The sequence below is a fragment of the Capra hircus genome, chromosome 5 (assembly GCF_001704415.2).
Source record: "Capra hircus breed San Clemente chromosome 5, ASM170441v1, whole genome shotgun sequence".
NCBI classification, from domain to species: domain Eukaryota; kingdom Metazoa; phylum Chordata; class Mammalia; order Artiodactyla; family Bovidae; genus Capra; species Capra hircus.
Genome location: NC_030812.1, coordinates 109,417,708 through 109,488,738, shown reverse-complemented (window position 1 = coordinate 109,488,738; position 71,031 = coordinate 109,417,708). Strand labels below are relative to the sequence as shown.

At 47.7% G+C, this 71,031-nt stretch overlaps 2 protein-coding genes and 1 pseudogene across 5 annotated transcripts in view; all 3 read right to left on the bottom strand.

Annotated features, from left to right (window-relative positions):
- The window catches only part of LOC102184324 (DNA dC->dU-editing enzyme APOBEC-3C), a 15,033-nt gene extending 9,576 nt beyond the window's left edge, over positions 1-5,457 (bottom strand). For both annotated transcript variants that reach the window (XM_013964351.2, XM_013964350.2), the window contains exons 1-3: positions 5,171-5,457; positions 3,528-3,684; positions 1-100 (exon numbers count right to left, since the gene is read on the bottom strand). The exon at positions 1-100 is cut by the window's left edge and continues 180 nt beyond it. In XM_013964351.2, the coding sequence (XP_013819805.1) occupies positions 1-100; positions 3,528-3,684; positions 5,171-5,184 (271 nt within the window). In that variant the 5' untranslated portion in view covers positions 5,185-5,457. The remainder of the gene's footprint in view (positions 101-3,527; positions 3,685-5,170) is intronic.
- On the bottom strand, positions 22,490-23,006 carry LOC106502147 (annotated as a pseudogene).
- On the bottom strand, positions 27,266-31,150 carry LOC106502146 (DNA dC->dU-editing enzyme APOBEC-3G). 3 transcript variants are annotated; one of them, XM_018048782.1, is made up of 5 exons: positions 30,964-31,081; positions 30,599-30,743; positions 29,305-29,536; positions 28,196-28,311; positions 27,266-27,680 (listed from the first exon to the last, which is right to left on the bottom strand). In XM_018048782.1, exons 1-5 carry the CDS (start codon positions 31,047-31,049, stop codon positions 27,672-27,674), a joined length of 588 nt encoding a protein of 195 aa, XP_017904271.1. In that variant the 5' UTR covers positions 31,050-31,081; the 3' UTR covers positions 27,266-27,671. The 3 variants fall into 3 exon arrangements, with proteins under 3 accessions (XP_017904271.1, XP_017904272.1, XP_017904270.1); XM_018048783.1 differs by having other exon boundaries at positions 27,338-27,680; positions 29,305-29,590; positions 31,066-31,150; XM_018048781.1 differs by having other exon boundaries at positions 27,338-27,680; positions 29,305-29,590; positions 30,964-31,111.

Genomic DNA, 71,031 nt, shown 5'->3' with positions numbered 1-71,031 from the left:
TGAACCAGGTGATGTGGTAACACTCATCAGGGCGCAGCTCCTTGGCGCAGAACCAAGACAGGAAGCGGCGTTCGCTGTGGCAGTGAGTCCCAGCATAGACCTGGGAGAGACAGAGGAGGAAAGCGCGGTTGTTCTTGGCGGCAGAGCGGGCCATGTGGCCGGGGCGGTGGTGGGGGGAGGAGGGGTCAGGGGCTGGTGTCCCAGAGGCAGGCGGCTTACTCGTTATCCCTTCCCTCCATCCATCCCCTCCCTTCTTTTCTTCCTTAGTTGTCCCTTCCCACAGTCATCCATTCATCCCAACATCCATCCTCTCAAGCATTCATTCTAAAAGTATCCTGAGTCCGGCTTTGTGCCAGGCCCTCTGGGGTCCAGGTTGGTTCCCTGGGTGCTGTCTGCCAGGAGGCTCACAGAGCTGCCCTGCACCTCAGGGAACCCACCAGCCACACACCTCTACAGAGCACCTGACGTGTGGCTCGAGTGAAGGGAGATGTGTGGCAGGTGTGAAAATACACAGGTCAGGGATTTCCCTGGTGGTCCAGTGGCTAAGACTCCGCGCTGTCAATGCAGGGGGGTGGGGTTCAATCCCCGGTCAGGGAACTAGACCCCACAGGCCGCAACTAAAACAGATCCTGTATGCTGTGACTAAAAGAACATGCCACAGCTAAGGCCTGGAGCAGCCAAATAAATAAATATTAAAAATAAAAAACACAGTTCGTTTCAGTGACTTAGTATGAACAAAAAAGAATGCAAACTATCTCATGAAGTTTTAGATTAGTTATGCATTAGAAAATACATATAAGCATATAGCTTAGATATGCAGTCAATTCTCTGTATCTGAGGGCTGCTCATCTGTGGATTCAACCAACCACCTATTGAAATTATTCAGAAAAAGGAAATTCCAGAAAGTTTCAAAAGGCAAAACTTGAATTTGCCCGGCTGGCAACAATTTACATAATATCTTGTTCATTCGCTAAGTTGTATCTGACTCTTTATGACCCCATGGACTACAGCACTCGAGCCTTCCCTGTCTTTCACCATCTCCCGGAGTTTGCTCAGAATCATGTCTATTGTGTTGATGATGCCATCCAACCATCTCATCCTCTATTGTCCCCTTTTCCTCCTGCCCTCAATCTTTCTCAGCATCAGGGTCTTTTCCAGTGAGTCAGCTCTTTGCATCAGGTAGCCAAAGTATTGGAGCTTCAGGGTCAGCCTCAGTCCTTCCAGTGAATTTTCAGGCTTGATTTCCTTTAGGATTGACTGGTTGGATCTCCTTGCAGTCCAAGGGACTCTCAAGAGTCTTCTCCAGCACAATTCGAAAGCATCAGTTCTTTGGTGCTCAGCCTTCTTTATAATCCAGCTCTCACATCTGTACATGACTACTGAAAAAACCATAGCTTTGACTATACGGACCTTTGTTAGCAAAGAGATGTCTGCTTTTTAATACACTGTCTAGGCTTGTCATACGCTTTCTTCCAGGCAGCAAGCGTCTTTTAATTTCCTCGCTGCAGTCGCCATCCACACTGGTTTGGGAGCCCAGGAAAATAAAATCTGTCACCGTTTCCCCTTTTCCCCGATCTATTTGCCATCAACTGATGGGACTGGATGCCATAATCTTAGTTTTTTGAAAGCTGAGTTTTAAGCCATCTTTTTCACTCTCCTCTTTCACTTACATCTACATCGTATTTACAAATGTTTATGTAGCATTTACATTGTATCAGATATCACTTTAGAGATAATCTAAAGTATATGGGAGAATGTGGGTAGGTTATACGCAAATGCTATGCCACCTTACATATGGAATTCAGTATCTGCAGATTTTGGTGTTAGCAGGGTTCTTGGAACCAACTTCCCGCTCCATACAGAGGGATGACTGCATTGCCCAATACCTTATCAATATTAATTTCATCGATTTCTCTTAACCTTTTGAATACTGGGTAGTAGAAAAAGTCAGATGACATGTATGACTTGGATTATATTTTGATGGGTAATATTGCTATGGCACACACTCCTACCCCACCCAGCCCATGACAGCTGCCTTCCCCAGGCAGGTTCTGAAAAGGCTGCAGGTGGGTGGGGGACATTTTGCAGGACTGGTGAGATGTTGACACAGGAGCCGCAGGACAGTGGACTTATTAGGCACTGCTGATGCTGCAGTGGTCATCCAGGAGACCTGGCCATGTGCTCAAAGCCAGCTGGCTGACAGGCAGGATGAAGGTCGCGGGTCTCCCCTGTGAGATCCCAAGCCCTAGGCTCAGAAGCGGAATGGGTGTGGCAGGCGAGGACCCAACCAGCAGAGCAGCTACTAGGGTCTGATCGGCACTGGAACACAATAGACCAGACTTCCTAAACACGTCATTGTTGTTAAGTCGCTAAGTCGTGTCCAACTCTTTTGTGACCCCATGGACTGTAGCCCGCCAGGCTCCTCTGTCCATGGGATTTCCCAGGCAAGAATACTGGAGTGGGCTGCCATTCCCTTCTCCAGGGGACCTTCCCGACCCGGGGATGGAACCCATGTCTCTTGCATCTCTTCCACTGGCAGGCGGATTCTTTACCACCAAGCCACCAGGGAGGCCCACATGCTTTCCTCCAAAGCTAAAGGCCAAGCTCGATGACAACTCAGAGACCCACCACCAGCAGACTCTAAACAAAGCCTGGTGGGATGTCAACTGCCATCCAGTATGAGGTTTCAGGAGCGTCAAGTAGAGACTTCACAGGCCAAGGACTTAGGAAAATGTATGGAAAGACACAGAATTCCCTGAGAGCCTCCAAATGGCATAGGACTGATTACAATTTTCTCCACATTATCAACTGGCTTATGAACCTTTATATTACCTGTGACAGAGGGACACCAAAACAGGAACTAGATTGGAACTATTACCCTGGGCAAAGACATCGGACACTATCACTGCGGTGTGCCTCTGCTTGTCCAACTCTTTGCCATCCCAAGGACTGTAGCCCACCAGGCTCCTCTGTCCATGGAATTTTCCAGGCAAGAATACTGGAGTGGGCTGCCATTTCCTTCTCCAGGTGATCTTCCCAAACCCGGAAAAGAACCCGTGTGTCCCGCATCTTCTGCGCTGCAGGCAGATTCTTTAGGGCTTGAACCATCCAGGAAGCCCCATCACTGCTATATCTGCATTCTTTTATTTATCTAGGCCCCACCAAACTGCTTGCAGGATGTTAGTTTTCCATGCCCCCTGCCCTGGGAGCACTGAGTCTTAACCACTGGCCCGCCAGGGATGTCCCTATAACTGCATTTTTGATAAAAACTGGACACACTGCGAAAGGAATTTTCCTAGTATCTGACATGACACAGTCTGAGAACGAATGAATGGCAGTTGTGATTATATCCCCCGGTCACAACTTTGGGAAAACGACTTGTGCAAGGATCCTGAAACTTCGACAGTTTGCCCATCCACTCCCTGCTCCCGGGCTTTTCCTCCCTTGGCGGGACACAATGCCAGCGGCACTTGAATCTGCAATTCTAAGGCACCAAATAAATGCGATGAGTTTCCTGGGGCCCGTACCTGGTTATGAAAGACCCCCCAGTCGAAGGAGACAGGTGAGCGGTGTTTCCATCTTTTCACCCGGTAGCAGATGTAGGAGCAGTTCCGCCCATAGGCATAGAGTAGGTTGTGAAACTGGAAGTAGAAGGTTTCAGGATCTAACCTCGCCACGTGGTCGCTGGAGATAAAAAGAGAAAAGAGAAAATGCAGAAAGCGCCCCCTTCCACCTCTACCTGGGCATTCCTCCCAGCTGGTGTCTCCTGAGTGCAACACCCTGGCCACTCTTGGTGCTCAGCTTCCCAGCAACCCTCCTGGGCCTTGGGAATTTCCTGCTGCCTTTGCAGGCAGGAAGGAAGACTGGGGAAGAGGAGACGATGCTGGGTCAGCAGGGTGGGTGACGCCTCCCCCTGGGGCCCAGGCTCTGCTCTTTCCTATAGCACCCTAATCCCCACTCCAGTTTTCCTGCCTACCATTAGTAAAACATTAAAAAAGTAATAAAAACCTCTGCACTACAAAATAATAGCCTTTGACATTTCAGTTCCATTCACCCCTGACTTTTCACTTGTGCATTTGTTTGCTTGTGTAAATTTTTGTTGGAGTAAAGTTATTTTGTAACATTGTGTTAGTTTCTATGGTCCGGCAGAGTGAATCAGCCATACACAAGCATGCATCCGAGCTCTTTTGGATTTCCTTCCCATTTAAGTTGTCACAGAGCACCCAGTGGAGTTCCCTGAGCTGTAGAGTAGGTTCTCCTTAGTTATCTATTTTATACATGGTATCAATAGTTGTTTCAGTTTTTTAATGTGAGGTTAACACCTAAACTCACCAGCTCAGGCTACTGTTTCAACTGCTCCCTGTATCTGAACTCATCGACTCCTCCCCCAAAATCCACGGGAGCCAAGCCCATTTTATAGAGGAGGAAGCAGGGATACAGAGGGGGCAAGTAGCCCGCCCAAGTCACACAGCAATAAGTGATGGAGCTGGGCCAGACCAGGCCATTTCCTGCTGTGCCATCTGTGACCTTGCAGCTATGTGAAGTCTTGGATGTGGCTTTCTTTCTTTCTCACTTTTAAAACAGGAGCACTTCCTCTGATCTTTCCTCGATTCTAGGCTCGTGGTACAGGTATAAACGTGAAGCGTGGTCACCTAAGGTGTGGCCAGGTTGTAAACCATTTAATGGATTTATTTAAACCAATGGTTGTAAATAAAACCATTTATTTTTCTGCTCAGAGCTGAGGTATCCTTGGAAGAAGGGATGTCTCTACTTGCCTCAGAAAAGTATTCTCACACTGTGCTTACAGTGGTCTAAACAGTAGAGAAAATGGATCGGAGTGCTGTAAACACAATCCACCAGCTGCTTCAGCCATCCTTTGGCCAAGAGAACTCGCCCGACAGCATTTCAGACTGGGAGCTGGGCCAGAGGACCCTCAGAGAGGCGTGGAGGTGTGGGAGGGGCCAGTTCGAAGCAAGAGTGGGCGCCCCATCCCCGGAACAGGGCAGACTCCAAGTGGGAGAGGGTCCTTTCAGAAAAGGTGCCAGAGGGGGAAAAAAGAACGGGGCTGGAGCTGCAGAGACTTCAGGGAGAAGGAGGCTGAGGGACAAGACACAGCCCTAGAGACCTCGGGAGAGGGGGCCCAGTAGACAGAGCGGGCGGGCAGCAGTACCTGATCCAGGGCATCTGGCTGTAGCCTCCGCAGGCTGGTTGCAGCCCTGGCCTTTGTCTTGAGTGCGGGGGCTCCACTTCCTCTCTCAGGACTCTCGGATAGAAAAACCCCTTATCTGTGAGTGACCTCCCAGGCCGGCTCTGCGGAAGCCCGCCCTCCTTCCTGCTTTGGCACCGGGGGTGGGAGGAGGGCCCCGGGTGGGAGGGCCCCCGGGGTGCTTTGCTTCCTCAGGCTCAGATCCACCTTCCCCTGGGCCCTCCCTCTTGGCTGAGCTCAGCCTCTGATGGGGCCAGGCCCCTCCATGGGGTAGGACCTGACGTTACTGCAAAGGGAAAGAGAAAGTAAAGATGCCCAAGAGGGGGATGGGCCAGACCCTGGCTGAAGAGAGCAGACCGCGGCCCCGCTCCCACCGGGGGAGGGCAGGCTGGATCCCTCTCCACCCTACGCCCTCACCCAGCCCAAATCTGCGCCTCGCTCTACACCTGCCTGTTGAATTAATGGACGCCATGAGGGAGTGTGGCCCTTATGAGGAAGGAGACTGGTGGGCTCCAGGTTGGAAATTTACAATAAGCCACCCTTCTGGTTGCATTTCCTGAGATAAGAGATAGGTGGGTTCCAGTTAAGGAATTTACAGGGTCAATAGCCAATCTTTGACTCGTCCCTCAAGGGGATAATCACGACAAGGACAATGAAAGGAAAAAAACCCTGTCTGACAGAGGAGACCCTACAAACACAGAAACTCTCCTTGGAGTCAAGAAAGAAAGTAGAAAAGTATTTAGTTGCCTGACTCTTAGCGACCCCATGAACTGTAGCCCGCCAGGCGCCTCGGTCCTTGGAATTCTCCAGGCAAGAATACTGGAGGGGGTTGTCATTTCCTTTGCCAGGAGATCTTCCCGACCCAGGGCCACCAGGGAAGCCTTGGAATCAAAAGTCAGAGGATAATTCCAAGCCATGATGAGTCTTGCTCCTCCCAGAAGCCTTCACTTCAAGATCCAACTTGGCTAGGGTGGGCGTGTGCACCCCAGGGGAGGGTCCTGAGACAAATTAACCAGGGAGGACAAAGTAAGGCGATTGGCTTGAGGGAAGACATAGACCTGGAAAACTGCCCTTTTATGAAGGATTTATTATAAAGGATTTAAACTTCCCAAAGTTGCTAATTTCTCTCTCTCTGAGCTCACCCCCATGCCTTTCTGAATGTACTTCTTCTTTTCAATAACCTTTTTACTTTACTCTTTACCTTCTGCCTCCTTGCCTGAATTCATTCTTGATTAGGCAGGCAAGACTAGGAACCTTAGTCTTACCTGCTGACTCCTGTGGTCCAGGGGTTAGGACTCCTGGTCTGGAAAATGAAGATCTTGCTTCCAGTTGCCGGGTGCTGCCGTTTGCTCCTGACCGCATCCGAAATCATTCCCACCTCCAAGTTCCAGCCTGCTTGGTGTTCGGGCTATACAGAGAAGAACAAACCTGACTCCAGGTTGAATCTGTTCCTTTAGCTCGAACCCTTGACCTCTGCAGCCTGCACTCAGTCACGCTGGCTCTGCAGCCTTTTAAACCAATGTTGCTTGGAATTTCCCATGGATTCAGGTTCTGGGTCCCACTCTAAAGCAGGAGTGGTGGATGCTGGCCCCAGACTAACCACACGATTTTTTGTAAATATCACTTTGTTGGCACTTTTGAAAAGGGGGAAGTCAAGGAGTTCCCTGGTGGTCTAGTGGCTGGGATTTGGCGCTTTCACCACCACGGTAGGGTTCAATCCGTGATCGGGAATCTAAGATCTTCACATGCCTTGCAGCACAGCCAAAACGAAAAAAAGGGAAAATCAATCAATAAAGATTAAACACAGACACACACGGATATAAGAATGCTGCCTAGAGCCAGGACTATATGTGACAGACCAGTCTCCAGCCAGCCTCTGACCTTTAAAGGCCCTTTCCCATTCGCATAGAGATTAAAAGTTGCAGAACAGAAAGTAACAGCTATCTTGTTGGAGGGTTACAGGAACATGGGGACCAGATTTACCTGGACAGCTGCAAGAACAAAGGATTCTCACAACAACCAGCGACATCCCCCCTCCCCCTTTTAGGATTAAAGAAGCCTGAATTCTAACTCGGATAAGGTGGTTCTTTGGGACACTAGTCCACCGTGCTCTTGGTCTGCAGGCTTTCCTAATACAGTCACTATTCCTTGCCCCGACACCTCTTCTCTCAATTTATCAGCATATACCGTGGAGAGCAGTATGAGTTTGGACTCAAAAACAGGGCTTCAACATACAAATTTGCACACAAATGTTCACTGTGCACAAGTGACACAGACTTTTAGCCCAGACCAGCCTGTAACCCACAAGATTGCTTTGGTTGCCGCCTGGACAATGACGGTGTAATACTGCTCTCAATACGCTAGTTGCTGCTTAACACCCAGAGCTGAAACTGCCCTGCACCTGCCTTCCCAGAGGTCGTGTTCATTGCTACAATACCTCACCCGGAGGCCTGGAACATGGCTTGTTTTAGCTGGGCTTTTGCTGCCCTTAGAGGATGGACATCTCCTTGTGGGAATAAAATGCCTTACTTGGCACTCACTGCCAAATTGCTGAAAAAAAAAAAAAAAGTTTACCTATTTGTTTGGCTGGGCTAGGTCTTAGTTGCAGCATGTGGGATCTAGTTCTCCAACCAGGGATTGAACCTGGGCCCCCTGCCTTGGAAGCTCAGAGTGTTAACCACTGGACCACCAGGGAAACTCCCAAGTTATTTTCTAAAGCTCTAGTACCAGCAGACCCTTCCAGAAGAAACAAAAAATGTTACCATTCTGAGAGAGTCAGTTCCTAGGCAGATTGAGAAGAAGTCCAGGGTCCCCAAGGAGGAGAAAGGGGTCTGGGGCTCTCGAAGTGGAGATTAGGGGTCTGGAATTCTCAAGGAGGAGAAAAGGACAAATTCTTTTTCCCTCTACATTCCTTAGTCAATTACACAACTCAGTTTAAACTCTGTTCTAGGGATTATACAGCAACAATGTATCCGGCTGGAGGGCAGTTTCTCCTTCCTGAAAACCTTCTGATTAATCCTAATATTTTAGAATGTATATTATGGGAGTGGGTCTGGAGGATCTTTCTATTGTTAAATTCTAATCTTGTTATCCTAAAATGTAAATTATGGGAGTAGGTCTGGTAAAATTTTCACCAACTTGAGACATTCTTTTGATTCATTGTAATGACTAATTAGAAGGTATATAACTCTATGACCAACTTGATAGCCTATTAAAAAGCAGAGATATTACTTTGCCAACAAAGGTCCATCTAGTCAAGGCTATGGTTTTTCCAGTGGTCATGTATAGATGTGAGAGTTGAACTGTGAAGAAAGCTGAGTGCCAAAGAATTGATGCTTTTGAACTGTGATGTTGAAGACTCTCGAGAGTCCCTTGGACTGCAAGGAGATCCAACCAGTCCATCCTAAAGGAGATCAGCCCTGGGTGTTCATTGGAAGGACTGATGATGAGGCTGAAACTCCAGTACTCTGGCCACCTCATGCAAAGAGTTGACTCATTAGAAAAGACCCTGATGCTGGGAGGGATTAGGGGCAGGAGGAGAAGGGGACGACAGAGGATGAGATGGCTGGATGGCATCACCGACTTGATGGACATGAGTTTGGGTGAACTCCGGGAGTTGGTGATGGACAGGGAGGCCTGGCGCTGCAATTCATGGGGTCGCAAAGAGTCGGACACGACTGAGCGACTGAACTGAACTGAACTGAATTGAACTCCATTGCTAACACTAGCAAGGGGGTACTCTTTCTGCCCCTTTCTGATGTCTGTGTCAGAAGCTTTCTCTATCCTTTTTATACTTTAATAAAACTCGATTGCACAAAAGCTCTGAGTGATCAAGCCTCTTCTCTGGCTCCAGATTGAATTCTTCTCTTCCGGAGGCCAAGAATCCAGCGTCTTTTCATGGGTCAGCAACAACCTTTCAATTCCCCATATTTTCACCAGTACTGGTGTTATGAGACCTCTCATTTCCCCAACCTGATGAAATGTGAAAAGCTATCTCATTGAGGTTTTATTTTATATTTTCCAGACTTCTAGGGAGACCAAGTGTCTTCTCATAATTTCCTGCCCCTTCCTAGAATTGTTGGTTGCATCCTTTGTCTGTTTTCTAGTAGGAAGTTTGTCTTTCCTTATTGCATTATAAGAATTTTTAAATAGTCTGCACAGTAATCCTTTGTCAGTTATACACATTGCTGATACTCTCTTCCAATCTGTGACTAGGCTTTTAGTTCATGAAGTCTTTCCATAGGTAGATGTTTTAATTTTTAATGTTTTCAAATGTATCCATTTTTCCATGCATGTGTATGATATGAGGCAGATATCTAATTTTTTTTTTTAATTTCATTTCTTGGCCATGCTGCAAGGCATGCAGGATCTTAATTGCCTGACCAGGGCTCAAACCTGTGCCCCACGCAGTGGAAGCTCAGAGTCTTAACCACTGGACTGCCAGAGAGGTCCCAAGAAAATTCTTCTAAGCTAGGGAGATAAATATTACACGTCCTGTATCCTTTATTTTGGGCTGTTCTGGCCCTTCAGTGATGCACGGGCTTTTCTGTAGTAGTAGGGGGCAGGGGCTACTCTCTAGCTGCATTGCTAGGGCTTCTCATTGTGGTGGTTTCTCTGGTTGCAGAGCACAGGCTCTAAGGCACTCAGGCTTCAGCAGCTGCAGCTTGTGGGCTCAGTAGCTGCAACTCCCAGACTCGAGCTCACAGGCTCAACCAAGAGCTGCGGCACATGGGCTTAGCTGCTCTGAGGCATGTGGGATCTTCCCGGATCAGGGATCGAACCTGTGTCCCCTCCATTGTCAGGCAGCTTCTTAACCACTGAGCCACGAGGGAAGTCCATAAGTCTTATATTCTTTAAGTCTTCCTTGGCATGAATATTTGCTAACAATTTAATTATGGCTTTTCACATCTATGTTTATAAACAAATATGGTTATAGCTTTTCTTTCTCACATTCTTCTTTGTTTTAAAATCAAGATTATTGTAACGACTCAAAATCAACTAGGGGAAGCTTAACTTTTTTTTTTTTTCATTTCTTAAAAAAGTTTAGTTCTGATACTTATAGGGTTGATTGAACTCAGCATAAAACTTTCTGGGCTGCTAACACGATATGATTGCTTTTGTGAACTTTTAAACTAGTAATTGCATTTCTTTACATGGTTTAGGGTTAACTCATGTGTTCTTTTTCTGTTGGCATAATTTCTATCATTTTTTTTCTAGAAAGTTGTTCATTCTGCCTCATTTTTCAGGTCTATTGATGTGTGTTCATAGTAGTATCTTCTGACATATACTTCTATAAAAGGTACAGAGACTTTTTATGGTGTCTATGACTATGACTCCATTTTACTCATAATATAGTTTATTTTTACTTTCTCTCTTTTTTGAAGAGATTTTTCAGCTTTGTCTGCTTCAATGTACTAGGTTTTGATGTTAATCCTTTCGTTATTCCCTTTTCTTGAACTGATCACTTAAGCCTCAGATATCAATTTTTTTCTTTTCTAAAACATGCATATTATGAGATAAATTTTATCTTAAGTACTGCTCAATTATATTCTACAAATTTGCTGTCTATTGTTTTGAATGATTGATGAGTTCTAAATATGTCTTTAACACATGAATTATTTAGCAACGTGCTAGTTTAGGTAAAAGCCGGGATCCAATTCAGATCCTGATGCCCTAGTTTGAACCCACTGGAAATCAATATCCAACTGTCCACTGGTACCAGGGACACTCAGGGCTCAGCCTTCATCACATCCCCCAAGAAGCAAAAACATCTCACACAAAGTAGAATGAGCATTACGATTTTACTAATGTTCTCGGATAGTTGATGGAGGAGGGTAACACTTCAGGGATGCAGTCATTAGTCAAGGCTCAACCGAGAGTCAGGGCATCTGTGATACACACATTTCATATAAGGACTTCTCTTTTTTCCAGCTTTATTGAGATATAATTGACAAATACAATTGTATGTATTTAGAATATGCAACATGATGATTTGATACACATATATGCTGTAAAATGATGACCACATTCAAGTTAACACATCCAGAGTCACCTTTTGTACGGTGAGAACTCTGAAGATCTACTTCTAGCAAATTACAAGTTTCCAATACAGGATTATTAACTATAGTCACCATTCTGTATATTACATCCTCAGAACTTACTCATAACTGAAAATTTGTACCCAATGACCAGCATCTCCCCATTTCCCCCACCGCCCCTGGCAACCACCATTATACTGTCTGTCTCTATGAGTCTGACTTTTAAGAAGTTTCACACATGGATGATAACATACTTTGTTTTGTCTTTCTCTGGCTTATTTCATGTAGTACAACGTCATCCGCTTTCACCCACATTGTCACAAATGGCAGGATCTTCTTCTTTTCACGACTGAATAATATTCCAGGATATGCGCGTGTGTGTTTGCAGTATCTCCTTTATCCACTCTCCCACTGATGGGCGCTTTGGTTGTCTCCTTGTCTTGGCTGTTGTGAGCGATGGTGCAGTGAACGTGGAATGCCTCACAAAGCTATCTCGCGGACACACTGATTTCATTTCCTCCCAGTGTATAGCCAGAGGTGGGACTCCTGGCTCACGTGGCACATATAAGGGTTTCCTACAGAACTCCTACTTTCTGGAATTGTGGGGGCTGGCTAAGTAGTCTTTGTAAGATGCTGTCTTCATGTCTGATGCTGAAGTCTGCAAGAAAGCAGCTGGCAAGGGAAGACGGGTGTAAGTGTGGGTGAATGAGAACAAGCTGGGACCCTCAGTATGAGCTGTGGAGCACATGAGGGTGAACAGAAACCCCTACAATCATTCAGTGGTCTGGGTGTTCTGCTAGGGCCCTTCTTCAGCGAGATAAAAATGCGACCAGGGGGATGTGGGAGAGTCCTGGCCGCTGCAGGCACAGTTACTGCTTCACACCAGCGTGCTGAGTCTGGTCAGCGCATCAACACATGAGCACCTAGAAGAGGTGCCACTTCACGTCCTCCCTGGAAACCAGCCAGGATAGTCCTCTCAGGGCCTGGTCCAAAGCTTCTGGGAATGGAACTCTGGGAAATGTCATTTGGCCTGGCCAAGCCCACACATTGCAAAGCTACCACCAGGGGGCAGGATTGGGATTGCATGGAACCTGTAGGATTGACACCAGTGAACAATAGCGAACCCTCCCATCCACAAACATGGTACCTCTCTCTATGTATTTAGGTCTCCTTCACCTTCTCTTGGGCTTCCCTGGTGGTTCAGACAGTAAAGAATCCACCTGCAATGCAGGAGACCTGGGTTTGACCCCTGGGTTGGGAAAATCCCCTGGAGAAGGGAAAGGCTACCCACTCCATTATTCTGGCCTGGAGAATTCCATGGACTATACAGTTGTATAGTCGCAAAGAGTCAGACACGACTGAGCAACTTTCACTGACCCTCTCTTGGGGCTTCCCAGGTGGTGCTAGTGGTAAAGAATCTGCTTGCCAATGTAGGAGACACAAGAGACTCCGTTCGATCCCTGGGTCAGGAGGATATCCCAGAGCAGGAAATGGCAACCTGCTCCAGTATTCTTGCCTGGAAAATTCCACAGACAGAGGAGTCTGTCAGGCTACAGTCCAAGGGGCTGCAAAGAGTCAGACACACATACATACCTTCTCTTAGCGATGCTGTCGGTGTATGGGTCTTACACAACATTTTTGTGACAATGTTTAATGCTCTGTTTTCAGAGACAGATTTCTAGTAATGGATAACAGCAAACACATGTATACTGCTTACAATGGGTCAGGCACTCTTCATAATATGTGTAGCTATAAATATAAACAAAGGCATTTAAGCCTCCCAGCCACCTCCCAGCCACCCAAGCCTTCCTCCCATGAGGAAGTTCCATTACTGTCTCCATTTTACAAGACAGGACTGAAGCACAGAGGGGACCCTTCTCCAGCGGATCTTCCTGACCCAGGAATCTCCTGCATTGCAGGCGGATTCTTTACCCGCTGAGCTACCAGGGAAGCAAGTAATTTGTCAAGTGTTAGAATCCAGCAGGTGGTGGAGACAGGGTTGGAACCCAGGCAGCTGACTCCAGCTACTCCCAATATTACCCTGTTCTACTTGGTAGTAGCTACCAGCATTCACAAGAGTCCAACAACCCCGAAATCAACACTGATGCTCCGTGAATAGAAGATTCCATCTGATGTTCAGAGTCATTGAACTGGTGCTTAGAACTACTTCTATGACATAGCAAGGTCTCTTATAACTGCTGTGGAGCGAGGGGACCCTCATCTCTGTCTTACATTATTCTGTGTTTAGGAAGATTAGCAAATATCTTCGAGCAAGGTCATGGAACTTCATCTGTAATAGGAAAGCCAGTAGCAAGCTGGTCAAGTCAAATTTTACAGGAAGAAAGAGTGAGAGGGACAGGATTTCCCTTCAAGAGAGTAAACAAACACATTGTTTTCATCTTTCCTTAGTGTAACCAAGCAGGCTCCCCCAGACCCCACCCCGTGTCTTCCACCCACCTCTTTCTTGTCTGTAGAAAATCTTTAGCCTCCTAGGTCTTCCTGAGTTCCAAAGAATAAATTTAATTGAAGAAGTGAGAAAATGCAGAAACAATGGACAACAGTCAAGCAAGACAAAATAATATAATAGTTTAGCCATTAAACAAAATCAGGGGCATTTAGCATCTCCCCGAGGGCTATGGGTAATATTCTGAGCCATGTCCTCTGCGCTGTTTTGCAGATACTGAAACCCCCAGCAAGTGGAAGAAGTTAACTGTATGTTGCCCACGAGCATGTAGACCCCAGATCAACTGGAACCAGAAGGTCAATGATGTTGATTCCCAGTTACCTCACCACCCACCATTCAGAAGAATGTCCACGAGCTGATCACGCACTGCGTGATGCCCTCCCTCACCGTGTCTCTGAAAATTTTTTATCTGAAGGTCATCGGAGAGTTGGAGTGTTTTGAGCACTGGCTGTCTGGACTCCTTGCTTGGCATCTGCGATAAGCTCTGCCCTTTCCTTCATCACGACCGGGTCTCAGTAGACTGCCTTCACTGACTGTGGGTTCATGGACCCAAGTTTGCTTCAGTAACACCAGGAAAATACAAATTAGGACCAATATGAGCGCTTATCCCCATATAGGATTGGAAAGGATGGATGGGATTGGTTGTACAGACGCCTGAGCAATGAGGGGCCCGAGGGGAACAGAGAATGCCCGAGCCCAGATTCATCAGGACTGTGTTCTTTCCCCTCAGGGCTCGCGCATTCTCTGTTCCCCTCGGGCTCCTCATGGTCTCCCAAGCTCTGCCACGGTCACTGTGCCCCTAGCCAATGTCCATCAACCGCATAGATGATGAAGAACCGGATGGGATTCTCTCCAGCAGTGAGAACTGATGGTAAGCAGAATGGATGAACCTCAAACATAAGTGAGTGACAGAAGCCAGACTCCATAGGTTCTGGGAGGAGTGTGTTTATACAAAGCACGGAAAGAAGGCGAGCTAGATAGTGAAGGACAGGGAAGCCTGGCGTGCTGCTGTCTACGGGGGTCGCAAAGGGTCGGACGTGGCTTAGCTACTGAATAACGCCAACAGATGGCGCTGTGAGCGGCGCGGAGCTTGCAGGCCGGGGTCTGCAGCCTGGGCGTCATCTGCGCTCAAGGCGCCCAGCCCACCGCGGCCTTGGGGGCGACGGGCGGCCGCTGTGAGGCCCCTCTCTGCTGTTGGGTGTGTACATTCACGACAAGCATGAATGGGTAACAACTGAAAACGGTGTTGGAACAGGGGGAATCCGCAATTTTGCACAGGAAGCTTTGAGAGTTTTTTTTTAAATTATTATTACTGTAGTCTGCTTACAAAGTTGAGACCAAATTGGAATTGGACAAACAAGAGGAATTCAGTGCTTTGACAAGTGTGAAAGCTGCTAGTGAACTCTGATCTCCTCTCGCAGGAGAAGTAACTGAAATGAATGAAACTCTAGCAGAAAATCCAGGACTAACAGATCTGGGTGTGAAGATGGTTGGCTGATCAAGATGATGCTCAATAACCCTTCAGAACTAGATGAAATAATGAGTGAAGGAGCATATAGGAAATACATAAAAATCTATTGAGGAGTGAAAGTGGAACTCTTAAACTAGTTTGGAACAAAAAACAGACAGCAAAAAAAGATGAACTAACTTGTGTTAGAAATCAGGAGAGTGCTTATCCTTGGGGAGACAAGGAGAGGGAGTAAGATGGGACAGAGGGGGGCCCCCAAGGCGGCTGGACTTTTCTTTTATGATCTACCTGGGGCATTCATCTGGGGAAACTGTATGTCACACCGTAATTAGAAATTTCCTTACAATCCCACACATCACATACTGATTGGTTCAAGACTGAGAAAGGAGTACGACAGGACTGTCTGCTCTCACCTTGTTTGTTTCATCTGCAGAGCACATCATGAGAAATACCGGGCTGGATGAGTTACAAGCCAGAATCAAGATAGGCAGGAGAAAACATCAACAGCCTCAGATGTGCGGATGACACCACTCTAATGGCAGAAAGCGAAGAGGAACTAAACAGCCTCTTGTTGAGGGTGAAGGAGGAGAGTCAAAGAGCCAGCTTAAGATTAAACATTGCAAAAGCTAAGATCATGGCATCTGGCTCCATTACTTCATGGCAAATAGAAAGGGAAAAGGTGAAAATTGTGAGAAATTTTTTTTCTTGGGCTCCAAAAATCACTGCAGACGGTGACTGCAGCCATGAAATCAGAAGACGGTTTGCCTCTTGGAAGGAAAGCTATGACAAACCTAGACAGTGTGCTGAAAAGCAGAGACATCACTCTGTTGACAAAGGTCCGTGTAGTCAAGGCTATGGTCTTCCCTGTGGTCATGTATGGTTATGAGAGTTGGACCATAAAGAAGGCAGATCGCCAAAGAATTGATGCCTTCGGACTGTGGTGCTGGAGAAGACTCCTGAAAGTCCCTTGGACTGCAAGGAGATCAAACCAGTCAATCAACCCTGAATATTCACTGGAAGGACTGAGGCTGATGCTGAAGCTCCAGTATTTTGGTCATCTGATGTGAACAGATGGCACATTGGGAAAGTCCCCGATGCTGGGAAAGATCGAGGGCAGAAGGAGAAGATGGCACTTCCTGTTGCACAGGAAGCTTTGAGAGTTTCCTCTCAAAGGATGAGGATGAGATAGCTGGATGGCATCACTGATGCAAGGAACATTAACCTTGGGATGTTTCAGTCCATAGGGTCGTGAAGAGTTGGACATGACTGAACAACATGGACTGTTCAGCTGGGCAACTGAACAACAACAGCGGCAACATTATAACACGGTAGACGCAGGCACATCGGTCCTTCGTTCATGGAGAAAGGTCTGGACAGGCACACTCAGATATACCGCAGCATGTGTCTGGAGAGGTTGTGTAGGGTAAGCACCAGGAATGGAGGAAGAGGAGATTTTCTTTCTAATTCTCTTGATCATAAGTTGTTTGAGGGAGTTCCCTTGTGGTCCAGTGGCTAAGACTCTGTGCTCCCAATGCAAGAGGTCAGGTGTTCAATCCCTGCTCAGGGAACTAGATCCCACATGCTGCAACTAAAGATCCCGTGCGCTGCAACTAAGACCAGGCCCAGCCAAGTAAATAAGTAGATAAAAAATATATATAAAAAATAAGTGCTTGAGTGTTTTACTAGAAACCTATAATTTGGTATTTTTTTTAATACATAAGAATTGTTGTTCAGTATTGTCGTTTCCAACTCTTTGCAGCCCTATGGGTTGGGATGATCCCTTGGAGGAGGACATGGCAACCTATTCCAGTATTCTTGCCTGGAGAATCCCATGGACAGAGGAGCTACAGTCAGTCCGTGGTGTCACAGAGTTGGACATGACTGAGCAACTAAACGACAGAAACATGTGACCACCTCTCATCCTTTGCTATCTGTCACTGGGGTCGTAGTAACCCCAGAGACCCAGGGCTGCCCTGTCTGTGTGATGGCCTCTCCCACTGACTCTCTGGCCTCCTGGTCACTGGGTTTCCCCCTGCCCACCCTACAGGCACCTCTGTCCCCACAGGTCCCCCTGGACCTCTCCTCTTTTAGGGGACAGTGGTCAGCCGACATGGGGCTCTAACTGGGTGAATGCTGAGCCCAGGTGTGTAAGGTCTAGCCTTTATTCAGAGTGATGGAATCGCAGTAACACTGGGACTTTGTTCCAGGATCGTAGCTGGGACCTGGTTTGGGGCTGAGCTTCTCTCAGCCTGTGGGTTGACTCCTATTCTTCACCTGACCAGGGACCACCCCAGACACAGAGGAGCCAGGAGACGGTGGTCCCACAGGGCCCTCTTATGCTTTCCTGCTGGGAGAGGAGCTCCAAGAAGACTTTCATAGGAAAGTGTGTCTAAATGCACCGAAAGCTCGGTGTCCAGCTCTTAGGAAATTTCCTAGCCTCAGTTGTCCAAAATGCCAGAGATTTCTAAAACTCAGTGTCACTGTCTTATTGACAATACTGAAAATTTGCAAACTACCTGAATGCCCTCCCCTGGGGGATTGCTCAGATCAAACAAATCAGGACATACCCGGACATAGAACAGCATGTGGCCTTTCGAGTAACGATGCATTCATTTCCATATTTGATTGTTATGCATGTATAATAAACCTTTATGACTTGAGGAAGTGTTTATGATGTGCTCTGAAGGAAAAGCAGGACTCCAACTTGAGGGCGCTGTATGGTGTCAAGTGCAGCTCAGTTCACGACCTGGAGGCTGGCCCTGTTCCCAGGGCTGTGTCTGTCCTCATCCATTTAATCCTTTTTCTATCCTGCACTTACTGCGGAGGCACAAAAAGGGTTAGTCATTCAGCGGAGGTCACGCAGGTAAGAGGAAGAGTTGCCAGGAGCTGAAACCCAGAAATCTACACCCGCAGATCCTGGCAGTCTGTCTTCTTTCTCGTGAACATATTGGGCAGAAAAAAACAATCAGGCAGAAGAAATATGAGACTGTTCCTAGACTTACTTCTGAGCTAGAAGTCAAGCCTGATTATTTTTCCTGAATCTTAAGAGTTGGAGGGAGATGGGGGTGGGGGAGAGCCCTGATGTGCTGTTTCCTGTCTGTTTCTTAAACTGGGGAATGAAGCAAATACTTGGTGTTCACATAGTATCATATTTAAGTCTTACAAAAAAAAAAAAAAAGAATATCTGCATTGAATATGTAATTAAACTTATTTAAAATATTGAGACTTTGCTGGTGGACCGGTGGTTAAGATTTTGTTTTCCAATGCAGGAGCTGCAGGCTCAATCCCTGCTCTGGAAGCTAAGATCCCACATTCATCAGGGCCAAAGAAACAAAACATAAAATGGGAGCAAAATTGTAACAAATTCAATAAAGACTTTAAAAAATGATCCACATCAAAAAAAAAAAATCTCTAACAACAACCAAAAAAAAAAAATTTAGTGGTGCACTTACACTTTGTAACAGGAGTGATTTTGATTGTAGATCTGGGAACATTTTCTCTGTGACATTAAAGGACAAGTTGACTTCCTTTCGGAAAAGTAATAGTTTCCTGATAGGAAACTGCATAACCACTTCTTCCTCTACCAGGAAGCTTTTTTTTTTTTTTTCAATTGTATCTAGATTAGGAGTTTGCTTATAAAGTTGTGTAAACCTTTACATTAAAAAAAAAAATCATGACTATTAATTTCAGACCTTCTTCAATCATCCCAGGCAAAGGGCTCAAGGACCACGTTGATGAGAGGTGCTGACTGGTTCAGACTAGCTCTGCTTTGCAACCTTTGACCCCGAGAGCCTCAGTTTCCTCACCTGTGCAGTGGAGGTAAGGGATTGATTCTCACTGCTGGGCTGGGCGGAGGTTTAAGTGGGCCACTCACTCTGGTTCAGACGTGAGGATGAGAATATGGTGGACATTCAACACACAGTAAATGTTGCTTATTTTCACGTATTTCTGCTTCAGTTTAAGTCCTTAGTTTACAGCACAAGGGTGTTGTGAGGACCAGGGGTCACTTCCCAGGATGTGTGGTTGTGCACACTCAAGGGTCAACAGCACCAAAGACGAAAACCAAAGGCAGAACATGAAGGAGGCGACGAGAGAGTCAAGGGTGGCCGCAGGGTCCAGCCCGAGGGACTGCAGGCGTCCAGCTGAACTGGGCCATTACAGAGCAGGGGAATAAAACCCGAGGGCCTGGGTGACGGCTCTCAGGTGTGGCTACTCTGACACCGTTCTCTTTTTTCTTTAATTTGAAATTTAGTTTTAATAATATAAATGAGATTATATCTAATGATATTGATGAAAATGACAATTAAAAATCCCTCAACAGCCTGGTGTGTACATAAATCGGGTAACATCTGAATATATATGTGAGTCACACCTGTTTCCTGCCCATGGAGCCCTGCTGACCGAGGTGGGGGCACAACTGCTGGGCGTCTGGGACCCCTGTCTAGAGTCCTGGACTCACAAATATAGGGGCACATTTGAAAAGTTAAATATCAAAGTAAAAAATAGCAGACAGCCATCTAATTTGAACAAATGAGACATTCAAGGGACATTATTCAGAGATGAGAAATGAAAGTGTATTCTCGAGTAAACTTTATATGTGTATTATACTACAATTTTAAAAAGTATGTTCTTTTTTAAATATAGTTCTCTGTGCTATACAGTAAGATCTTATTGTTTATCTATTTTAGACGCAGGAGTTTGGGTCTGCTAATCCGAAACTCTTTATTTATCCCTCCCTCCCCCTTGCCCCCTTTGGTAACCATGTTTCTTTTCTGTGTCAGTGAGTCTGTTTCTGTTTTGAAAATCAGTTCATTTGCATCTTATTTCATACTCCACATCTAAGTGATCTCATATGCTGTTTGTCTCTGACTCACTTCACCTAGCGTGATAGTCTATAGGCCCATGCATGTTGCTGCAGTGGTATTATTTCATTTCTTTTTATGGCTGAGTAGTATTCCATTGTGTGTGTGTGTGTATTATCCTTTTTTCTGTCCATTTAGGTCCTTTCCATACCTTGGCTATTGTAAACAGTGCTGCTATGGACACTGAGGTGCATGTATCTAATCTGAGAGTTTTCTCCGGATATATGCCCAGGAGTGGGATTGCCGGATCATATGGTGGATGATATAGCTGGATCGTATAGCTTTTTAAGGAACCTCCATAGTAGCTGCACCAATTTACATTCCCACCAACAGCGTAGGAGGGCTCCCTTTTCTCCACACACTCTCCAGTATTTATTGTATCTATTTTTTTTTTAATGATGGCCATTCTGACTGGTGTGAAAGGATACCCTATTGTAGTTTTGATTTGCATTTCTCTGATAATTAGCAATGTTGAGCATCTTTTCATGTTCCTTTTGGTCATCTGTGTGTCTTCTTTGGAGAAATGTCTATTTACATCTTCTGCCCATTTTTTATTGGGTTGTTTGGGGTTTTTATTGTTGTCGTTATTGAGTTGTATGAGCTGTTTGTATGTTTTGGAAATTAAGCCTTTGCTGGTCCCCTCATTTGCAAATATTTTCTCACAGTCTGTAGGTTGTCTTTTATTTTGTTTATTATTTTATTTCCTGTGCCAGAGTTTATAAGTTTGATGAGGTCCCATTTGCTTATTTTTGCAAAAGCAGAAACTTCTATTGTCTTGGGAGACTAACTTAAGAAAACATTGGTATGATTTATGTCAGAGAATGTCTTGCTTATGTTCTTTACTAGAATTTCTGTTTCATGTCTTATATTTAAGTTTTTAAGCCATTTAAAATTTGTGTGTGTGTGGAGTGTGAGTGTTCTAACTTCAGTGATTTGCATGCCACTGTCCAGCTTTCCCGACACCACTTGCTGAAGAGACTTTTTCTCCATTGTGGATTCTTGCCTCCTTTGTCAAAGATTAATTGACCATAGGTGTGTGGGTTCATTTCTGGCTCTCCATTCTGTTCTGTAGATCGGTATGTCTGTTTTTGCGCCAATACCATGCTGTTTTGATTCCTGTAGCTTTGTAGTCTTATCTGAAGTCTGGGAGAGTTATGCCTCCAGCTTTGTTCTTTTTCTTCTGGGTTCCTTTGGCAATTCTGGGTCTTTTGTGATTCCATATACATTTTAGGATTATTTATTCTAGTTCTGTGAAGAATTTCATCAATAATTTGAAAGGGATCACAAAAGTATATTCTTCAAATGATGTGCAGTGTGCCTAATGCCAGTCAAACAGCTGACTGTCCAGACAGCGTAGGGAGAGCATGCTGGACATCTAATGATATAGAAGAAAAACATTTTAGCTGCAAATGAGTGAGAGCTAAGTACCCTCCAAGAACTGGCAGTTCCCAATTGGCCATCAGGTTCAATACAAATTTCCCATCAGTATCCACACAAATGCTTGGCGTTAATGAGGTTGGTGTGGGATTCACATCCAGCTTGGAATTCACCTTCCTTTGCATCAACAACCCAAGATGAACTTCACAGACACGCTGATTTTTTTTTTTTAATAACAGTGTCTTTTTTTGCAAAAATTTACCTATTTCATTTCTTTCTTCCTGGCTGCACTGGTCTTCATTACTGTGCATGAGGTTGTGGTTCACTTCTCCAGCTGCAGTGAGCAGGGGCTGCTCTCTAGCTGTGGTGCACAGGCTTCTCATTATGGCGGCTTCTCTTGCTGTGGAGCAAGGGCTCTAGGGCGTTCAGGCTTCCATAGTCGTGGCGCACAGGCTTGGTTGTCCTGCAGCACAAGCGATCTTCCCAGATCAGGGGTCGAACGTATGTCCCCTGCATTGGCAGGTGGCTTCTCTACCACTGAGCCACCAGGAGAGCCCCAAGACATGCAAATTCTTAACCCGAGCCTCTTGCAGACCAGGAGAAAGGCCAGGAGCTAGATTATTTCAGCCATGATTCCTTGGGGCTTTCTGATCGCCTGTGTCACCCAGAGCATGGGGAGGGACATCTCCCTGTCACAGGGTGATGTCCAAGTTCAAGCTCCCTTCCCAGTGGTCTCATGGTTGGACCCCTGCTGGGCTTTCGGGCCCATGAGATTTTTGGCTGTATCACCCTCCATCACATGCTTTCTAAATCTAACTTCTTTCTTTTACTATTTTTACCTAAGTAGTAGATTTTCAAGTCCAAAAAGAGGCAAAAGCAATATTGTGTTTTTCTGTGGACTTTTATTAAATTTGCATATTACTTTAGTCTTATTCATTTCTTTTCTTTTTTTTTTTTTTGCCATAAACTGCTGTTTATTAGCACTGGTGCTGCAACACAGCGCTTCCAGTGGACATGTGGAGCTGCATGGAGGTGACCGGACAGGTGAGGTGCAGACTCGGGAACCATGGGTCCTTACGTCTTCCACTCGTTCTTGTCATAGTCCCACTCGGCTGAGAAGCCCTGGATAGGGGCCACCTTCATGATGAGCATCCTCTTGGTCTGCTTGGCCACCCACTCCTCTTCAAAGGTGTGCAGGATGGGGCCGTACGCATAGTGCTTCTCCCAGAGGAGGAGGCAGAGCGCGATGAAGCCAGGAAGAACGTGGCCACGCCCACCACTGTCTTGCACTGGTTTGTGCTCCTGTTCATCTCAGTGAAGCTCTCCTTGAACTTAAGGTGGTACAGTTCAACTTTCTCACTGATGGAGAGGCTGCTCCAGGAAGCCTTCTCCTTCTGCTTCAAGGCCTTCTGGCTGGCAGACAAGTTCTTGATGTGGGCCACGTCAGGCAAGGGGTAGTCACGCCGGTCCACATAACTCGGGAGAGCACAATCTTCACTCTTTGCAACATTTCCATGGGCCCAAACACACACCGAGGTGGAAATTGTACGCCTGCCAATCAGGCTAAATACTCTGGTCGCCGACATTCTGCTGCCACCAACTGGCCGCTGCCCACCGTGCCTGCCGCGACCGCCCTCTCCAATTCATTTCTTATTAAATTTATTACAAAGCATTTTCTACAGGTTTTGTCCCTGCTGTGAATGAAATTAGAAGATATTCATGTAAGGACACACACCATGACAAAATCAAAATGACACGGAAACAGCAAACCCAGAGCAAATTGTGTCGTCATTCTTGTCGACTCCAGGCCTGCCAGACCCCACAGCTTTCAGCCACCTCTAAATTCCACCACCACTTCCTTACGGTTGCTCGATGTGCTCGTGCTTCTGGGCCTTGATCCATCATCTTTTGACATCAGCTCTGATTGGGAGAATATACACGGCTCCATCTTCCCATCACTCTTCTCTGCCTTGGAAGTGATATCACTGTTCTCAGACCCTCAACTCATCCCCACCTTCAGCTTTAACTGCCAACCATGAATATCTCCTTTGGCTCCCATGTTTATAAATGGAGGACCCAACCTCCCCTATGTTTCTCCCTGCCAGACCACCTGCCCCGAAGCTCCAGATTTTCATTTTATATTTCAGAGCAAATATTCTGCTGTTTAAACACCCACCACTTCCTGCAGTGTACAGTGGAATATTACTCAGCCAGAAAAAGGAATGAAATTATACCATCTACAGTGGTGTGAGCAGACCTAGAGTCTGTTGTATAGAGTGAAGTAAGTCAGAAAGAGAAAAACAAATATCTTATATTAACAAATATATACGGAATCTAGGAAAAGGATACAAGTGAACCTCTTTGCAGGACAGAAATAGAGACACAGACGTGGAGAATGACATGTGCACACAGCGGGGAAGGGGGAGGGGCGAACTGGGAGAGTGACGTTGACATATATGACATCTGTGTGTGCGATAGATAGCTGGTGGAAGACCGCTGTGGGGCACAGATAGCCTAGTGCTGTGCGCTGTGATAACCTAGCTGGGTGGGATGGGGGCGGGTGGGTGAGAGGGAGGCTCAAGAGGAAGGGATATATGCATACATACGTCTGATTCACTTTGTTACACAGAAGAAACTCGCACAACTTTATAAAGCAATTATACTCTAGTAGTAACATTAAAAAAATAAAAGGTATGCAAATATTTGCTGCTGAATGAGCAGTTATCCTTCTCCATAGTGTTGCAATGACGCTTGTGCATCTCAAAGGAAAGTCTCTCAGTGTCACGTTCAAAGGATTGCCCCCTTTTGATATTCCACAGCCAGGGGGGAGGCATGCCCTTGTTAACTGGCATCTTGCTTGAAGCCTCTCAGCAACCATCATGGGGGAAGGGTGGGGTGCTCCAGGGAGCTCATGGGAGGGAAGATTGGAGCCAAAGGACCCCCAGCGAGGGTACAGGACCCACTCAGCCCAAGCGGGGCTGCGAAACAGAATGGGAGTCCTATAAATGTCTCCTGCATGAAAAGAGCAGCCAGGGCTTCCCTGGGGGCTCAGTGGTAAAGAATCTGACCGCCAGTGAAGGAGACTCAAGCCCAATCTCTAGTCCAGGAAGATCCCTCATGTCGCAGAGCCACTAAGCCCAGGCACCACAACGACTGAACCTGTGCTCTAGAGCCTGGAAGCCACAACTACTGAGGCCGTGAGCTGCAACTACTAAAACCCAAGCACCCCAGAGCCTGTGCTCCTCAATAAGAAAAGCCGCCGTGATGAGAAGTCCGCACGCCACATTTGCTGCAGCTAGAGAAAAATCCCTCGCAGCAATGAGGACCCAGCACAGCCAAAAATGAAAAGAGCAGCCAGATTTAGCAAACAGAAATATAGGACCCCAGTGAAATGTGAATACATTTTTGGCTAAGTAAATTCCAAATTATTTATTGTTCATCTGAAATTCAAAGTAAACCGATGTGCGATCAGCCGCTGGCAGTCCTCTGATACAGTGCTGTGTCTGGACCCTTGGACACAACACAGAGCCTCGCATCTTCACGGGGGTCCAGGGTGATGAAGAGACCACCCCTCTAGCTCCCTAGGTGACAAATGGTCCTGTCCCCTCACTCCAGGCTTCCTCCAGGCCTCAGCCCTGCCCCTCCTTCACTCCCTCCCCAGGTCTCCCCAGGGATCAGGTCCTGTCTCAGTCCCTCCCCTGTGCTCTGAAGTCCCGGGTGCCTTCTCGGGTCTGACCAGGTCAACTCCAGACTCTGGCCCTGGAAACCCCGGCTTTGCTTGCAGCCTTCTTCAGCCTCCCTGTGAACATCCTGATTTAACTCACAGTCCTTAGGAAGGTCTCTCAGGGTTGCCTGAGGATTGGCAGGGACCCAGGTGTGAATGTGGCCTCTACCTACCTGTGAGACCTTAGGAAGAGGGAAAGAGGACTTTGCTTCATAGCCAAGTGGTACTTAAGCAGTAATTCCCTGAGATTTGGTAAAGCCAGGATGAGCTTGGGTGTGAAAAGGGCTTGGTCAAAGCTGGGAGACATGGTGAGTTTGCAACCAAAGGTGGGTGTTGAAGACAAGTGAAAGGGGCCCCCTCTTGGTCCATCTTCCCTCCCGTGGGCATGACTCCATCGTCTCTGCGGACTTGCAGACTCCCTGACACGCCTACAGCAGGAGGGTCAGGGGACACAGAAATGAGGGCATCAGCGCAGAACATGGTTGGGGCCCATGGGAAGAGGCCAGGCCAGGGTCAGCAGTGCAGGAGGAGCCCCCAGGGTTCAGAGAAGGAGCCCCCAGGAGGTAGGAGATGAGGCCCCATCAGCAAAGCTGAGAGGAGGGGAACAGGCCTGGCCTGGGTCTGGGCCGTGATGACTCTGCTGCCAAGGCCCCAGATGCTGCTTGTCACCCTCGTCTTCCCTGGCACCTGGCTGCATGCGGTGTGAGCCAGAGTGAGCTGGAGGGCTGATGGTTTATTGTAGAGAGTAATTTATTAAATGAGTGATCTCTCCCCCTTTTTAAAATAGTAACGTCATCATCTGTTGAAGAATAACTATGTCAACACCGTCCTAAGTACTTGACGCTTAACTGCCCAGCGGCCCTCAGTCAGTCACTGTTATTCTCCACACATTACAGGTGAGGAGCTCAAGAGCCAATCTTGTTCCCTCTGCAGCCCAAACTGGGTCAAGTGAAACCCCAACAGAGTTTTCCCCACCGGCCCCCTCTCACTGTAAGACACTGCTAGTGTCCTCTGAAAGAACGTATGGGCTCTGAGGTTCTGGGGTTTGTCCTATCTTCTTTCTTCCCCTCTGGAATGAAGTGTGAGGTCTGGAGTTAGGCAGCCATTCGAGACCCTGAGGAGACAAGTACTGAGCTGAGCCAAGGGAACAGCAATAGTGGGCCATGTCTTGACAGCATCACTGAGCAGCCAAGCCAGGCCTGGACCAACCTTCCCACCCCACGTGGTTTATTTTATGAAATGAGCCCTGCTTTCAGCTTTTCCAGATGGCTCTGACCCTGTCCACCCTCCTTCATCCCAGCACCCTTTCCTTAGGCCCCTTGTCTTCCCACTGTTGGGTCTCAGCCCTGCTCCTCTCCTCTCCTTAGCTCTCCCCTCCCCTCTCCCTCCCAGGCTACCTTCTTCTTCCTGTCCTTCCTTCCCTCAGATGCACCAGCCTTCCCTGATTTAGTCCCTTCCTCCCTTCTCAACCATCATCATCATCTGTCCCTCATTTTCTATTGCTTCAGGTCTCACACCGAATGGTTCTGCTCCCAGCTTCTTAGAGTCACACGTTTGTGTGAGGTTGTGATGCAGTTTGGGCTGCTTTGTGTGAGGCTGTGACACATTTGGGGCCCGCGACACATGAGCAGAAGTCTGAGAGGAGACACCTGGGGAGACTTTGCTGTCTGGACTCCTTGTACAAGGCTGACTCAGCTCATTCAGTCCGCACAGAGTCAGCGGCAGGAGAGAAATCTAGTGCCTGAGCGCGGTCCTGCTTGGATCCATGTACTGTGCAGGGACCAGTGCATCATCTGTGCGCCACAGCCCCTCCCTCTGGCTTCCTCTCCAGGGCAGTAGAAGTAGCAGTGGTGTGGGGACCGGAGTAATTCTGGAGTTGTCTAGCTGCCGATTTGGAAGTTCTCTCTCAATATTGAGACTTGTTCTTTCTCTTCTCTTATCGCAGGGTCTGTCATTTCAAAACCAGTAACGCTACCAGTGTGATAGGTTGTCGATGGCTGCAGATTTTTGAATCGTAGGTTTCCCTCCTACAAGGGTTAGCTGATTTTAACTCATACCAGCAGGAATTAGTATGACCATTATACCTCCACTCCACCACGAATCAGATCCACTACAAAAGAAAAAGGTATTTGCATTTTTGCAACTTTTAATAAACTGTTTATAGTTCATGATACATTTACTAAGGGAAAAAACTGAGATAGTCTTACTATTTCATTTTATTGCTTTGCATTTAAAGTCAATTAAAATATTCATGTATCTAAAAATCAGAAGCTATTCTGATAGTATTGAATAGAATCTTACTGACATAGATTTGAAACACAACATAGGTTTGAATGAAAAGTAAATCTACTCAGATTTTCATTTAAAAAAAATCTATTTCTTTTGAGCCATTTGCTTTTTGCTGGTCTGTTTGGATCAGTCTGGAGACAGTAGCATATGGCATGTTTACATTTCTTGAAAGAAGGTGTTTTGTGCTGCTATTGAATAAAGGCCTCCTGCCTTCTTAGAGAGGCTGGCGTCCATCCTTCAGTTTTACTGATCCTAGGACGAAGCAGGGAATGAGACAGTTGGAAGATGAAATAAAAACAGAGAGGAGGTCTGGGGAGTGTCACAAAGATGGGGAAGGAAGGAGGGACACAAGCATGTGAGGAAGTCGAGGGACCCCTCGGGAAAGGAAAGCAGGGATGGAGCCAGTGTCCCAGGAGGGAACAGATCCCCCCAGAGGAGGCTCTCAAAAGAGGGGAAAGCCCGGCAGGGACTCCTCTGGTGGCTTAACAAACTGCCTTCCAAGGCAGGGGACACGGGTCCCACCCCTGGTCTGGGAATGAAGATCCCACAGCCCTCAGGGCAGTTAAGCCCACGTTGCGACCAGAGACGTGCGCAGCCCGCCCTGGAGCCCTTGCTCTGCACCAAGAGAAGCCTGCGCACGGAAGCTAGAGAGAAGCCCCTGCATGCTGCAGCGAAGACCTCCTGCGGCCCAGACATAGATAAAGGCCCAGGGAGAGAAGAGGAGAGGAGCGGGGAGGTCCAGGGAAGCAGCCGGGAGAAACCCTCACCCTGAGAATGGCCTGCAGTTCGTCACAGAGCTCCTGACTCTTTACCACCAGCCCCTCCCAGGGCTGAAAGGGTTTCTCCTTGTGGTCCACGAAGGTTACCCAGCAGCGCTCAAAGTCTGAAATGGGACCAGGGAGAGAAAGGTGAGCTCCAGTCTGGGGATGGGCTTTCCCCATCATCATTTCGCTGCCTGCTCTCTCTTTCCTTTCAGGGACTTAGCTTACCCCTCAAATTCTTTCTTCTTAAAAAATTTTTTAAAATTTTATTTTTAGTTGAAGGGTAATTGCTTTACAATGTTGTGATGGTTTCTGCCGTACATCAACATGAATCAGCCATAGGTATACACACGTCCCCTCCCTCTTGACCTTTCCTCCCATCTCCCTCTCCAATCCCACCCTCCTCGGTTGTCACGGAGTCCTGGCTTTGGGTCCCTAGCATCACACAGCAAGTTTCCAGCTGCTATCTATTTTCCATATGGTAATGTACATGTTTCAACGCTGCTCTCTCAAATCATCCCATCCTCTCCTTTCTCCTCTGTGTCCAAAGTTCTGTCCTTTCCATCTGCGTCTCCTTTGTTTCTGTGTGAACCGGTTCATCAGTACCATCATTCTAGATTCTGTATATATGCATTAATAGATGATATTTGTCTTTCTCTTTCTGACTTGCTTCACTCTGTATAATAGGTTCTAGAACTGAGTCAACATGTTCCTTTTTTCAGCTGAGGAAAATGTGGAACACTTCACGAGTCTGTGTGTCCTCCTTGCCTGGGGGCCACCTCCTCTTCTCTGTATTGTTCCAGTGTTAATAATATGTGCAGCTGAAGCAAGCCCTCAGATTCTTTCTTGCTACTGGAATCTGAGCCAGCCCTTTCTCCTTCTTTCTGGAAGCCCCCTAGTCCATTCATATTCATCCCCCCCACCCTCCCATCCTGAACCACCTCTGCCCCTCTGAACTCTGTCTTTCCATAGGCTTTTTCCAGAGTCTAGCCTCCCTTCTCAGGCAGCACACAAAGGCCTCTGCACCACGCATTCCCACCCTGCCCAACTCTTCCTAGCAACTTCCCACAGGCCTCTCCCTGCCACTGCCCCACCCCCAGGAGACCCCTGCTGACCCTCAGAGGTCATGATGGTGATTCCGGCCCTCTCTTGCAGTGCGCGCAGGCCACTCCGATGGCACCCAGAATCGTTGACGGAATAGATGCGGGAGGCAAAGATGTGCAGGCTTATGTGGCGATTCTCCTCCAGGAATGTAGTCAGTTTCTGGGCACAATTGTAACAGGGGGTCCAGGAGATGAAACAGGTGAGCCTGTAGCGCTGATTCCGGTCCAGATTCCAAGAACGGATCTGTTCCAGGAAGTAGAGCTCTGCATGGCAGGGTTCCCCTGGTTGATCCCGACCCTACGGAGAAGAGGAAGACAAGCGTCCTGTCCTTTGCTGTGTATGGGCTAGCGCAGAGGGAAAGACCGTGGAAGGAAGGCGGGTGAGGCGCTGGCCCCCAGCACGAAGTTAGAGTGGGGGCCAGCGTCAGTACCCAGTGAAATGCCATTTCAATGCAGGATTTACATGATCCAGAGGAATGCCAAACCCCTTGAGAGGCAGTATCCCTTTGGCTCTGCATGGCTCTGAAACCGATCAGTCTTCAGGCAGATGTTGCTGTTTCCTGCATCACAGAATTGCGTTAATTTTGATTTTTAAACCATTGAGTTTAAGTATGACTCATCTCGATTTCTGAGTTTGCTGGAGTCCCTCTTATCTTATGCCCGTGATAGGGCCTTCAGGGGCCTCACCTAGTCCAGCCGTGCCGGGAGAGAGGAGGCCGGGGGAGCTCCAACACTGGCCTTCTGCCGTGGAAGTAGGCTTTTCCCCCCTGGAGCGATTCACTCTGCTCTCCAGCTCCTCCACGACCCTACCCCACCCCACTAACTCACGGGTGTGCCAAAACTTTTACACGCTTCTACTCTGGTGTCACCCTGTGCTGAGCCCAGTGATCCCTGGACTAAATACAGCTGGCAGCGGCGGGGTGGTGGGGATCAGTACCCTTGCCAGAATCTCTCAGGCAGTGGGCTGATGTCTTGCCCAGCCGCTCAAGCCTGTGGCGATTGAGAGAGGATCGGGCTCTCTGGCAAGAGCCTGCCCTGGGCAGAGTCCAGGGGAGAACCCGGCCACTTGTGCACATGCGCCACCCTCTGTCCCAACCCCTCCCCAGAGGCAGAGCAGGAGAGGAGTAACCAAGTCATGAAACTCCGGGGTGACACTGGACTGGAGGGCCAGGCAGAGCAGCGGCAGCAGCTACAGGGACCTTGTGAGAGAGCTTGTGGGACACCCTGTGTGCACCTGACAACCTTCTACCCTGAGTGTCCCACCACGGGGAGGGCCTGCCTGCTGCGGGTGGGCGGGGTCGGTCACCTTGTTGCGCACAAAGCCCTTGTACTCGTCCAGAAGGATCTCAGTGTCACCATCCAGCCTCTCCACCATGTAGCACAGGAAGGTCTTGGAAGGCCATCCTTGGTTGTTGAAGTTCTCAGTGAAGGTGTTCTCATCCATCAGGCGTCTGAGGACAGAGGTGGGAGAGGCCAGAAGACACGGGGCTCCTTCTGGGACCGCCCAGGGCTCCCCGCTCTGCCACACCCCTTCCTCCTGCACCCCACATCTCTGCTGGAGCCACTGGACCTCCCTCTCTGACCCCCACTGGGGGCTCCCGGGGAAGTCAGGGTCTCCCCGCAGGAGCAATGTGGGGTGCTCAGAGCCTCGATGACGACCCAGTCCTCTACCTGAAGTCCGACTGCCACAGCCTCTCCATGCCACTCTGCCGCCATCCTGGGTCCCCTGTATCCAGCCCCGCTCTGCCAGGCCCCATGAATCAACTTCTTTACCGTCCCTGGCTCCGAGTCCTCTGATGCTATGCTCAGTCACAGCCTGTGGCCTCCTCCTTGAAGTTGTTCAAGCGGCAGGAGCCTTATATGTCATCAGAGCGCCTGGAAGCTGTTGTGTCAGCAGAGTTGGGCCTCACCCCTTCCTGAACTTGGGCCACTCATGCCACCCAAGAACTTCCCCACCCAAATGTCACACCCTCGTGGACAGCTTCGATTTCCATTTCCCTGTTCCGATAAACGCCCTACCTGGATGCCACCAGGACTGACTGTGGACCAGTGTGGTCTGGGAGGGTGTCTGGGAGGTCATCTGAGAAGCAGCACGGCCAATCAGGCAGGCAGCGAGGGGACACTTCTGAGTAGGAGATGGCATCTGTACGAGGACCTGGGTTGCAGAGACCGGGCTGGGTCCCCAAGAATCTCCCCACCACCATGCCCCAGTTCTTGCTTTCCAGGGACGGAAGATGTTGTGATTCAAACCAAGCCCTGCTCTCGCATCCCCAGCATCTCGCCCCATCACTCAACCCACTGAGTGCTCCTGGTTACGCCACCTTCACCCCCATAAGTTTCTGGGGGAGGGTCTCTGGTGCCTGAAACCCAGTGCTGGGGGCAGAGGGTGACCTGAGGAGTCTGGGGCTCCTGTTGCTAAGCCCCTGTGCCCTGGAGGACCCTCAGAGGACTGAGCCCCCAAAGCTGCCCCACCCCTTCCCAGGTGGCTCCAGCAGCCAGAGTGCTAGGATCTCTCTGAGCTCAGCCCAGCATCAATTGCCCCTCAAGGCTGGGCGGGAGCATCTTGTGGGCAGACCAAGGCAGGGGTCCATCGCTGGGGGGAAGGCACCCGGCTCCCGCATCCCCAGGGGAGGTCTCCCGGCCAGTGTAGCTCCTTATCCAGTAGCTCTGAGGTCTCTTATTCTAGAATGTTCTCCAATACCGCCTCCTTTCTCACCCTCCATACTCCAGCCTAGCCAGGCTCCCCTGGACCTTCTGTTCCCTGCTCAGGCCCGGCTGCCCTTCTCCAATGCAGACAGGCCAACCTAGCTTGTTTCCACATCTGGGGGGCAGGGGGAGAGGGGTCCATGTGCCAGTGACCCACCAGCGCACAGCACAGGCAGCTAAGAGAATCCATGTTTGGTGAAGGTTGGAGGGGTATCAGAGGTGGCAGTGTTTGACCTTCTCGCCAACGTTCTAAGTCTTGAGTCACCCGAGTCGCAGAGAGAAGGGATAGGAGGCTGAGGAGCTCTCAAGTCAGATCTAGGTGGGCCTCACCCCTCTCTTCTCCCCCTGTGCCCCCAGCACCCACCCACATGCTCTCCCTGGAGCCCAAGGCCCTCGGGGCAGCAGGAGCCCCGGGACCAGTGGACCCCCTCGCCATCTCCCTGAGGTCAGGGAGATGCTGGCTTGGTAAAGGCCTTAGTAGAACCTAGTGATGAACATCTGGGCCCAAAAGAGCACCCGACACCACTGGTGTGATGACGAGATGAAAGTGTGCAGCTCACCTCCATGAGGAGAGAAGAGGGAAGAAAAGACGTCCTGTCCTTTCTGGGGCACGACAGCCCCTCCTCGATGTCTGCCTCTGTCACATAGAGTGAAAATGTGGGAACATTCCCCCACACTGCTGGAGATCTCCACGCAAGTGTGGGGAGGTCCCAGAAGGGAAGGCAGGACCTCGGCCCCCCTGGAGAGGGGTGGGTGCGTGAGAGGAGCGTGAGCCCCCTAGCAGGCGAAGGTTTTGTCCAGTTCCACCACCAGGAAAACTGGGAACAGGGCCAGATGCCCTGGGGGAGCCCAGATTGGGGCCAGACAGGCAGCCTGGGCCAAAGGACCCTGGGGGGGGAGCAGGGTGGCTCAGCCCGAGTGCCTTGGGACTGGGGAGGGTGATCCTGCAGTGCCAGCCAGGCTGCCCTGGGCAAATTTCCAGCTCTGGCCTCCTGTGAGTGCCCTTCACTCCCTAGAGCAGGAGGAAGGGCGGGATGCCTGTGCCCAGGTCTCAGCAGGGTTCTCAAACACCTCCAGGGCCCTGTGTCATGGGCAAAACCCTGAGACCAGAGCCTGGGGAGATGGGCCCCTGAAGTGGGGGCCCTGGGGAGACGGGGGAGGGTCTGTCTGAAACTCTCCCTTTGACAGCACCTGGTGGGGGTCCTTCTCCCAGTGTCAGCCCACCTGTGCACCGGGGTTGCCCCCTTTGCCCAGAGGGCCTACACCTCTGGATTTGGGGGTCACTTCCAAGAATGGAGGGGGCGGCTGTGGTCAGAGCCCAGGAACCAAAACCGAAGAAGGGGACTAGGAGTTCCCTTCTGCCAGCTGCCCGCGGGCAGTGACGACATTCTCTGATCTTGGTCAGAGCTGGGGAAACCTGGATGGTGTTTCCCTTTTGTCAAGTCACTCTGTGTGTTTAGGTTTTCCTTTCGGGTCAGGGTCGTGGCTGGGCTGTTTGCTCAGGCACAGTTGTGTGCCAGGCCTGGTCTTTATCATATACGCAATTCCTGGGGTCCCACAGCACACCCTAAGGTGGGTCCATCAGCTGTAGTCAAGCAAATTGGCTACACGTCCCCTATGGCTCAGATGGTAAAGCATCTGCCTGCATTACAGGAGACGTGGGTTCGATCCCCGGGTCAGGAAGATCCCCTGGAGAAGGAAATGGCAACCCACTCCAGTATCCTTGCCTGGAAAATCCCATGGACCGAGGAACTTGGCAGGCTACAGTCCATGGGGTTGCAAAGAGTCGGACACGACTGAGAGACTTCACTTCCAGGCAGGAAGCAATGCAGAAGGCCCTGGGGCAGACACAGCTGAGCCAGACCAGACGCCTCTGGGCCCAGCGCTGTGGTCTGCGTCTGCTCTCTGAGCCTTCTGCTCCCGGGCTCTCCCCTGGGCAGGGGCAGGGGGACTCGGCCTCCTGATGGCTGTTCCTCTTCCCCGGCCCCTCTCTCTGGGCACAGCCTTGGACACGTGTCCCTTCCCCAGCTCCTTCCCCAGGAATTGGCCCTGTCCTGGGTCTCAGCCCAACCCCTCTGCTGAGGTCCCCTGTGCACCCACCTCCCCTGGTGCCCCCCCACACATGCAGTATGAGCCAGAATGTAAGAGTTCGGGTGGATTATTTGTGGTTTGAGTGATATATTGGGAGAGGGCACTCTCCACCTGTTAAAAAAAAAAAAACAATAACGCCATTTGTTGAGGAATAGCTCTCTTAGACAATGTCCTAATGTGTCCATTCACATGGTCATCTAACTGTCACGATAGCCCCCATGGTTGGTCACGGTCCTTGTCTCTATGTTTCAGGGAAGGATCTCAAGGAACGGAGGTGAAGTCCCGTCCAGAATCGCTGAGCATGAGGGGGGTCAGACCCAGAGTCAAGTTCTGACTCTGAAGCATCCCCATAGAAAGCTGACACAGCTGCTCAGACACCGAGGGAACAGGAGGAGGGGACCCTGGGAAGGAGGGTCGTCCCAGGAGTTTGGGGGGCAGAGTTGAAGGTGAGGGGTGTGGCCAGAGCAGGATCAGACCTAACGAGGAGGACCAGGCTGGGGGCCAGTGCTGGGGATGCCCAGAGGGAAGGGCAGGCTGGCTGGTGGGCCTCAGTGAGGGAGAAGGACAAGTGGGGTCTCAAAATGAATGTTGTTGCTGTTCAGTCGCTCAGTTGTGTCCAACTGTTTGCGACCCCCCTTGGACTGCAGCAAGCAGTCCTCCTGCCCGTCACCATCTCTTGGAGCTTGCTCAGACTCATGTCCATTGAGTCAGTGATGCCATCCAACCATCTCATCCTCTGTCATCCCCTTCTCCTCCCGCCTTCAATCTTTCCCAGCATCAGGGTCTTTTCCAATGAGGAGGCTCTTGGCATCAGGTGGCCAAAGTACTGGAGCTTCAGGTTCAGCATCAGTCCTTCCAGTGAATATTCAGGACTGATTTCCTTTAGGATTGACTGGTTGGATCTCCTTGTTGTCCAGGGGATTCTCAAGAGCCTTCTCCAACACCACAATTAGAAAGCATCAATTCTTCAGTGCTCAACCTTCTTTATGGTCCAGCTCTCACAACCATACATGACTCCTGGAAAAATGATAGCTTTAACTATATGTACCTTTGTTGGTAAAGTGTGGTCTCTACTTTTTAATACACGGTCTAGGTTTGTCATAGCTTTTCTTCCAAGAAGCAAGCATCTTTTTATTTCATGGTAGCAGTCATCATCCACAGTGATTTTGGAGCCCCCCCCAGAATAAAATCTGTCCCTTTTTATTTGCCTTGAAGTTATGGGACCAGTTGCCATGATCTTAGTTTTCTGTATGTTGAGTGTTGAGCCACCTTTTTCACTCTCTTCTTTCACTTTCAACAGGAAGCTCTTCAGTTCCTCTTTACCTTCTGCATTAGGGTGGTGTCATTTGCATATCCCAGCCTGGCAGGTCACATGATATACTCTGCATATAAGTTAAATAAGGAGGGTGGCAATATACAGCCTTGAAGTACTCTTTTCCCAATTTTGAACCAGTATGTTGTTCCACGGCCAGTTCTAACTGTTGTTCCTTGACCCACATACAGGTTTCTCAGGAGACAAGTAAGGTGGTCTGTTATTTCCATCGCTAAGAATTTTCCAGTTTGTTGTGATCCACATAAAGTCTTTAGCACAGTCAGTGAAGTGGAAGCAGATATTTTTCTGGAATTCCCTTGCTTTCTCCACGATCCAGCAAAACGTAGGCAATTTGATCTCTGGTTCTTCTGCCTTTTCTAAACCCAGCTTGAACATCTGGAAGTTCTTAGTTCACATACTGTTGAAGCCTAGCTTGAAGGATTTTGAACATAACCTTATTAGCACGAGAAATGAGCGCTATTGTCCAGAGTTTGAACATTCTTTGGCACTACCCTTCTCTGGGATTATAATGAAAACTGACCTTTCCCAGTCCTGTGGCCACTGCTCTGTTTTCCAAATTTGCTGTCATATTGAGTGCAGAACTTTAACAGCATTATCTTTTTAGGATTTTAAATAATTCAGCTGGAATTCCATCACTTCCTTCAGCTTTGTTTGTAGTAATGCTTCCTAAGGCCCCGGTAAAACGTCTGTCTACAATGTGGGAGACCTGGGTTCGATCCCTGGGTTGGGAAGTCCCCTGGAGAAGGAAATGGCAACCCACTCCAGTACTCTTGCCTAGAAAACCCCATGGGCGGAGGAGCCTGGTGTCCAGGGGGTCACAAAGAGTTGGACACGACTGAGCGACTTCAAGGCCCACTTAGCTTCACACTCCAGGATACCTGGCTCCAGTTATGACCACACAATCATGGTTATTCTGGCCATTAAGACCTTTTTTGTGTAGTTCTTCTGTGAATTCTTGCCACCTTTTCTTTTTTTAAAATTAATTAATTAATTTCAGTTGGAAGCTAATTACAATTTTGTAGTGGCTTTCGCCATACATCGACACGAGTCAGCCACAGGTGTACACATGTCCCCCATCCTGAAGCCCCCTTTGCCACCTCTTCTTAATCTCTTCTGCCTCCCTTAGGTCCTTGCCATTTCTGTCCTTTATTGTGCCCATATTTGCACGAAGTGTTCCCTTGACATCTCTAATTTTCTTAAATAGATCTCTAGTCTTTCCCACTCTGTTGTTTTCCTCTACTTCTTTGCATTGTTCATTGAAGAAGGCCTTCCAATCTCTCCTTGCTATTCTCTGGAACTCTGCATTCAGTTGGGTATATCTTTCCCTTTCTCCCTTGCTTTTTGCTTCTCTTCTTTCCTTAAGTATTTGTAAAGCCTCCTCAGACAACCACTTTGCCTTCTTGCATTTCTATTTCTTTAGGACAATTTTGGTCACTGCCTCTTGTTAAATGTTACAAACCTCCATGCATAGTTCTTCAGGCACTCTACCGGATCTAATCCTTCTAATCTATTTGTTACCTCCACTATCTAATCATAAGAGATTTGGTTTAGGTCGTACCAGAATGGTCTAGTGGTTTTCCCTATTTTCTTTAATTTAAGTCTGAATTTTGCAATAAGGAGTTCATGATGTGAGTCATAGACAGCTCCAGGTCTTGCTTTTGCTGACCATATAGAACTTCTCCATCTTCAACTGTAAAAATATAGCCAATTTGATTCCAGTATTGACCATCTGCTGATGGCCATGTGTAGAGTCATCTCTTGTGTTGCTGGAAATGGGTGCTTGCTATGACTAATCTCTTGACAGAACTCTTGCTAGCCTTTGCCCTGCTTCATTTTGTACTCCAAGGCCAAATTGCCTATTCCCCCAGGTATCTCCTGATTCCTACTTTCGCATTCCAATTCCCTATGATTGAAAGGTCGTCTTGTTTTGTTGTTAGGTCTAGAAGGTCTTGCAGGTCTTCAAGGTCAGAAGCTTCAAGTCAACTTCCGTTTCTTTGGCATCAGTGGTTGGGGCATAGGTTTGGATTACTGTGATGTTGAATGGTTTATGTAGCAAACGAACTGAGATTGTTCTGTCATTTCTGAGACCGCACCCAAATACCAAATACTGGCTTTTGGACTCTTCTGTTGACTATGAGGACTACTCCATTGCTTCTAAGGAATTCTTGCCCACAGGAGTCGATATAATGATCATCTGAATTAAATTCGCCCATTCCCGTCCACTTTAATTCACTGATTCCTAAAATGTCAATGTTCATTCTTGCCATCTCCTGCTTGACCACGTCAAATTTACCTTGATTCATGGACCTAACATTCCAGGTTCCTATGCAATATTGTTCTTTATAGTGTCAGATTTTACTTTCATCACCAGACACACCCACAACTGAGTGCTCTTTCCACTTTGGCCCAGCCACATCATTCTTTCTGGAGCTATTAGTATTGCCTTTCACTCTTCCCCGGTAGCATATTGGACACCTTCCGACCTGGGAGGTTCATCTTTCAGTGTCATGTCTTTTTGTCTTATTATACTCTTTATGGGGTTCTTGTGGCAAGAATATTGGATTGGGTTGCCATTTCCTTCTCCAGTGGACCACGTTTTGTTAGAACTCTCCACTGTGACCCATCCGTCTTGGGTGGCCTTGCATGGCATGTCTCATAGTTTCATTGAGTTGCACAAGCCCTTTCACCATGACAAGGCTGTGATCCATGAAGGGGTCAAAATGAATAGAAGCTGTAAGTCATTGGGTTTCCCATCAGCTGACTCACAGTAGATAAGGATACTTATCCATCAGAAGGATTGACAGGTGCCAAGGTCCAGGGCTTGCTCTGGGGTGAGACTGATGCCTAGAAGTGGGCAGTCAAACAGAAGCCTGACGACACCAGCAGGACGAGTTAAGCTTGGGGATCTGAGCTGGGGGAGCAGGTGAGGACACCTGAATACCGACAGTATTGGTTTAGTCGCTCACTCGTGTCCGACTCTTTGCGACCCCCTGGACTGTAGCCCTCCAGGCTCCTCTGTCCGTGGAATTTCCCAGGCAAGAATACTGGAGTGGGTTGCCATTTCCTCCTCCAGGGGACCTTTTTGATCCAGGGATTGAACCACTGTGCCTTCTGCTATGGGAGGCAGAATCTTTACCGCTGGAAGACCTGGAAATCTCAACAGCATTGCTGACTGTATGAAATGAGCATTTCTGGGCACAAAGAAGAGAGCCTGAGAGAGAACGTTCGCCCGGCATGGAGTGAATGTGCAGTATACTCACGCTGTCGCGATCAGCAGACAACCGTCTCCTTCCCGGAGCCTGGGATGGATGCCAACTCCTGCTTTCCAGCCCTGACCCATGCATCACCCCTCAAAGCCTTTGTAAGGTGTTGAATTTGCACACATGCTGAGCACCTGCTGTATCGATCCAAAAAATCAATCTAGGATTTCACAGACCCTTGGTCTCTGCCCCAGAGGTGGTGGTGCTCACCCTCCCAGATCCAGAGTCCAGTGACAGGGGCCAGCCACAGTTCTCCAGAACAGCATCAGGTTGTCTGAGCCTGAGGAAAAGAAACAGCCTCCGGTGCTTTCCTCAGAGGACTCAGGTGGGCGTGGTGGTGGGGGGAAGCCTACGTGGAGTGTGTGTGGTCAGACTCCTCTGAGAAGCAAAGGAAGCCGGGTATGCTGGATGGATCCACAGGCTTCTCTCTCCCTGACCTCCTGTGTCTCTCTGGAGCAGGTGAATACTGGCAAAGTGAATAAGGTCAATAATATAGGCCATTTGTCAAGGGTTTGCTCGGTGCCGAGGGTCACCTGCTGGTATGTGGCCGAGTCACAGGGGGGCCCGGGAGACACACTGGTGGGGGGCCAAGAGGGAGTGTCCTGAGGAGGGAGACTGTGCCAGCGCAGAAAGGAGAGCGGGGCCCTGGCATGCACCCTGTCTCAGCTGACAGCCTTTCCTCCGAGCTGCCTTGAGCCTGGACTCCTTGCCGCATCTCAAGGCCATGATCCCTGGGGTAACATCTCGTGGCCCACCCCCCTCCCCACGATGTCCTGGAACACCAGAAACCACGCAATGACAAAAAAGGAAAGGAAAAAGAAAAACAGGTCTTGCATATAGTGTGCCAGGGCAAAGAGACACAGCCACGCCTGGCTCAGACACATAGCACCCGTAATGCCTTACTCAGGGAATTGACAGAAAGAAACATCCTGGGGTTCCCCAGACACACCCAGACTCTCTCAGCTCTGAGCCAAATCAGAGGATTGTGACGCATCCATGCGTGTTTGGTGGGGAACTTCGTCACTGTATCTCCTTTGGTTTCAATTCCTGGCTCTTACCAGCAGCCTTCCTCCATTCCTCAAAGCAAGCGGCCAAAACAATCTACCAGGCATAGTCCTTCTGGGCAAAGAGGGCCGTGCGGATGGAGAACGGGTGGGCTCACGCCAGGAGAAGGGCCCCACCCTGGGCTGTGAGGGCGCAGGGCCCAGGCAGACCTGTCGGCATCTCCCCAGGGTCCCCGTTCCCAGGGTCCCATCCTCCCAGTTCCTGGTCCCAGAAGCTGTTCCTAATAAGCAGTTCTCAGGGACCCAGCCTGGTCTCTGCAACCCAGGTCCTTATAGAGATGCCATCTCCTACTCAGAAGTACTGGAGGTGCTGGGTGTGCAGGGTCTGCTCAGGATGCAGACTGTGACCCAGGAAGTGTGGGCGCTGCTCAGGACACCCCACTCCCCAGGTCCGTTCTCACCCAGAAACCACCCACCACAAAAATGGGAGCTGAGCCACCACCCAGAGGACCACGTCTGTTCTCCAGGGGACCAGGTCTAGAGGGCAGAGGGGATGGAGGGGCCTCAGCCCGGGGTGGGGGCGGGGGTGGAGGGCACCCTCCTGGAGGAGCAGCACCTGCCCAAGAAGGAGGGTGACACTGTGCTGAGTGTCTACCCCGAGGATGTGGGTGAGCTACGTGGCTCTCAGTGCAGGCGGCCAGGCTGGAATTTGGGGGGCAACCAGCTCCCTGGGAGGGAGCGCTGGGCCAGGACGGCGGGTGTCTGAGAGGAGCCGGATGGGGAATCAATGGGACAAAGGGGCAGCCCCTCGGGGATGAACAGGGCCAGCTAGGGGCTGGAATACACAGTCCCCACATTCCTCAGGCCTGGAAGGGGCAGGAAGAGCGTAGTCGGCTGGGCCTCTAAGGCAGATATATGTCTCACGTCCAGCTGTCTCTGTGCCGTCCTGGCCAAGCCCAGTCCCTTCGGGGGCCTTTCTCCTCTCCTCTGTGGATTGGCGGGGGGGTGGAAACCTTCATGTCCCAGCTGCTGGCCTTGCGTGGGGGTGCTCCTAAGGAGAGCTCAGCCCATGGTTCTCCTTTCTCCTCTCCTCCCCAAGGATGAAGGCGGCTGCCTGCCTATAGGACCAGCTTCTCTCCTCCCCACCGTGCATCCCCTAGGCCTCACAACCCAGTGGGCCCTGGGGAGCTTGGGCCGGGCCATGGCCTGTGCTGGCTGCTGCAGAAGGCTCAGCAATGGGTTTTCATGAAGCTTGTCCTCCAGGATACAGACCCTGTCCTTTGGCCTGTCCCCTCACTGCCTGCCTGGCTGGTCCTTGCTGCCCCGATGACCACACTGTCCCAGACCTCACTGGTCTGTGGTCAGCCTGGTGACATCCAGGTAGGGCCTTTGACAGAACGGGGAGGTGGAAACCTCTTCATATGAGAATCGGCCAAACTGAAGGGCAGCGGGGATCCATGGCTGATGTGGGAGAGAGGCAGGCAGAGCTGGTGGCTGTTGTCCTCGTGGAGGGATGGACGGCTGCCTGAGGGGGCATAGGTTGTGGAAGGTGGTCTCCTCACTTCTCACAGCAGCACCAGCCTTCAGGGAGCATCAGATGAGCCCCCAGATTTAATAAGGAATGAAAGATGTCACATATAAAGGCGTTCATACTGATGCCATCTAGATGAAGCTCAAAACCAGGCAAAGTCAATCTATGATCTAGATAGTCCTAATATGGGTTCCCTCTGGACAGGGCTCAGCTGGGAGGGGACTCGAGGGATCCCCCATTTGGGATTCTGGGAACAGCCCTGCCTCAGTCTGGTTGGTTGTTACACTGCCTAGAAACCTAAGATTTTGCACTTCAGTTCATTTCAGTCGCTCAGTCGTGTCCGACTCTTTGCGACCCCAAGAATCGCAGCACGCCAGGCCTCCCTGTCCATCACCATCTCCTGGAGTTCACTCAGACTCACGTCCATCGAGTCCGTGATGCCATCCGGCCATCTCATTCTCTGTCGTCCCCTTCTCCTCCAGCCCCCAATCCCTCCCAGCATCAGAGTCTTTTCCAATGAGTCAACTCTTCGCATGAGGTGGCCAAAGTACTGGAGCTTCAGCTTTAGCATCATTCCTTCCAAAGAAATCCCAGGGCTGATCTCCTTCAGAACTTAACTGGAAGTTATATGCCACTTTTTTAAAAACGAAAAAAATTCACAAAGCCTACATTTTTAACAAGGAAAAAGTTTTACTAAAAAACTCAAATATAATATCCCAAATAGACTGATAGACAGGAAGGCAAAACAAATTCAAACAGAATCACTCTGATAGTTCTTAGAGTATTTTTTTTTAATGAGAAAAGAAGTGGGGGTGGGGGTGGGGGGCGCTGTTTATCTCCAAAAGACAGACTAAATGTGCTTGAAAATGAAGAAGTGAGGGAGAAATGGGGAAATGGTGTGAGGTAATCCAGTAATCTTTATAATATCCAAAAAAAAAAAAACCAGAAAAGCTATAAAGCCTCTGTAATCAAAAGCGTGTGGTGTGGGCCAGGACCAGAAATGGAGAGCAGGAAAATACCAGAAAGGAGTGTGTTTGGGAAACTAGTTGATGACAGAAGTGGAGTGGCAATTCCCCAAGGGCAAGGTGGGCATCATTCATCTGACGCTGTCACCTGGATGAGAAATTAATTCTTATGGCGTCTTCACTGTGACGTGAGACTGACCCCTCTTCTACACCATCGCTCTGCTTCGACTCTGTCAGACCCCCATCCTCCCCATTCCAACCTTCCCTGAGCCAACAGAAGCAGAAAGCCCCCCCCACCGCCACTTCCCCACCTGCCTCCCTCGGTACCCTCATTCATTCAGCCAACATCAATTTTACTGAGCACCTTCCAGCACCATGTGCTATTCCAGGGGCTGGGTGTTCATGAGGAAAAGAGACAGGATTCCTGGCTCCGTGGCCGGCCACAGTCTGTCTCCCCGTTCAAAGTCCAACCTTCCATCCGAGCTCCGGGGTTCACGCCTTCCCTTTCCCAGTGGATTTCTCTTCTGTGGTTTTCGGCGTTGTGCCCTGCACTGCTGGTTATTCCCATCAGCAAACCGCACGCTCAGATATCTCCCACTTTGAAAAACAAAACGTCTCCTTTGAGTCACATCTCCCTGCATTCTCTTCCTTGCTTCGTGGAGGAAAATAGCTGTAAATAAACACATGTCTATCAAAGAGTGTTCTGCATGCTCTGTTCCGTACGCCCTGCTGCCCACCACCTGTCTGCTTTCCTCCAATGACAGTCCCTGTCCCCCATCATTCCAGGGAAACTGCTCCCAACAAGGTCACCCATGAATGAGCCCCTTGTTGCCAGAAGGAAGGGATATTTCGGGACTTCCTTGGTGGCCCAGTGGCTAAGACTCTGCGCTTCCACTGCAGGGGATGCAGGTTTGATCCCTGTTCAGGGAACTAAGATCCCACATACCGCACGGCGCGGCCAAAAGAGAAAAAGAGGAAGAAAGGGGGTATTTCTCACTGCCCTTCTCGACCCTCCACCCAGCAGCAAGTGACACAGCTGAATACGCCGCTTTCTTGAGACTCTCTCCTCGGCTGCTGTGGTGCAATCCTGTTCCATGGTGTTCCTCTTTCTACTTACTTCCCAGCTCCTCTCTTCTGGATGATCTGGGTTCCCTTGCCTCCATCCTCCGTGCATCCCACTGTCTCTCTGGGAGACACAGCCTGCACTCGGGCACACGGCCCACACCTCCAGTCCTGCTGCTCCCCCGAGTTGGACACTCAGGTACCAGCCTCTTACCGGATATCTACCCTAAATGTCTGATGGGCACGGCACACCTAACCTGCCCAGGAGAACTCTGTGTGGGGCATTTTTCCCTAAAGCTCACTTTTCTCAGATTTCCCCAGCTGCTGTCACCACTTAACCCAGCAAGCAGTGAGACTGCGTCTAAACCCAAAGGCCTGCCTTCAGTTCTCTTTCCCCTGACATCTAACCCGTAGCTGTGCATGCTCAGTTCTCAGTCGTGTGTGACTCTGCGACCCCATGGACTGTAGTCTGCCAAGCTCTTCTGTCCATGGGATTGCCCAGGCAAAAATACTGGAGTGGGTTGCCATTTCCTTCTCCAGGGTATCTTTTCAGTCCAGGGATGGAACCCTCATCCCCTGCATTGGTAGGCGGATTCTTTCCCACTGAGTCACCTGGGAACCCCAACCCATAACCAAGTCCTGCTAATCCATGTTCCCTCTAAACTCACCTTGTTAATCTCCACCCCCACGGCCTCCAATGTCACCTCTCCCTGGGCTGACTGGACGACCTTCTGGCTTCCACTCTTCTTCCCTCTATTCAGCGTCCTCAGAGCCTTTGGAGGGAGGCTTTAAACAGGGGGCAAGGCACCTTGATTCAGCTCCTTACCCCCTCAACACACACACACGCAGAGTCTTTTTTTTGGCAGCACTGCATGGCATACAGGATGTTAGACCAGGGATCGAACTCGTGCCCCCTGCAGTGGGAGGGTGGAGTCTTAACTGCTGGACCACCAAGTCCCGAAGTCTTGTACTTACTATACAATCTAAACTTCTGCTTATGACCAGCTCCCACGACCTCCCTGCCCCAACACTTTGCTCCTCAGACACACTTCTCTTTTCTCCTCCTGCCTCAGGGCCTTTGCACTTGACTTATCTCTGCCTGGAAAGCCCTTCCCCCAAAGTCCTCCCGGGGCTAATTTTTCTCCTCTTTTCTGTCTCGGTACAGCAGGCATCAGCTATTTAAACAGCTTCCCATCAGCCATTAGTCTCTATTACAGCATCCTGTTCATCCTTTCTAACAATTGCCTCGATCTGGAGTTATCTTACCCATTTCCATTCTTTTTAAATTTCCTTTGGGTCTCCTTCCACCATGACATCATCCCCTGAGGTCTGGAGCCCCCTCCACCTTACTCAAGTTTGTACTCGACCAAGGTACAAGCCTGGGTCAGGTACAAACTTGGACCAAGCCTACCCAAGCACCAGGAGGTGCTCAATCAGTATTAGTCAAAAGAACAAACAAAAAAGAAAACAAATGAATAAATAAAGTGATGCAGAAATGAAATACAAGCGTTTCTTCCTCTGTGGAAGAAAGAGATTAGAGAGGAGGAGGGTTAGTGATGAGAGACTCTAAACCTTCCCTTGAGCTATTTCGGTAACACTTGACTTGTTTCATTAATCTAGCACCTTGTGAATCATTAAACACTAATAAAGTCACTGCGGAGGAAGAGGTTTCCAGACTGACAAAGATAGGGAGAGCCACGTTCAGGCTGCCAGGGCCAAAGTCCACCCAAGCATCAAATACTACCTGTAATTACATGGCTGGGAGGAGGAATTCTGGTTCGGAGCCAACTGGCAGTGCCCACGGGGGAAGAGGACAGGGGAGCTTCACAGGGGTGATAGAATAAACCTCGCCCTGTACCCAGGTTACAGTATCACATGTACATTCAGTTCAGTTCAGTTGCTCAGTCGTGTCCGGCTCTTTGCGACCCCATGAATCGCGGCACACCAGGCCTCCCTGTCCATCACCAACTCCCGGAGTTCACTCAGACTCACGTCCATCAAGTCCATGATGCCATCCAGCGATCTCATCCTCTGTCGTCCCCTTCTCCTCCTGCCGGGGTCCTGCCCCAGTGGATCCAGGGAATTCGAAGAGGAGATGGTGTAGGCGAGGAAAACTTATTTATTTAGAAATATAAAGAGAAATTAAGAAGAAACAGTATAGTAGGAAAATTTAGTGGAGAAAAGAGGCTGAATAACTTGGTTTATGTGGAAAGCCAATAAAGTTCCAGACAAAGAACTTGCACTGTCTGCGTTGGACCACCGGCACCCACTTGAATATCGAAGGGTGCCCCGCCTTAGGCTCCCTTTCGTGTGGATCTTAGAAGCCAGGGCAAGTAAGTAGACTCGTCAAGCCTCCGCATTCCAGATGGGAATTCAGCTGGAAAAGGAGAGGGAGGGAGAGGGAGGAAGAGAGAGAGAGCCGACACGGGGGGAGCCAGATTTCCAAGAAACTAGTTCGAGAGACTAGTCCGAGAAACTGGTTCATCCTTTATTGTCTGAAAACGCCTTTTATACTTTTTATTGTACATAGAGACCAATGGATGATACAAAATTATGCAGTGTCGGCAGCCCTGACTCTTATCGAGACCAGGCTTTTTCTCTGCATACCTAGTTGTACACACAAGTCTTAGGTGATTTACATCATCTTCTGGCCAGAAGGCCAATTAACATTTTACAGCCCTTTTCTGATAAGGGTTTGTCAACCAGAAGACTCATTTGTCTTAAAAGTGTTGTTCTTCCCAAAGTCTGCTGCCACTCTCAGAAAGCACTAAGTAAAGTTACATTCTTACATAGCAAGGACACAGCGATTCATAACAACGAAAGAAGTGCAGTGATTTATAACAAAGGGAAAAGTAATTAACTCAAAAGTCTAGTGTTGCTAACATCAAAACTACTATATTCCTTTTCCTATATCCCGATTACATTGATTAATATCCTTCAGGTGCCTAAAAGATAAAGAATAAGGAGGCCTGGCAGCAGTCATTGAGTCAACAGTGAAACCCGTCATCAATGTAATTTTTGGCTCTTTAGAAAAGGCTCTGTATCTTTCAGATGCTTTAAGCTTTGTGCCTCTTGCAGGTGGGGGGCTGTAAACAATTCACAAATTGTAAAAATTGGGGGGGAAATTGTCAGGCAAGTTAGAGAGCCATCAAAGGGGTTTGAGCTGAAACATTCCTTTCATATGCAGGAGACTGAAGCCTTGAGTTAACTTTTTTCCAGAGAAAGTCAGAAGAGTGGAAAGCACAGTACAATAAGGCAGGCAGACTCTGGTTTTGGGGGTAGATGTTCAGGGAAACCCAGGGGCAACCCCTGAGGCCAGATCACGCCTTTGCGTTTTGTCAGGCTTCCTTCCTCATGACTTTACCACAGGCGGGATTCCTCACGCTGGCTCCTGGCATCCTCCTGCCCCCAATCCCTCCCAGCATCAGAGTCTTTTCCAATGAGTCCACTCTTCGCATGAGGTGGCCAAAGTACTGGAGTTTCAGCTTTAGCATCATTCCTTCCAAAGAAATCCCAGGGTTGATCTCCTTCAGAATGGACTGGTTGGATCTCCCTGCAGTCCAAGGGACTCTCAAGAGTCTTCTCCAACACCACAGTTCAAAAGCATCAATTCTTCAGCGCTCAGCCTTCTTCACAGTCCAACTCTCACATCCATACATGACCACAGGAAAAACCATAGCCTTGACTAGACGGATCTTAGTCGGCAAAGTAATATCTCTGCTTTTGAATATGCTGTCTAGGTTGGTCATAATTTTTCTTCCAAGGAGTAAGTGTCTTTTAATTTCATGGCTGCAATCACCATCTGCAGTGATTTTGGAGCCCAAAAAAATAAAGTCTGACACTGTTTCCACTGTTTCCCCATCTATTTCCCATGAAGTAACTACCACACGTCAAATAGATCGCCAACGGGAGTTTGATGCATGACACATGAAACCCAAAGCCGGTGCTCTGTGACAACCTGGACGGATGGGGTGGGGTGGGAGGTGGGAGCAGGGTGTCCAGGATGGAAGGGACACATGAATGCCTATGGCCAATTCATATTCATGTGTGGCAAAATCCATCACAATACTGTAAAGTAATTGTCCTCCAGTTTAAAAAAATTAATTAAAATTAAAAACACACCACAATGAAAGGAGACAAGGAGCTGAAGACTAGACCCCAAATGATGACAAGTCAGGATTTGTTAGTCATCCCAGCAAAGGGTTTTCAGTAAAACCCAGATTTCAGTCTGGGCTCTGGAGAGTGTTTCCATGTTAGCAAGTCTACACTTCCCACCCCACTCCCCTCATGACTGATCCCCTGTGGAAGGAGAGGCAGGGAGCAGGAAGTTGCAAAGAAAGGAGTTATGTGGAAGGATGTGACCAAGGATGAGGCGTCCACAGCGAAGGCCAGGACTCCCCCTCCCCAACCTGTAACCTCTCCTGGCAGCGTCTTCTTTTCTCTGCTTCCTGGGGGTTTCCCAGGTGATGAATCTGTCTCCCTCCCTGGAGGACTCCTCTTCTCCTCCTGGCTTCTCCCTGGATCCTCTCTAACACAGCCACAGCCACCTGTCCTCCCCTGGGCTCCTCCCTCCCCCCAGAAATGGGCTCTTTCCCCTAGGGTCCAGCTCTGCTGAGGCCCCCAAACCGGCTTCTCTAGCCCAACCCCCTCCAGGCTCCTGGTCTGGATTTTTTCCTGTCTGTGATGCCAAACCCGGTCATTTCTGCCGTTGCAAAGGCTCTGGGGCCTCCGGTATCTCCGTGACAACTGGACAAACGTGTGCTCACTTTCTAACTCTGTAACCAGATTTCAGGGCTTGCAGAAACTCTTGGACCTCTCAGAGCATCGACTGAGGTGGAGCTGAAACTATGTCAAGATGGATTGAGAAGTTCACAACACATGCAGAGAGAATATCCTTGTTTCCAGTCTTATGACCTAAAAGCCAGGAAGCCAGGCAAGGTTGCACTGGTACCTGTGTGGACACTGTCAATTGTAAGAGCATCTTCTTCACTCTTAAGTCCTGCTTACTAATTATTTGTATTAGAACTGCAGCCTATGTGAGCAATGCTTAAAATATCATAACTTTAAAACGACACATTCAATATCTGATAATATAGAAAAGGAGCCAAATAAAAAGAACAAGAAGAGAAAATTGTACTCAAGAAATCATTGCAGAGGGACTTCCCTGATGGTCCAGTGGTTAAGAATCAAGGCAGGGGACACGGGTTGAGTCCCTGGTCTGGGAAGATTCCTCATACCATGGAGCAGTTAAGCCCACATGTCCCAGCTACTGAAGCCAAAGGGCTCTAGAGCCCTTGCTCCGCAACAGGAGAAGCCACTGCTATGAGAAGCCCCCACACTGCAACTAGAGGGTAGTCCCCACTCACCACAACTAGAGAAAGCCCTCACAGCAACGAAGACCTAGCGCAGCCAAAAATCAGTGAATAACAAATACCAGTTAGCACCTTACAGTCCTTTTTTCTTTTTTTAAATTAATTTTTAATCAAAGGATAATTGCTTTACAGTATTGCATTGGTTTCTAGCAAACATCAGCGTGAATCAGCCATAGGTTTACTCCTGTCCCCTCCCACCTGAACATCCCCCCCACCTCCCTCCCCATCCTACCCCTCGAGGTTGTTACCAAGCAGCTTACAGTCTTTAAAAAAAAAAAGCTCTTTCAGAAATGGAAGAATTGTGTATGTCCACAACTGCAGGATTCCATTCCAATATTTCTCAAAACCTCCCTGGATAGCTTGTCTTTTAGATACAACTGGTGGCCATTTGGCTTCAGCATGCGATACAGGTTTTAAAACCTCGTTTCCTTCAACAATGAAAACACCCCTTCCCAGCCTCTGGGGAGACCAGAGCGGCGCCTTCCCTCCTGCTTTGTGATCCCCAGATCTGTCTCCACTGCATTTCACGCACGGCTCCTGAGTTTCCTCTCATCCGCATCAGTACTTTCATGGCCCAGTGCACTTACTTTACAAGGTTACGGGGCAAAGGCAATAACACAGTGACGCTGTGGTGTGCACCGTGCCGTAGAGACAGAGCTGGCATTTCTGCAGACACCTGGGCCTGTGCCAGCTGGCCCGTCGGAACCTACCTTGGCTGTGGGAATGGTGCCCGGAGCTGCCAACTTTCACACCCCACAGGATGAACTGAGCCGATCCATGTCGGCTACCAGTCTGAGGTAGCCTGATGGCCAGGCCCCTTCTTTCATACAACCACAGTGATTAATTCTGTACTAAGGGCTGGCAGGCCCACCTGAAGACAGAAAAATGTCAATTTCATGATTAAAGCAAGTGACCGAGAGGTAGATAGACGATAGATAGATAGGTAAATAAATGATGGAGATGATAGACAGATAGATAGAGGGAATTCTCTGGCAGTTCAGTGGCTAGGACTCTGAGCGTTCACTGCGGGAGTCAGGGGTTCGATCCCTGGTCAAGGAACTAAGATCCCACATGTAGTGTGGTATGCCCCACCCCCACAAAGATAGATAAACAGGTAGATAAGTAGACAGACAGTTGGAAGAGAGACGATAGATGGACGATAAAGACAAAGACAGGTAGATGGAAAATAGATGATAGATGGTTGTTCGGTAGGAAGAGAGCACTCGAATCTTGAAGCAAATGGGGAAAAGATTGACAACAGGTGAATCTGGGTAAAGGGTATATGGATGTTCTTTATATGCAATTTATATGCTAAAATAAGAAGTTTAAACAAATAGAAAGTAAAATTAAAATGCTCAGTATCTCTAAGGTGGTAATATGAATTGTTTTCTGTCCCAACTTATCTCTGCTTTTCAAATTTCTACAGTGAATGTTGTTCATCATAGCTACAGATGTTATATTAAGAAAGAAGTCTCGAAGCCATCATTTCTCCAGGGGTATATCTCACCCCAGGCACAGTCTAATAAGGCCCCTACCACGGGAGCCACTGTTTCAGTCTACAAAGAACCCAGCAGGGCGAGCAGGGGCTGACCCTCCACAGAGTGCTGCCCTGGGACCAGGTGGCGCCTCCCAAGGGCCAGGAAGAGACAGAACACGTGTGGGCTGCAGGAGCCAGAAGTTGAAGAACGGAAGCCACGTTCACCTAGAAAGAGTGCGCTACTTTTTTCTACCTCCTCGGATCTTTCTGATCAAGATGAGTTTTGCTAATGCCTTTAATACCTTAAAGCCTAAGGACAGTGTGTTTCCAGCCTGTGCCTCTGGCTACAGCAACTGACGGGTAATGACAGCCCAACCTTGCTGGATACCGGTCCCTTCAAAACCAGAGATCAACAGAGTCCAATTTTTCCAGAATCCAGGACAAGAGATGGGCCTGCTTAGCCCCAAATGTCACGTTTCATGATTTTAAATTTTCTAAACTCCATGTCCTGAGACGGTATGGTTCTCTGTTGCTTTAATCTGTTTGGGCTGCTATAACAAAGTCCCATAGACTGGATGGTTTAAATATACATTTATTTCTCACAATTCTGGAGGCTGAGATCAGGGCGCCAGCAAGACTGGGTTCTGGTGAGACCCTCCATTAGACGGCAGATGGCTGACTCCTCATATCCTCCCGTGGCAGAGGGCAGAGAGGAAGCAAGCTCTGTGGGGACTCTTATAAGGACACGAACCCTCATGACCTCAACTAATATTAATTACCTCCCAAATCTTGGAATGGCCACCTCATGTGAAGAGTTGACTCATTGGAAAAGACTTTGATGCTGGGAGGGATTGGGGGCAGGAGGAGAAGGGGACGACAGAAGATGAGATGGCTGGATGGCATCACGGACTCGATGGACGTGAGTCTGAGTGAACTCCGGGAGTTGGTGATGGACAGGGAGGCCTGGTGTGCTGGAATTCATGGGGTCGCAAAGAGTCGGACATGACTGAGCGACTGAACTGAACTGAACTGAACTGAAAGGCTCCACCTAATACTATCTCATGGCCAGCAGGGTAGGGTGGGGGCGGGGGGGTGTTCAATTTTAGGAAAACACATTCAGTCCATAGCATCCTCCAGGACTTCCCAGGACCCTGCACAGACTTGAACCCCACCCTTTCTCCACTGGCAGTGCTGGGGAGAGAAGTGACCAGGTAGGTATGAGGCTTTAGAACCAGGGGAAGTTTGCATCACGGCTGCTGTAGCCACACAGGCTAAGGTAAATGTCAAGGATTCCAGGGGCCCCAGAACTTGCCCAGGTATGTTCTGACTCACTGGCTACTTCACTGCAGATAGAAAGGACAGAGTGGGGAGGACTTAGATCGTGAATGGATCCCCAGAGCTGAGTTTTGTAAGGCTATGATTCCCAACTGTCTTCTTCCTAATTCAGAATGATGGGGCAAGGGGGTAAGGGCGGGGAATGGACCACGTGAAGAGGACGAGGAAGGCTCTGCAGACAAGAGCAGAGCACAGATGTAGAAGCCAGGAGAGGGAGGGCTGTTGAGGGGAGGTCAGAAGTACAGCACGCTGATGTCACTGGGACATGACCTGAGGGCCAAGAGGGGCTGAGCTGGTAGTGAAGCCAGGACACAGAAGGCCTTTTTTGAAGTTGTGGTGAAATATATACAAAACAAATTATTTTTACCTTTTTTGTTTGTTTGCTTTTTGGCTGCTCCACGTGGGTTGCAGGGATCTCAGCTCCCTGACCAGGGATTGAACCTGAGCATGGCAGAGAAAGTGACAAATCCTCACCGCTGGACCACCAGGGAATTCCCATCAACTTAACCATTTTTAAGTAGACGGTTCAGCGGCATTAAACAAACACTTTTGTGCAGCCGTCACTGCCAACCATGTTTTAGAATGTTACCATCTTCCCAAACTCAAACTCTGTACTCATTCCTCTGGATTCCCCTTTCCCTTCCAGTGGCAAAAATGTCAGCTGTTTTCAAAACGTGTCAGACAGTTTCTACTTCACGTCTGCAAGTCTTCACTCCTTGTTGACCGGAGACACATTAATGTCACAGGCGTTAGTTTCTGCAAAAATCCCCCTTAAGTAAATGAAGTGTTATTTCACTTTAATAAAATGTGAAAGTTTTACTTTAATACAGTGTTAATTCACAACAACAATTTCTGATTTTTTTTTTAGAAGTCTCTTAGGATTGCAAACTTAGCTGCCCAATTTCATTCAGCCACCACACAGAAAAAAGACACAATAGTCCCATTACTGCGAATTTTGAAAGGATTGTGGTTATTTGACTAGAGTAGTTATAAATTGTTTCACCTGAAACTTTTGGCCTATTCTCTTAATAAAACCCAGTCTGTTTCAGGTCTAACTTTGCAAGTCTGGGCTCCAGAAGCATAGTGAACAAGAAACACAAATTCAAAGTATGAGAACTTAAAAGTCAATCTGTTACTTCTACAGACAGAATACTTCGGAATTTTGCAAACTGCATAAAGACAGTTGTTTTGTGTGTGTTGTTTTTTTTTGTGTGTGTTTTTTTTATAATGTTGTGTTAGTTTCTTATATACAGCAAAGTGACTCAGTAATGTGCATATATATTCAGATATTCTTTTTCACAATGGTTTATTACAAGATATTGAATGTCGTCCTCTGTGCCACAGAGGACTTTGTTGTTTATCTGTCTTATACACAATAGTTTGCATCTGCTAACCCCAAACTCCCCACTACTTGGTGACCACCAGCTTGTTCTCTATGTCTTTGAATCTGTCTCTGTTTCATAACTTCACTTGTGTTAAATTTTAGATTCCACATATAAGTGACATCATATGGTATTTGTTTTTCTCTTTACAGCTTACATCACATAGTATGATAATATCTAGATCCATCCATGTTGCTACAAATGGCATTATTTCATTCTTTTTATGGCTGAGCAACGGCACCCCACTCCAGTACTTTTGCCTGGAAAATCCCATGGGTGGAGGAGCCTGGTAGGCTGTAGTCCATGGGGTCGAGAAGAGTCGGACCCGACTGAGCGACTTCACTTTCACTTTTCACTTTCATGCATTGGAGGAGGAAACGGCAACCCACTCCAGTGTTCTTGCCTGGAGAATCCCAGGGATGGGGGGAGCCTAGTGGGCTTCCATCTATGGGGTAGCACAGAGTCGGACACGACTGAAGCGACTTAGCGGCAGCAGCAGTATTCCACTGTATACACGTGTGTGTGTGCATGCATATATATGCCACACCTTTATCCATTCATCTGGCAATGAACAGTCAAGTTGTTTCCATACCTTGCTTATTGTAAACAGTGTTGCTATGAACATAGGGATGTATATATCCTTTTTTAATTTTTTTTTTTTGTTTGGAGTATAGTTGCTTTACGATGTTGTGTTAGTTTCTGCTGCATAGCAAAGTGAATCAGCTGTACATATACATATATCCCCTCTTTTCTGGATTTCCTTCCCATTTAGCTCACCACAGAGTAGAGTTCCCTAAGCTATGCAATAGGTTTTCATTACTTACCTTTTTCTTTGCTTTATTTATATTTTAATTGAAGGATAATTGCTTTACAGAATTCTGTTGTTTTCTGCCAAACCTCAACATGAATCAGCCATAGATATACATGTATCCCCTCCCTTTCGAGCCTCCCTCCCATCTCCCTCCCCATCCCACCCCTCTAGGTTGATACAGAGCCCCTGTTTGAGTTTCCTGAGACATACAGCAAATTCCCGTTGGCTATCTATTTTACATATGTTAATGCAAGTTTCCTTGTTACTCTCGCCATACATCTCACCCTCTCCTCCCCTTTCTCCTTGTCCATGAGTCTGTTCTCTATGTCTGTTTCTCCACTGCTGCCATGCAAATAAATTCTTCAGGACCATTTTTCTAGATTCTGTATCTATTCATTACTTACCTATTTTACACATAGTAGTGTACACACGTCAACTCCAATCTCCCAGTTCATCCCACCTCCTTCCCCCCTTGATAGCCATGTTTGTTCTCTCCGCCTGAATCTCTATTTCAGCTTTGCAAATAAGTTCGTCTGTATCATTTTTCTAGATTCCACATACAAGTGATATTATATTTGTTTTTCTCTTTCTGGCTTACTTTACTTCGTATGACAGTCTCTGGGTCCACTCACATCTCTGCAAATGGCACAATTTCCTTCTTTTTATGGCTGAGTAATATTCCATTGTATATAGGTACCACACTTTCTTTATCAATTCCCCCACTGATGGACATTTAGGTTGCTTCCACGGCCTGGCTATTGTAAGTAGTGCTGCAATAAACATTGGGGTGGATGTATCTTTTTGGATTATGGTTTCCTCTGGGTATATGCCCAGGAGTAGAATTGTTAGGTCAAATGGTAATTCTATTTTTAGTTATTTGAAGAGCCTCCATACTGTTCTCCATAGTGACTGTACCAATTTACATTCCCACCAACAGTGTAGGAGGGTTCCTGTTTCTTCACATCCTCTCTGGCATTTATTATTTGTAGACTTTTAAAATTTAATTAATTTAATTGGAGGATAGTTACTTTATAATATTGTGATGGTTTCTGCCACACATCAACATGAATCAGGTAATCCCCCATGTGTCCCCCCATCCTGAACCCCTCTCCCACCTCCCTCCCCACCCTCTCCCTCTCGGTTGTCCCAGAGCACCAGCTTTGGGTGCCCTACTTCATGCACTGAACTTCCACTGGTCACCTATTTTATATACGGTAATGTATATGTTTCAACGCTATTCTCTCTATATGCAGACTTTTAAATAAGGACCCTTCTGACTGGTGTGAGGTGGTAAATGAAGATAGTTTTGATTCACATTTCTCTGATAATTAGTGACGTTGAGCATCTCTTCACATGCCTATTGGTCATCTGTATGTCTTCTTTAGAGAAATGTCTATTAAGTTACAGACTGCTGTTTGTTCAACAGAACTGAAAAAATTCTGCCCACATGGCACTTACTTAGCCCAAATGACCAAAGACTGTTTTATACCAAATTTTAATTTTTGGGAAATGGTTGACATCAATACTATGTGTGTTTTATATGTCAGATTAAGAGTTCATGGGCTTTCCCGGTGGCTCAGTGGTAAAGAACTGACCTGCCAATGTAAGAGACGCAGATTCAATCCCTGATCCGGGAAGGTTTCACATGCCTCAGAGCAACTTCACCCAGGAGCTGCAATTACTGAGCCCACAAGCCTGGAGCCCACGCTCCAAAACAAGAGGAGCCACCACAGTGAGAAGCTGGTGCACTGCAGCTAGAGCGCAGCCCCCACTGGCTGCAGCTAGAGGAAAGCCCACACAGCAACCACGACCCAGCAGAGCCAAAAATCAATAAAAAAAAAAATTATTTTAAAAAGGGTTCAAGAAAAAAAAAAGAAGGGGGTTCAAGAGTATATAAAATAGGGCCATGCGTTACTACCTCTGGCTTCCCAGGTGACTCGGGGGTAAAGAACCCATCTGCTAAGCAGGAGACACAGGATTCTTGGGTCAGGAAGATTCCCTGGAGAAGGAAATGACAACCTTCTCCAGTATTCTTGCCTGGGAAATCCCACGGACAGAGGAGCCTGGCAGGCTACAGTCCATGGGGTAGCAAAGAGTCAGACACAGACACAAATTAGTGACTAAACAATGATTACTACCCCTAAGGACATTATGCATAAGATAAACCCGAGTGGTTATGACAGTGTTTCAGGTGGAAACAGTCTTATGCAAAAACAGTCTAGTGTCTCTGCTGTGTGGGTCTATATCGTAAAGAATTTTGAGGGATGACTGAGAGAAAAAAAAATCTCGGTCCATTAAAGATGAATAGAAGTCAGTTTGCGGGGTTTTAAATGCTTGCTTAAGAAAAAAAATTCAGAACACATCACTTTCCATACAAAGAAAAATAGCAGACTTCTGGATGACCATATCTGATCACACTCAGGGATCCCCAACCGGGGTCACAGACTGGCTCCGGTACATGGTCTTTTAGGAACTGGGCAGTACAGCTAGCTGGAGGTGAGCAGCTGGGCAAACGAGTGGTTTCATCTGCATATTTACAGCCACTCCCATTACTCACATTATCACCTGAGCTCTGTCTCCTATCAGATCAGTGCAGGAAAAAAATGTAACACACTTGAATCATTCGGAAACCACCACCCCACCCCACCCCACCCCACCCCACCCTGGTCCGTGGAAAAACTGTCTTCCACAGAACCAGTCCCTGGTGCCAAAAAGAGGCTGGGAACCAATGATTTAGAATGAAACCATGTCTATGGTTAAAAGCTATTTTCTGCTGTACTCATTCCTTAAATAGCATCAATTTGTGAGCTAAAGTTCATCTTTAGTTCAGCTACATTTATGGCACAAGACCTCCTTTCCACATCAGTGACACTAATTTTCCTTAAGTGTAACAGCACTCAATTTTTAGTAGCAATTATATTTTTAAAAGGTTAACAACTTGTAGGACAAAAATATTCTAGCCATGTTTATTTTCTACCGTTTTAGTCACTATTTATCACTTAAACTATTTGCAAAAAGAGTAATCTACCTACAAGATGGTCTTTCTTATGCTCCCATCCCACATCTCGTTCAAAGGATTTTCCTTCCTCCTTCCTCATTTCTAACTTGGTTGGTGCAAGTGCAGGAACTTCAGATAATACACAAAATACCTGTGTATTTTGGATAGAGTGAGTAGCCATTCCCTTCTCCAGGGGATCTTCCTGACCCAGGGACTGAACCCAGGTCTCCTGCATCGCAGGCGGATTCCTTACCATCTGAGCCACCAGGGAAGCCCCAAAGGTAGAAAGAAGACAAAAAACCCTTAGTTTTACAGTGTCCCCAAAATTAGCTATGAGAAATAGTTATCTGTCAAGAATCCCGAGAAGATCGGGCCATCAAAGGTCCCTCTGTGTGCAGTCTGATACGTCTGCAACAGTAGATTAGCAAGAAAGTCACCTTAGTCAATTAGTCATGCAAACAGCGCTGACAGCAAGTAGAAACTGATGAACCTTTGTTAATACCTTCCGAGAAGTCCCCAGCTCTACAGAGTTACGCTTTGCATTAAGTCACTCTTCAGGACTTTCCTGATGGTCCAGTGGTTAAGAATCCACCTACCAATACAAGGGACACGGGTTCAATCCTGGGACAATTCCACGTGCCATGGGGCAACTATGCTGTGTGCCATAACGACTGAAGCCTGAGCTTCAAGAGAAGCCACTGCAAAGAGAAGCCCATGCTCAGCAAGGAAGACTCAGCACAACCAAAAATAAAATTAGAGTAAATAAATAAAATCATTAACATAAGTAATTAACCCTTAAGTTATTAGAGGAAATACTCGTAGGAGGTAACCAGTGGCAAAACACTCGTTGTGAAAACTGAAGCAAATGAGTTGACAAATTCCTGAGAAAAGCCAAGTGACATCATTTGTCAGAATAAATGCTGGACAATACAACACCAGTCCAAACCTGAAATCTGTAAATTAAGATGGTGATCCTACCAAGCGAGTTTTGGAATGGATGGAAAATTTCTCGAGGTGCCAGAGGAGCATTTTCACCAGTCTCCCCTCCCCTCAAAGGAGTGGCTGAAAATGTAACTGCTGTGAGAAAGAAAATGGGAAAATATACCCACAGGAAGTGGCTCTGACTTGGAGAAGCCACCACGAGAAAACAAACCACAGACTGGTGTCCAATGGCCTCCCCCAAAAACACAAGGGGGCGGGGGCAGAGTTAAGGCACCTAAATTTTTTTTTTAATCCAAGTGACTTTGGCCTTTTACAATATTTTACACAATTTTTTAAAAGAGGATTTCAAGCATGTGGGAAACAGGCAAATTGTTTCAAAAACCCTGCGTGGCAAATTCAGTTTGCAAGTGTCCTTCAGATGTTTGCCAAGGATAATAAAGCCGACTGTTGGCGGTGTCCGGTCCTTCTTCCTCCCTGACGCTCGCTGGAACCCCAGGACCGTGCAGAGTCACAAGCAAGTGGTCTGCAGGAAAGGGGCGTGGCATCTCCATCGCTGGAAAACAGCTCGGCTCTCGCTTGGCAGATTTTCGAGAACCGTGATTGCCTCTTCCACGTGGAATCATTCTCCTCGCCATATTCACAGAATTTCTCCAATCGTCTACTATTTCAGTGACAGTCGGGACATAAACACGTGTCCTGCGCCGCATTTATGGCACAAGATCTCGTGTTCAAAACCGTGGCCCCGATGTCCCCTGTAGTAACAGCACTCGAATTGTAGCGGCCATCGTATTCTTCAAAAAGGTTAACAACTTGGCGTCTTGGTGCAGATCTCCTCTGCCTAGGCGTCTCCCTCATTTTCCTTTGACGCCAACCTCTTCGTAAACCTGCCTTCTGACCGCATGGCCAGGTTCTTGCAGCGGCCCGATCCCTCCCTCCCAGCCGCTAGGTCTCCGGCGTGGCTGCGGGGGCAGGTCCGCCGCTCGCTGCTGTTCCGGCCGCAGCCCGACGGGGGGCGACAGCGAGTCGGGGGCGCAGGTGGCGCGCGCGTAGGGCGGCCAGGCGCGTCTCTGGGGTGTGCTGGGGCCGGGCTGGGCGCCCGTTGCCATCCAGCTAGCCAGGGTCGCAGCCGGTCCCGCACCCTGCCCTCCCCATGCCCAGCGACATCCGTGCCAGGGTAGAACAAGGCTCGGCGTCAGGGGCGGCGATACCAGGGACTCGGCCTATTGCGCAGCAGCGCCGCGCACCGGAAATCTCTGAATATTGCATAGATCCTTCCTTGGTACGCGAGACGATTGACTCAACATCAAGCTTTGGTTTTGTTTAAAAAAGAAAATTTAAAAAAAAAAAAGGCTTTGGGGATTATTTTTGCTTGTTGAAAATCCATACCGATAAAATGATGTACTGAGAGTAGCCCTGATTTTGGATGTGTGATTGGCAAACAGAAAATGAAAGAATAGAATAATAAGAGGTTGAGAATATTCGAATGTACTTCTCTGAAAAAAAAAAAAAAAGAAAACCTTGGGGAGTCGGGAGGCGGGGGTGGAGGGCAGGCCCGCTCATGAGATTCTTCGGGTCGCAGATAAGGTTAAGCTCTCAGAAAGCGAATCTGGCAAAGGGATCCGTGTTCTTCATTTTTACGTGCCCCCACCCCTCTGGGTCAGAAGAAGGCTAGTTATGCCGCAGGAACAATCAGTCCTTGAAATCTCAATGGCTTAAATCAGTGGAATCTTTTTCTTGGGGTCTAGGGGACCCTTTTATCCGGTAGTGCTCGCCAGCCTCCTGGATGCAGGCTGAAGCCACCGAGGCTCCACCTGATCACTCAGCAACCTGGCAGGGACACTGTACATCACTCTCCAGCTCTTAAAACTATTGCCAGAAAGTGGTGTGTCACTTTTGCTCCCATTCTCATTGGCCAAAGCAAATCCCATGCTCACACCTAACCCCAAAGGTGTGGGAAAATAAAACTTCAGCAGGGGCAGGAACAAGGATAATGGGAGAGCTCTAATGTAGTCCTGATGGCCATCACATCCTCCAATTACTGTGCTGAGCCAACTTCTTTTTTTTTTTCCAATTTATTTTATTGAAGTATTTCAGTACTTCATGATTTACTATGTGTTCATTTTTGCGGTACAGCAAAGTGATTCCGTTATTCATGTATATATGCATCCTTTTTCATATTCGTTTCCATTATGGTTTATCACAGAATATTGAATATAGTTCCCCGTGCTCTATATATACAGCGGGTTGTTCTTTATCCATTCTATATTTAATAGTTTGTATCTACTAATCCCAAACTCGCAGTCCATGCCTCCCTCGTCTCCCTGCCCCCTTGGCAACCACAAGTCTGTTCTCTCTGTAAGTCTGTTTCAGTTCCAAAGATAAGTTCATTTGCATCATATTTTAGATTCCACATATAATTGATATCATATGGTATTTGTCTTTCTCTTTCTTACTTCACTTAGTAGAATAATCTCTAGGTCCATCCATGTTGCTGCAAATGTTCATCTGTCGATGGACATTTAGGCTATTTCCATGTCTTGACTGTTGTAATTAGTGCTGCTATGAACAGAGGGGTGCATGTGTCTTTTTGAATTATAGTTTTGTCTGGATATATGCCCTGGAGTGGGATTGCTGGATCGTATGGCAACTCTATTTCTAGTGTTTTTAAGGAACCTTCACACCATTTCCCATAGTGGCTGCACCCATTTATACTCCCACCAACAGTGTAGGAGGGCTCCCTTTTCTCCACACCCCCCTCCAGCATTTATTACTTGCAGACTTTCTGATGGTGGCCACTCTGACCCGTGGGAGGTGGCACCTCACTGTAGTTTCGATTTGCATTTCTCTAACAGTTTATCTGGGGCTTCCCAGGGATCCTGCCTGCCAATGCAGAGGATGCAAGAGACACTGGTTTGATCCCTGGGTCAGGAAGAAATCCCCCGGAGTAGGAAATGGCAACCCACTTCAGTATTCTTGCCCGGAAAATTCCATGAACAGAAGAGCTGGCAGCCTACAGTCCCATGGGGTCTCAAAGAGCTGGACACGACTGAGTGACGGAGAACACATACACACAGTAGTTTATCTAACTTCTCTGGGAAGGTCTGAGGGAATAAACAAGCCTGAGAAAGGGAAAGAGGGAAGATAATTGGAAAGAGGTCACATTTGTCACTGTTTTTATATTGTAGCTCCCCTTAAAAGGACAGAGGCCACAGCCTGGCAGAAGTTGGCATCACTGCCCCAGCTCAGCACAAGTATGAGTTGGCTTAGGTACAGAGAATGCACCTGCCTGGTGTGTTCCCTACACACTTAGCACCAACCATCTCCGGGCCACTGAAAAAACAAAAAGCTTCTGTAGAAAGGTCAGAACAGCGGGAAAGAGACTAAAGACAAAGTACTAACGGTCTCACAATTTTGATATATTTGTTCAAAGACTTGCCCGCTTTCACCCATCTCCTTCCACCCCCAACTCCATTTCTGTCGCGCTCTCTCTCACACACACACCAAAAAATGCCACTATGAAGCTTCAGAACATCAGGAATAAAGTCTTCAAAGCTGCCAGTTAGAAGAGATACACTGCCTAGAAAGGAGTAAGAATCAGACAGCCCTGGCAGAGGGCTTTTCGCTTGCAAGTTGCTGTTTATGTTTGCTATTTTTGAATCACTGTGGCTACTGTTATGTTGCATTTCCCCCCCCCAGTTCACAAAAATGAATCAGTGGCTCAAAAGAGGTTCTTCAAAATGTAAAGGAATGATGAAAATGGTATCATGAATCATCAGAAGAACACAGTAGGCATAATGAATAAATAGTTCTCCAGTGTATCTATGAAATGCGAAACTGCATATTCTAACATAGATAAATTCTTGGGTAATGATTTTTACACATGTAGCCATAAATGAAAATTCTGAATATAAGTTCAGTGAAAAATATTTGAAAATTTTATTTATTGGGCTAGCAATCCATTGCCCCTAGTCCTCAACATGTTACCGTTAAAATTAAAACTTTGATAAACAGTAGTCTGAAGCTATTTAAAAAAAAAAAAAAAAAAAAGGTTCCATTGTCTTTCAAAAAAGTAACCAATCCAGTTTTCCCGGAACAAGCATGAAATAATACTTTCTAAACATAATTAATATCCTTGTTACCAAGAGTGCAAAGGAGACCAAAGCATCACTCTAGGCATCGTTTTAAGCTGCTGCCCTCTTTAGGAAACGCACATAAAAGTCACACAACTACCAAAAAGGCTGTAAACCAGCTGCAAAAACAATGATAACGACTATTCTTGGAGAGAGAGCCAAAGAGACTATTGACAAAATTCCTTTATCAGATAACACGGTTAGACATTGCATAACATTAAGAATACACAAAAGTAGAAAAGCAATTAGTGCGTACACATGCTATCGGATAGTTTTGCTTTTCAGCAAGCCAAAACTGCTCACGTGGGGGGTATGAAGCAAGCCCTTGGCATATATGGGGTTCCAACATGAAGGAAAATGTTGCCTGGCTTGTCATTTTGTTTGTCGTGCCAAAGTATGATAAGAGGCTCCTCAATTACAGATTATTTACTTTGTGAGTCATGTGCTGGAAATGGTACTTTAGGATGGGTGCCAGAGTTGAAGCGGCCATGGCTGCCATAAGCAAAGCTCTGCACTGTGGATAAAAGAGGTTGCCCCTTTACACGCTGCTTTAGTCACAGAAGAGCGTTAATGGTCAGCAAAATGCAGCTGGACCTTGATTACGGGTTAGAGGAAGTTAAAAACAAAGCTATCATCTAATTCTGGTACTAAAATGCACATCTTTTCAGCATATGGGGGGTGGGGAACAGGTAGTATACAGGTCAGTATGCTTTTAGTTAGGGACAACAGAAACCCAATTCCAAGTGGATTAAACAATAAATGGAACTAATTAGATCGTCTGTGATGTCAGGGCTCTGGCTCCATTTCCCTGCAGGTGCCTTGGCTCTGTCCTCCTTTGTATTGGCGTCTTTTCAGCTTCCCCTGTGGTAGAAAACGGTTACAGCAGCACCAATCCCCACACACTCCAGACAAAAAGAGTGGCTACAAGCCGAATCCCCATAAAAATCCTGAGGTTTACACTGATTGGATGGGTTTAGGTCATATGTCCACTTCAGAACCAATCACAGTGTGGCTGGGGGGTGGAACCCTCTGATTGCTCCACCCCTTGGGCTAAATAAAGAGGCAAAACCAGAAAAGAACCGGGGATGGAGCGGCAGGGCGATCTTACAGATACAAATTATTCTTCATTCTTAACACGCTGTTTTATCTTGTAATTTAAAATCATTGTTGAAACTCTGTGTGTTTTTTTTTTTGCTACAGATTGGTAATGCGTGGTGTGAAACCTTTGAAGAACTATGCTTAGTGGTAAAGAACCCGCCTGCCAATGCAGGAGATGCAAGAGCTGTGGGTCGGATCCTGGGGACGATCCCCTGGAGACAGAAATGGCAACCCACTCCAGTATGCTTGCCTGGGAAATCCCATAGAGGAGCCTGATGGGTTAGAGTCCATGGGGTCGCAAAGAGTCGGATAGCACCTAGCAACTGAACATGCATGAGCGTGCTTTAAGAGGATGCTTCAAGGATCTAATACCTAATGACCATCCCTTGCAAATCCACGTTTCCCTTAGTAGCAAATACTTAAACAACTATTAAAAATTCACACCTCCTAATAAGTCTCCTTCATCCGTTTCTGTCACAGGGAAAGGAGTCACTAAGTGGCATGGAGAGAGCTGGAAGCATCAGGGCTGACTTTCTGCTGTGCCATCGTTCCCAACTCTGCCCACCTGGCACCAGCTCCACAATGTCAGTGTCCCCTGCAGGTTGTCCTCGCCAAGGCAGCGCCTCTCTCTGCCTTGTCCTCTCTGTTTCTGCTTCTCCTCCTGCAGTTCCTACATTCCATCCCTCACCAGTCTGGTCTCTCTTCCTGCACAAGGACTGTCATGCCTGTCCCAAAATGATCTGCTCAGCCCCAGGGCTCCCTGACCTCCCAGGTCCAGCAGCCAAAACTCATCTAGGAGAACCACTGCCTCTTAAGTCTAAGTCTCCAGAAGAGAGAAAATGTTGTGCTCGCATCAGGTGTCCACATCTGGTCCCATTAGCTATAGAAGCCTGCGGATCCCACCAATGTGGGGGAAGAGGGAAGATCACAGCCAAGGGGACACTGGCTCCATAAGTACTTCAGAGTGTGTCTACAGATCCTTTGGACGACGTCCTGACATCCTCCTCTAAGTGTACCTTTCGCAGACAGTTCACAGGATGGCATGGACTTTGCTGTCCCATGAAGGGAGAGCAGCACACCAGTGAACCAAGTGGAATCAGGATAAGCTCCCTGTAGACTAGAAAAATCTCCATTTCCTGCTGACATGAGGGGAGAACTGGCCTGACATGGATCCAGAGTTGGCTGCACCCCTGGATCTGATTGAAGTCTGGGTGATTGCCAAGCTGATTCATCCAGGAGCTGGAGAAAACCACCGGGCTGTGGCTTAGACCAAGCCTCACACCACATCACCTGACTCGTGTCTTATTCCCCTGCCAGATTGGTTGCGTCTTTATGGGCTCTCCTGTTGACTTCTTCTGTCATTGGAAGTTACTTGCTACTTTGGTGGTGCAAAACTGGAACATGCGTGAGGTACTGAGGCAGGAAAAACCCTGGGCCCTGCTGAGACTTGAACCCCAACTCCCCCTCCACCCCCTACTCTGGATGTAAGCTCCTGACCCCAAACCCTTATTGGCAATAGTCATCCCAAACCAGCTCTCTAACCTTTTAACACGATCTCCAGACATTAAACAAGATCCCTGGACTTCCCTTGCGGCTCAGTGGTAATGAATCTGCCTGTCAATGCAGAAGACATGGGTTCAATCCCTGATCCGGGAAGGTCCCACATGCTGCGGAGCAACTAAGCCTGTGCGCCGCAACTCCTGAGCCTGCGCTCTACAGCCCAGGAGCTGCAACTGCTGAAGTCCGTTCATCTAGAGCCTGTGCTCCGCAGCGAGAGACGCCACGGCAATGAGAAGCTTGTGCATCCCAACTAGAGAGTAGCCCCCACTCACAGAAACTAGAGACATGCCCGCACAGCGATGAAGACCCAGCACAGCCAAAAATAAATAAACAAACAAATAAAAATAAAAGCCAGGAACCTTGGCCTCCTTGACAAAAAATAAAACACGATCCTTTTACAGACTACAAGCCCATTTTTTTTCCCTTGTGGAATTTTCTCTCTCTCTCCTTGCATAAGAAGGAAGTAGCAGTGATGATGAGGAAAACATGGCTTTTGGGGTAAGTAAGACCTAGATTTGAGCCCTCAACCCCCACAGGAGCAATGGGATCCCATTCAGGAGGCTTGCCTCTATGAGCCTAATTCTTGACCGGGAAATTTGTGATAAAACTTTCATGAGGATTAAACTAAAGAACCTAATATCAAATGGCTGAAACAGCTGAGTCTCAAATGTTAGACCTTTTGCCCTCCTTTGGGGAAGGGATGGAAGCAAAACCTATTCTAAGTATCTACTCCACACTCTTTCTCTTCCACCCAAAAGCTGATCAATCCCACCAACACTTACTGAACATCTGCCATATACATTGACAAGGCAATAAGAGAATCCAGCATGAACTCTGAACTCCAGGAAATTACATCTTCATATCTCTATCCTCACCTATAAATTTACCATCAGTGGGAAATCGTGGGGTCATGTACTTCCCAACCTCCCAGAGGTCTTGGTGACCATAAAACTTTGTAAATGACACTCAGAAGAAATAGTCCCAGTTTCTTCTCTCCAGGAGTGTCTCAGCAGCAGGATTCTCCAAAGGACTCGGTCTGTTTTTCTCCCTTCTCTCTACCTTTTACATCCTGCTCACTCCATTCCCAGCCCCTGGGAGGAGTTGAACATGAGTGATCACCGCCCCAGTGGAAAGTGGAATAACAGTGCAAGAAAGACCAGTAGCTGTGGTTCAGGACCATGAACAGCGCCAGATGGACTCCTCCTGGTCCAGACAGGTGAGTCCTCCTAGCCTGGGGCCTCCCGACATACAAGAGCCATTCTGATGATCGAATGGCTGCCTCGCATAGGTTTGGCTCCTGCTCCTGGAGTCACTGGATCTACAGAAGCGCTCATGCTGTGAATTAGGATGACAGCCCTCCTCTTGAGGCTGGAAGATGGCTCTGAAAACCAAAATTTCCGGGAACACTTTCCATTTGGACCTATGCATGGAGAAAAGGGAGCTCCAATTGTCAGCTTCGAGGGTAAGCAGATGTAAAAGGGCGGGGCATCTGTGGATTTGCCTAAGAGCTGTTCATAAGCCAAGTCACAGTGCTTTTCTGCTTTAAGCCTCCTGTTCAAGTTAGTCAATGACTTTCAGGTACAAGAGTTCATGGAGGAGTGTCCCAGCAAGGACCAAGCCCAAAGGAGGGCTGCACCTTTTCTGCTGGTCTTGTCTGTTGCACATGGAAGGTGATCTTTCCCTCCTCGAGATTCCACTTTTAGAGCGATGCCTCTCATAGCAAAACTGCTTGACCGATGTTGCTTCCTCCTCCTACCCCTCACTGAAGGCCTTGGAGAACATGAAGTCTGTTTACTTCATCTACTGTCTGTTTACTCTCTCACTGCCCTCCTTTCCTTGTATCTCAAACCTCAGGTCTCACCTGCCTGTCTTTGCCTACAAAATCTGCTTCACCATCCTGGATGCTAGACTCTCATCCCTGAGGCTAGCAATGTGGAATCACCTTTGATTCTTCCTCCCCCTCCTCCTCTGTTATATCTGCTAGTGAAAACTTTTATCCTTTCTTTAGAAGTCTCTAAATAAACCATTCATCCAAAATCTTTGTATGAAGGTTTTTAATTATTTTACAGATTGCCAGTTGAAACTGAGGAGGTGACCACACACATTTAGCCTATTCACCCTTGGAGATCCTTCCAAGATGATGGTAAAGAATAAAAAGGGAATAAACCCCAAATTAAGAAGTGAATAAAAGGGTAGTCCTAGAAAAGAAAATAATCTGAAAGACTGAAAATAGATGGAGAAGAAAAAACTGATGATGTTTGGGTATGCATGGAGAGAAACTCAGCCAATGAATGAGATTTGCCTCCAAGGACTGCTCACAAAATGGAGGGCAGGGCCCAGGCTCACCATTTGAAATCTTGGATCTTGGGTGGATTGTGAAAAGAAGATCTAGAGGAAAGGAGGGAGGGAGATAGAAACTTTCTGGCCAGGGGCTGTGCTAATCTCCCACTGTTCTGTAATGGGACCAGTCATCACCCAATATCATAGCAGAACGGTAACCACTTGAGCTACTGCTGTGAAGTGGGATCAAGGTTGGGGCCTCAAGGATCTAGCAGCTGAAAGATGCTGACAGGGAGGATGATTAAGAGAAAAGGAGGGGAAGAAAAGAGAAACAAAAACAAATGTTTCCTCTCAAAAGAAGTCTGCAAACCAAAATTCCCAAAGCCTAGAAAGAAAACTAAAGCTAAAAAAGAAAGTCAACAAAATCAACACATGAAGTTACCCTGTGGAAGGTGATCTTTTCCTTCCTCGAGACTCCCCTTTTAGAGCGATGCCTCTCAGAGCCAAACTCCTTGACCGATGTTGCTAAGCTTTGGTGATGTTGGTCCTTATAAACTCCTTGACCGATTAGGTAATCTCATAGAACAATATGACAGTGGCTTTAAAGAAGTACATGGACAAGATTCAAAGACCTAGATGCCTGCTCTGACTCAAGGTTGGGAGACACTGCCGAGAAGCTCCCGCTGGGGTTTCCGGGAGGTGATGTTACTGACAGAAGCTGATGTTACTGAACTGGCGTGCACAGTGTACAACTTCTCTGCCGTTCATCACTTGCCAAGTTCTTGCCTTTGAGAATATTCCAAAAGGTTCTCAAGGAAGGTAACTGAGGCACCCCGGTAACCAGAGGAAGGAAGATCAAGTTGAACAATTAGAACTCGGGTCTAGTGGGGTAGGCTGAATGATGTGCCTCTGAAACATGTGCATGTTGTAATCTCAGAACCTATGAACATGTAACCTCATATAGAAAAAGGGACTTGGCAGACATTATGAAGCTGAGGATTTTAAGAGGGGAGAGTACCCTGGATTACCTAGCGGGCCCAATAAAATAACAAGGGTCCTTAAAAGTGGGAGGTAAGAAGTCAGAGTCAGAAAAAGGTTTGGCAACATCACCAGAGGGTAGAATGGTGTGCTTTGAAGATGGAAGAAGTGGCTGCAAGCCAAGGGTGGCCTCTGAGAAGCTGGAAAAAAGCAAAGAAGTAGATTTTCCCCTTAGAGTCTCCAGAATGAGCCAGCCTTGCTGACACCTTGATTTTGGCCTAGTTAGACTGATTTTGGACTTCTGACCTCCAGAATTAACAACAGGAAGATAACAAATTCATGTTATTGTAATCCACTGAACTTGTAGCCATTTATTACCATAACAATAGGAAACTAATATACCTGATGAAATAGAATCCAAGTGGATTTCATTTTTTTTTTCAATTACACACACACAGAATTTCTTGGGGCATAAAACATAGTTTTCAACTAAAAAAAAAATCAACTAAAAATCAGCAGGTAAATAGAAGATTATTCATATCCAGTTAGCAACCCTGAAGGTGACCACAGGAAATATCTCAGAAATATGGAGAAAGATAATCCCCCACAAAGTGTAATTTAGGAGGGAAGGAAGACTTGGTGAACAAAACCAGTGGATGTAATGGACAAATAATAGCTGTTCCAGATGGAGATAAATGCTAACAGATGGGGGAGAAGTCATAATCAAACATTCGAAGAACATTTTTCCTGAACTGGGGAAAATACGCCGACCAACTGATTTAAAGGCTCACTGAATGCTATCTGGGTTGATGAGAAAGTCACACAGGAGGGCACATTTTGGTAAAATGCATGGTCTTAGGAGATAAAATCTTTTAGGCTACCCAGCAGAAAGAACAGCTTGAAAGGATGGGGTTCTAGCTTATTGGACGCGGTTTATTCTTTGGGTTAGAAGTCGATATATGGTGCTTTCTCTCTCATCACCAGAATATATGAGTCCAGGAATTAAGAGATGGAAATAAGAGAAGGTCCTCTCACTATTGAGGCTTCTCAGGTGGTGCTAGTGGTAAAGAATCCACCTGTCAACGAAGGAGACGTAAGAGACGTGGGCTCCATCCTTGGGTTGGGGAGATCCCCTGGAGGAGAGCAAGGCAGCCCACTCCAGTATTCTTGCCTGGAGAACCCCATGGACAGAGGATCCAGGCAGGCTACGTACGGTCCATAGGGTCGACTATGGCCTGATTATAGCAACTTGGCGTGCACCCACACCACTCACTATTACACCTAATAACCTTCTTACAGAACTTTTTCTTCCCATTCCCACAACTCTGAGTACTGTGGATTTGGGGTTGCTACCAGCCGTTTGGGGTCTTCCTGCCACTAAGCCAAGAAAGGGATTACTGCCTGGAATGATTGATTTAGAGCATGAAGAGAAACTGATTTGCTGCTAACAGTGGAGGCAGGGAGAGCAACATCTGAAACCTAGAGGATGCTGAGGCTGAAGCTCCGATACTTTGGCCACCTGATGCGAAGAACTGAGTCATTGGAAAAGACCCTGATGCTGGGAAGGACTGAAGGGGACGACAGAGGGTGAGATAGTTGGATCACCAACTCGATGGATATGAGTTTGAGTAGGCTCCGGGAGTTGGTGATGGATAGGAAAGCCTGGCATGCTGCAGTCCATGGGATCGCAAAGAGTCAGACACGACTGAGCTACTGAACTGAACTGAGAGGATGTTCTGGGATTCCCCTTAGTACTGGGTTGGCCAAAAAGTTCGTTTGGGTTTTTGACACTATCATGCAAGAAAACCTGAAGAACTTTTTGGCCATCTCAATTCTTCATGTCGAATCATAAAACTTAATGGAAAACTATAGCAATCAAAAAGTCAGGACCACTAAGAATTCAGAGACTTCAAGAATGAAGACTTACGTCACCCAATCAGCTAAAGAACCCTAGCCAGCTGAAAGCAAAGGTATGCAGAATGAAGAGCAGAAGAAGAAATGATACATGTCAACTACAGCCTCATGACCTGTCATAGAAACAAAGACTGTGTCAATTGTGATTATTTTCTTCCTTGATTGCTTTATGGGATGTGTGTGTGTGTGTGTTTCTTCTCTTTCCCCCTTTCCTATTATTATTTTATATAAGTTTTGTTGGGTGTTAACTTTCTGATTTTGCATTTAGGTAGCAGGATATTCAGGTGTGACTGTGACTGGATTTAGGCGCTATTAACATTGCCCAGAGAGGGATACATGCCTGATAGTACTTTGTATCTTCTCACTTGGGGGAGAGACTGGGAATGTCTTTATTTGCATGAAGGGTTGTGGCATCAAGTTAAATGGAAACCGAGAGCTGTTTTCTTGTTGTGTGAAAGTCAAAATACATATATAATGGTGACTATGAATGCTGACAGAGAAGGCGATGGCACCCCACTCCAGTACTCTTGCCTGGAAAATCCCATGAATGGCGGAGCCTGGTGGGCTGCAGTCCATGGAGTTGTGAAGAGTCGGACACGACTGAGCGACTTCACTTTCACTTTTCACGTTCATGCATTGGAGAAGGACATGGCAACCCACTCCAGTGTTCTTACCTGGAGAATCCCAGAGACGGGGGAGCCTGGTGGGCTGCCGTCTATGGGGCTGCACAGAGTCGGACATGACTGAAGCGACTTAGCAGCAGCAGCATGATTGCTGAAAAGCTGGTGAGGTGGACTTGCCCCTTCTGAATCTATTGCCTCTTAGCTCGAAAGTAAAAGTCACTCAGTTGTGTCCAACTCTTTGTGACCCCATGGAATTTTCCAGGCCAGAATACTGGAGTGGGTAGCCTTTCCCCTCTCCAGGGGATCTCCTGGACCCAGGAATCCAACTGGGGTCTCCTGCATTGCAGGTGGATTCTTTACCAACTGAGCTACCAGGAAGCCCAGATGCCCTTCTATATTCTGAGTTGTGATGCTGTAGCTGCCAGTCGAAACCCCTTTTCAGCTTGGCCAGCTGGTGCCGTGTTAGACTGCCAGCAGGAGACGCTAGAGGAATAATAGGAATCCAAGGGAGGAAGCTGTGTCTGCCTGTTTTCCATCTGCTTCCTGTTTGATTCCCGTAAGAATCGCCTAGCAATTCACCCTGCAACAGCAACAGATTCCAGTTTGAAGTCATTCCTACACCTGCAGAACCAGCCTGATCACACCCCACATGCACACCCTAGAGACACTAGCCAGCTTATGTCTCTCCTCACAAGTTGGGTTTCCAAACCCGTGGGGTGCCTCTCCCAAGCTGAACAACACCTGGATCAGCCTGACCTTACCCCTTCCATTAGAGGCCTGAGTTTCATTTTTATGGACCCCATCCTCAAAGTCACTAAATTTTAATAAATCCAACACTGTCCCTTTGTTTTCCCAATCCTAGGAGTGATAAATGCATTCTAAAGTTG

Excerpts from the sequence above, each read along its gene's own strand:
- LOC106502146 (XM_018048781.1), bottom strand. The coding sequence starts at position 31,049 with ATGGGGCCTGGCAGAGCGGGGCTGGATACAGGGGACCCAGGATGGCGG. Across the intron at positions 30,744-30,963 it reads CTGTGGCAGTCGGACTTCAG|ACGCCTGATGGATGAGAACA; the intron begins GTAGAGGACTGG and ends CTCTGTCCTCAG. Across the intron at positions 29,591-30,598 it reads AGGGCTTTGTGCGCAACAAG|GGTCGGGATCAACCAGGGGA; the intron begins GTGACCGACCCC and ends TCTTCTCCGTAG.